Below are 67,217 nucleotides of genomic sequence, written 5' to 3' on the forward strand. Positions count from 1 at the left end.
CTGTGCGTAAGTAAGATCGTGCATTTGTTTGTCGGAAAAAAATATTTTATTGATTTAACGGATAATATTTAATTACTAAAATATTATTCATTTATTAATCGTAATAATAATAATTATTATTATCATATTAATAATTGCCATTTTATATAACCAAAGGTTTGTGATGACAATCAATTTACTAAATAATCTATTTTCTAATGTTACATCATCAGGCTCAGTTTATTACGTCATTGCGCATGCCACTGGAGATTGTTAGGTTAGGCTTGGCTTGCTTGTGTTCTATGTGATACTGATAGTCTCATATTACGATAATACATTTTTGAAAACTTGTAAGTATTTATATTATTTTTTGACATTAGATCAATGGTACTGTAAACAAATATTTTAACAGATTTGTGGATGGAATAGAATCTGTACTGATTTCGCAATATTCCTTCACACTCGTGTCACAAGTGCATACATCGTTTCATTAGCGCTTTGACTGTATTCAACGGTCGTATAGAAAAATACTTTTTTTTGAAAATTTTTTTACCAGAATATTTTTTAACAATTCCTACCGTTAAAAGATATATTTAGCATTCGCGCACTGTTAATCAAATAAGCATTTTTTGTCATATTTCGGTGCTCTGCAGCCACTATCGACTTCTTGAAAGTGTCTTCTGTCTTTTTTGGCAGTAGCTAGCTTACCGGAAGTGATGTATGAATAGCCTCGACTCCATGCTGCTTCTACGCTCGGTGATGAAATAACCTGCGATGTCAATATCCTCACGTGTAGCCTATGTCATGTGCTCTCTTAGTGCGTGTTTGTCGGTTTGTGATTAGTGATACTTACTTGTACCAAAGGGGCGTGTTTTATTTAAAACGTTATATGTCTTGATCACTGTAGCGTGACGTGCTGCAAATAACGTTAATAAATTTACTCACACAAAAAATTAACACACGAAATATTCCGTGGCAACATTCAATAAAAATTGATTGTGTGGGTTGTTTTTTCTTTCTTCCGAAGTCCTGAAAAATATTTGTTTTCTTAAATTTTATATTTCTGTTTGAAATTGGGCATGAGTTTTATTTATTTATTTATTTCCCTTCGGGGTTAATATGGAATTTTTTAATTTCTTGTTGACACAAGACAAGGAACAATACGAATGGATCTGGAATTATTGTTCCATTTATTAAATTCATTTAAATTAGCGATATCTGACATTTAATCTTTGCAAGATTTACTATTTACTGATGTGGAAATTAACAAATAAAATGGCGCCATTATATTAAGATCCTGGAGCCAAAAGAAAGATTTAAAATATGATAGTTATTTCTGCATTATGGAATTGTCAACCAAAACATTTGTAGAATACATTCTGAGCAGATCATTCTAACTAGTTCATTATACAGTATTAATATTTATTAAGTACACGTGACAGGATTAGTTCGTTAATAATTTCAGTTAAATACTATGCTAGAAATAGGGGAGTAAGCTACATAACCTGCACATCTCTCAGGCTCAGAAATTTTAACTTATATCATTATTTAAGATTTTATAATATAAAGAAAGGATTTCAATATTCTGTCTTTTGTCAACCATTAATTTAATGGTTGACAAATGATATTAGTTCAATGGACTAATGATATTAGTCCATTAAACCTTTGCTTACATTTCTTCAGAGGCGGGGGGGGGATGGTGATGAACATCCATTTCATTTAGTTTTAAATGCCAAAATGAAACAAATAATAATAATAAAAAAACCCAGTATAAATATTTATTATTCACTCAATATGGAAGTGATTTTAGAGAATCATAAAAAGCTCATTTTGTAGATAACTCGGATTGTATTTTTCATCTCATTAATCTATTCATACCTGCAGAGCAGTGCTGAGGCAACAACTTTTTAAGTCCAGTATTAGGGTTGCCAGATGAACACAACAGCTTATTGCCAAAATTTAAAGAAAATATGGCCACTTTGGAAAAGTATTAGGCCAAAAATATGTCCAAAGATATAAAATAATTGAATTGTGTGAATTAACATACCAACAATTAAGTGTGCATAAAGTATGCCTATATATTCGATTACATATAATCAAAAATACTTTTAATTAAACTTGAAATACTTACAGTGAAACTCAGCTGTTAATTTGACAGCACTTCCTCAAGATATTGAATATCTTGTTCTTTTTTTGCAATCAAGTCGTAAAGGGTTGTGCTGTTGTGCATTTGTAGCATTTCGGGAGTGCATTTAAAGTTTTGGCAGCACTTATTATTATCACTTAAGAATGAACGGATTCTTACAATTGAATCCAGCAGTTAAATTTGCATCCTGTTTCTGGGTTTAGTTTTTATAGATATTACATCAGAAAAAATTCGTTCAACTGTTGCGTTACTTGCTGGCACGATAAGGCATGTTAGGGCATAATTCGACAGTTCTTTAAAATTATTGTGTTTGGATACTGCTTGCCAAAATTCTAAAGCTTCCTTAGGGATTCCATCTTGTTTGAAGTTTTCTTCTTCATTCCACGCAACAAGGCTAATTTTTCTGTATTGGTCTTCGACTACATCAACATCGTTTATTAGATGGAAAAATGGCAGAAAAATGGAAAAGTATGTTTCATTATTTCAATATTGTATTAATTTAATTCACATTAGTTTATATAAAATAATTACTGTATTATATTAATTTTATTCTATTTTCTTTCAGGTTTTTTGTATATCCTTAAGACTTTCTATGCCTCATTCTCTTTCTCAATCTTGCAAGTATGTCTCAGACTGAATGTAAATTTTCACACCAGATGGCAGTAGCAACTAACCAGTTTACTTTGAATCTACACAAACAGTTGTCATCTGATAAAGGAAATCTGATTTATTCCCCATTCAGTTTATCCACAGCCATAGCCATGTTACTATATGCAGCGAGAGGATTAACAGCAGATGAAATTAGGCAGACGTTGGGTTACAACAGCGGAAAACTTGCGAATGAAGATATTCCCAAAGAATTTCGACAGCTATTGGATATGATAATGTCATCATCAATCCAATATATTTTACACGTGGCCAATGCTGCATTTCTTCAAAAAGACTTCGATATTAACCCAAAGTATATGCAAGGACTTAAGGATTATTTCAAAGCACATGCAAGAAATGTTGATTTTCAGAAAGAGGAGCAAGCAGTAAGTGAAATCAATTTGTGGGTAACAGAAAACACAAATAAGAAAATCACAAATCTTCTAGATTCAGTGGATTCAAATACTGTTGCTGTGATTCTCAGTGCAGTGTACTTTAAAGGGGTTTGGAAGCAACCGTTCGACCCGAAAATGAACGTAGAATGTCCATTTTACAATAATGGATTGAAATCTTCGTCGAAGAAAGTGTCCATGATGCGCATGGCTCACGAAACTTTCCCTTATGCATTCATCGAAGAGGACGAGTTAAGGGTATTGGAACTGCCTTACCAAGGAGACAACATTGTCATGATCATTTTATTACCAGAAAAGATGGATGGTTTATCCACGCTCGAGACAAAACTTTCAGAAACTATGTTAAAGAAAATCAACAACCGACTCAAAAAGGTTGAAGTTGAGTCCATTATGATTCCCAAATTTAAATTCGAATATGTCAAAGAAATGAAGGGTGTCCTTCAAGATATGCAAATGAGGAGAGTTTTTAGCAACAATGCTGAGTTAGATGGGGTTAGTGAAAGTGGTAATATCTACGTATCTAAAATTTCCCATAAGGCTTACATTGAAGTGAACGAAGAAGGAAGCGAGGTAGCTGCAGTCACTCAGGAAAGAGTTGTTTGTTGTTCTTTTGTTTGTGACGCTCCTAGGCTTATTGCAAATCATCCGTTCTTGTTTTTTATTGGTTGCAAAAGAAATGGGATGATTCTGTTCTGTGGAAGAGTCAGTGAGTTGTAGGACCTAAAACTAAGTAGTTAGTAATAAAGATATATAAATATTGACTTCATTTGGTTATTAATGTTTGCTTCTTCCTCTCAGCATAATAAAAACGATTACACTTGCGATCCGTAGTAAAGACTATTGTTTGGCGTTATAGGTAGGGTGTTGTTTCCTAGCAGCACCTCGTGCGCATGTTTAAAACACTCTAAATATTATATTGATGTATATCATGGGTGTGCGATGGCACACGGCCCCGCACCACCGCACAGTTTTTATGTATTTTCTTGGTAAAATAAACACCCCAATTTTTCATGAAAATACATTAAAATGATACTGATAACGGCGCGTCGTTCTTTCTTTGGCACTCCACCGCGTTTCTGCTCGCCCAGTATCTCATGGCCGGAGCCAGACGGTCTGACTCTATTGTTCGATGAAATAACATTATAGGATAAACAGTAATTGGTATATATATAGGGAATAAATTTTAAGATCGATTACTAGCGCTAGAGCGGTAGTATTTGAAACTACTCTAAGATATATAACAATATCGTACAACATAGCGTTAAATAGGGAAAAGTGCATTTTAAAACAGGTGCTTTTAATAATTTTAAGGAGTTTTTGGATTTTAGTTTATGATTTTATGAACAAGTATATACATGTACTGTCATGGCAATTTTTGTATGCGACATTACTTGCAAAACATCTTAAAAATATATTTTGTAAACTGGTTTTAGGTTATCCGACATCAGAATTTTTCTTCAATAGCAGTTTTCAATCTATATTAGATTTATTTATTTTTTAATATTATCTATTGTAGATATATTTTATTTATCAGGTAAGTAATTTTGTTTTAATCTATTAACTAATTTTATTTTAATTTATTAACTTATTTAATAATCTATCGTAATTAAATACGAAAGATTATTAATTAAATCTATCGTAATTAGATACGAAAGATTATTAATTAAATCTATCGAATTTAATTCTAAAGTATGATTAGTCGTGAGAGAGATTATTATGGAAGAAAATACCCAAGTGGGCATAAAAAACGAAAGCGAAAACAAGAAAAAGAAGCGGCTGAGGAATGTCAAAGAAATTCACTGTTTAAATTTATGAAGTTGAACTCATATATTTGTTCAGATATATCAGTTGATATTCATGGACACAGATGAAATGTAATTTAAAAAATCACAATATAATTGATCAGGCAAATCGAAACGTCATCGAATTTGAAGCAGAACGGTTAAAAAATGGTTTAAGATGAATAGTAGCAGCAATTCTTTATTTATCCGAACATAATTTAGCTTTCAGAGGTAATTTTGACACTTTGTACACAGCCCATAATAGTAACTTTTTAATAATCATAGAATTAATTGCAGAATTTGATCCACTTTTAAGAGATTATTTAATGCGATGTTCGGGAAAAAAAAATTATAGGTATGAAACAAAATTCGTATCTATCACCCATTGTGCAAAATGAATTAATTGTTGATATGGGAACCAAAATTCAACAAAATATTGTAAATATGATACGACAGGCGAAGTACTATTCAATCATTTCATTAATATTTAGATTTTTACATATATTTGAAGCAGATATTGAAATTCCTGAACACTTGTTGACGTTTTTAACAACTTATGACGCTACTGGTAAAGATATATCTGAAAATATAAAATCACTTTTAAATAAATTAAATCTTAAGTTGTCAGATTGTAGAGGGCAAGGGTATGATAACGGAGTGAATATGAAAGGAGTATATAAGGGAGTCCGTGCTTACATTTTAAATGAAAACGAAAAGGCATTTTTAGCTCTTTGCGTCTGCCATTATTTAAATTTAATTTTGGGGGATGTCTCTAAATCATCAATTGTAGCTATAATTTTTTTAATGTTATACAAAAATATATACATTATTTGCTGCCTCAACTTCACGTTGGGACATCTTAAAGAAATCTGTTAAACAATCAACTCCAAAACCGTTATGTGATGCAAGATGGGAATGTAGAATAGAATCAGTTAGGGCTGTACGTTTTCGAATTCCAGAATTTTTCAATGCACTAAAAGAATTATTTAAAACTGCATCAGATAATATTATCAAAGTGGAAGTGGTTTCAATATATGAACAAATAGATTTATTTGAGTTTATACTAAGCCTTGTAATTTGGTATGAGCTTTTGTAAAAAGTTAATTTAGTAAGTAAAGTATTACAAAATGCAAAAATTCCCATAGACGTAGCAACTAAGCATATTAAAGAGTTAGTGCAGTACTTTGAAGAGCAGAGAATATCAGGATTTGATAGCTGTTTTGAGATTGCTAAAGAACTGTCAAATCTAATAGAAATTAAATATAAAGTCCAGTACGTCGAAGAAAATCATTTTATGATTATGAGATGATTCACACATAGGTGATAAGAAAGATAATTTTAGGATAAATTTCTTTTTTTGTAATTTTAGATACTGCTGTACAATCTGTCAAAAAAGATTTGAATTGTATGAAATTCACTAAAATTCATTTGGATTTCTTTATGATATGAAATTAATAAGAAATAGGACAGAAAATGAATTAAAATTTTGCTGAAAAAACAGCTGTATTAGAAATTAAATACAGATATTGATGAATCTGAATTTTGCAATGAATTAATTATTTTTAGAAATGTTGTTCCAGAAGATGCACCCATTAATATTTTAAAATTCGTAATTGCAAATAATTTGTCCGATATTTATCGAAATATTACTACGACATTTAAAATATTATTGACCAGTCCAGTTACGGTCGCATCAGCAGAAAGGTTATTTTCCAAATTAAAATTAATAAAAATCTATTTTCGATCTTCTATGTCTCGAGAACGATTGTGGTCCCTGGCAATAATATCTATAGAGCATGAAATTGCAAATAATTTGAATTTTGATAGCGTTATAAATGATTTTATTAATAATTAATATATTAAGATTTCTTTTAAATCTTATACGTTGTTATGCATATATTTCATTCGTTATAGTAAAAATGGATTTTTTTTAAATATTTTTATATTATGTATATTATTAAATACATCATTGTTCTGGCGTATTTATAAGATAATGTGTACTTACATAATAAAATAATATATCATGTACATACAAACACATTTATGTTTTCACTCATTTTTTCCCTTTATTTAAATTGATGCTAAAGAGCATACTTGTTTATTTATGTGCATAAATATTTTTCATATTTGATTTAATTAATTAATTAACAAGATATCCTTCCATTTAAAATTTCCATAAATGTTACTAACTTTCAGGGGGTCCCGCTTTTCCATTTCTCACAGCCCCCCCAAAATGTAGAAATGGGCCGGCCAACCACTAAGCCTTGGATTCGAATCCCACTTTAGTAATGAAGTAACTGAATTAATAAAAGATTAAATGAAAGAGTATTAGTGAAATTAATATGATTGAAATATTGAGGTTATGAATGTTTCATATATACTTTAAATTTGCAAGTATATGATATTTTAAGGCCTGCAGAGCACTGTGAAAATGGCATGGGCATCTATAGCGCTAAGCCCCTGAAGAAAGACTGTTCTAAGTTCGATTATAGTCTTTGACTACATTTTTCTAAACATTTCTTCGGCCATTTCCTAAGATAGTCAATCCTTACCATGGTTACTTAGGTAATTTCTCATTGAAACAGAGGCTATTGTCACTAAACTCAAGAAAATTACAGTTGTACTAACATTATATAGGACAATAATATTTTGCGTTAGAGATATGGACTGCAAGATGGCAGTACTTGGCTGCCGTCTCTTCACCCGATACCACTTAAAATTACTAACTGTCTTGAAGTACCTTTCTCTGATTGACTAGCAGTGGATATTGAATATGTCCCTCAGTCTTGAAAAGTTAGATAACATTCAAATGGCCTTGGCTACTCCATATGGAAAATAAAAGGCATTTGTGGATTTATTTTATTTTATTATTATTATTTTTTTAAATTTCGTTATACTTTTTACAATGTCGGGTTTAGTTTATGCAATGGAAAACTCGTACACAACTTTGATTAAATGTTTACCGTATTGACTATCATTAAAACAAACATTTTCATTGTCGACACATCACAATCAAGATACAACTAATCGATATAACATATCACGCGTATTTAAACTTCTGCAATAATATAATCGTCTAAGACAACACTATATTTATTTATTTATTTTACTTATTCTTTTTGGCAGTCGTTTCGAATTGTTAAACTACTTTGTAAATATTCATCATCATCATCATCATACGTATCAAGGATTTAGGCCTAGTATGGCCTGTTCCGGCCTTAGAAGTCATCGTTGAATCGTTTAAGAGGACGTCCTGGTTTTCTTTTTCCTAATGGCTTGTACTTTAAGGCTTGTTTTGGTAATCTTTCTGTTTTCATTCTTTGAACGTGTTCCATCCATTTATGTTTATATTTTTTAATTTTTTCTATTACTGGTTCTTGGTTTAATTCTTTCATAATATCTTCGTTTCTTTTGTGATCAAATAGAGTATACTTTGCAGTTTTTCTCATAAACTTCATTTCTGCTGTTGTTAATCTTTGTTTGTCTTTTTGTTTTATTGTCCAGATTTCGCTTCCATACATTAAGACCGGTAAGGCTAATGTATTGTATACTTTTAGCCTGGTTTATTTTTGAACTAGGTTTGGTTTAAATATAGAGTTAATTACACCTGTTATTTTTAAATATTTTGCAATTTTTACGTTTATATCTTTTTCATTTTCATATGTGATCATACATCCTAGGTAGTTAAATGAATTCACCTGTTCTAAGATCTTGTTATCTATTACTGTTTTAGTTCTTGCTGGATCTTGTCCTTTAAAGGCCATAGTTTTTGATTTTTCTGTTGATATTATCATACCATAATCTTTGGATATCTCATTTAGATTTAAAATAGCTTTCTGCAAGTTATCTTCAGAATTTGTAATTATTATTTGGTCGTCTGCAAAGAGGAGAGTGTTTAAGTTGACTGTAGGTGAAAGTTTAATTCCTTGGTGTAAATGTTTACTCCATTTTATTATTATTTCATTTAAGTAGATATTAAAAAGAGTTGCTGAGAGGGGACATCCCTGTCGGACCCCTTGGTTTATCTCTCTTGTATATGATAGCTCGTGATTTAATCTTATTTGTATTTGATTAGTTTCATATATACTTGTGATAGCTTTTAGAATATTATTTGGTATTTGTCTTTCTTTTAATATGTTAAATAATATGTTTCTTTTAACTTTGTCAAATGCTTTTTCAAAGTCATATGCGTTTCCAAATTATATTCTCTTCTTTTCTCTACTATTAATTTTAGGCAAAAGGCTGGGTCTATACATGATCGTCCTTTTCTAAATCCATTTTGTACCTCTAGAATAAAGTTTTCGGAATATTTCATTAGTTTGTTATTTAAAATTCTGCTATATATTTTGTAACAGGAATTTAGTATACTGATACCTCTATAGTTTTTAGGGTCATCTCTATTACCTTTCTTAAAGATAGGAATCACAATTGCTTTTTTCCATTCTATTGGGGGGATACTAGTTGAGTAAATTTTATTTTAAAATAATAAGAGTCTTTTTTTAATCTTGTTCCTGTGTATTTATATAGTTCTGAACCTAGCTTATCTTCTCCAGGTTATTTTCCGTTTCTTGTTTCTTTTAGGCTGATTTCTAATTCCTCTTCAGTTATTTCCTTTTCATTTTCGTTAATTGTTTGCCAGTTGTCTTTTTTAAAATATTTGTCTGTCCACAGTTCTGTGTACTAATTTAGAAATTCTTCTAATTTCAATTCAGTGTTTAATTTTATGTTTTCTTCGGTATCTGCATTTAGGTGTTTCAAAATCTTATATACATTGGGTCTTATTTTATATAAATCATGTTCTAAATTAGAAACAAATTTATTCCATGATTCTCTATGTCTTTTTCTGACTTTTCTTTTAGCTGTGGCTCTTATTCTTTTATATTCTATTTCATCTTCTAATCTTTTACTGCTTAACCATTTGTGATAGGCTTCTTTTTTCTTTTTGATTATTTCTTTGATTGTTTCATCCCAGATCTTCATTTCTGTTCTTGTTACTTGTAGCCATTTAGGTGGTAATCTTAATTTTATTTTAACAAGGAAGTGTTCACTGCTTATTTCATATCCTCTGTGAACTCTAATATCTAGTGAAAATTTTGATGTCTTTTCATTTAATATGAAGTAATCTAATATTGATTTCCATCCTCTTGCTTCCCAAGTGTGTCTTTATGTTTATAGAAGGAATTCATTATTTTTAGGTTATTATAAACTACAAAGTCAATCAATTTTTTACCATTTCTGTTTAGAGTGTGTTCTCCATGTATTCCTATATTATTATTATTTTTCGTGTTTCCAATTCTTGCATTTAAGTCTCCTGCTAAAATTATGTAGTCATTTTTATTTATTTTATTATATATGTTTTGTTGCTGATTATAAAAATCAATATTATCCTGTTCTCTTCCTTCTTCTGGGGCAAATAAACCAAATAAACCAATTATTGTTAAATAGCCTCTATCTATTTTTATTCTAGCTTCTATTATTCTTTCATTCCATAATTTATAATGTTTTAACTGTTTTGAAAGGGAGTTATGAATCCAAATCATGACTCCTGCTTATGCTCTTTGGTCTCTGTCGACTCCACTGTATATCACATTAAAATTTTCAGTTCTCATAGTTCCTTTTAATTTCTTTTTTGTTTCAGTGATTACTGCTATTTTAAAATTTCTTTCATTTAGTAACTGGTCTAATTCTATTTCTTTATATGCTATTCCTCTTACATTCCAGTTTGCTATGTGTATTATATTTTGTCGTTTCCATTTTCGTTTTCCCTTTTCCATTCTAGGGCCGTTTCCCATAGATTCAATCCGATTATCTTTTTGTGTCAGCTTACAAGTAGGATTATGTTCTCCATGTCAGGGGACTAGCCTGACGATGGAATAGTTCAGTGGTAGGGCTGCTACCTTAAGGCTTCTGAACTAGCCTTCTTCAGAATTTAAACCCATAGGAGGAATAGGGTATAATGAAGGGGAAAGAGTAGATTATAGAAGAAACATAGTAAGGTTTATAGAGAGGGCATAGTTGTAAGGCCAGGAATGAAAAGACCCCATGGCCCTCGAGTACTCTAATAGCATAAGGGTCATAGAGTAAGAAGAGTTGGCTGATAAGGCCTTATAGGAAAGATTAAAGTAAGTGGATCTTCCTCAAAGTAGAAGAAGGAGATGATAGATCCAGCTAGGGGTCCATGGGAGTGCCACTTCCCTTACAATCAAGATGATTGCCCCATAAGGGGCAATCATCTTGATTGTAAGGGAAGCGGCACTCCCATTACCCCTAATACTCAGTGTAATAATCCGAAGTTATTACCATTTACCAAACTATCGCTAATATGATCTCTCGGTACCCTTGACACTTTATCACAGTCACTTGGCAGTCTTCTGTAAAGAATTATCTTTGATTGAAATATGATGATTTCAATCAGAGAACGTTATTCGGTAATTCTAATATTACAGACATAGCCATTCTGAGTACATTTTGTAGCATATTACAATTCTTGAATGAGACGATTATAGTGGATCGATACACTGACTTACCTTAATCAAAAGTAGGTTTATAAGACGTCAAAGTTTTGATCAAAATTTTTTGATCATTGGGATGAATAATTATGGAACTCTTAGTACATAAACGTTATGAAATCGAAGCTTAAAAATCGACAGCTATAAAGGATTGTTTATCTGCTTCGCAAGAGATAAGCACTCGGTTGGGAGACAATTGGCTTCATCGACATTCAACCCATCAGGTGGTGGACAGGACAACGTTTCGATCAGGATATTAGACATCCAAATTCTAATTCTGAGAGAAACTTGTGACATGAAATTAAGAATTATTTACATGTTAGCAAAAGAAAAGTATATTTCATATACTGCCAGATATTTCAGTTTGAAAATAACAAAATATTCATCAGTGGCTAGACAGAAAACAGTTTTTTATAGGGTAGAATACAAACAATTGATCATTCAAAATTAGAAAGAGCCACGTGGTTACATCGCTAATCACGATATGAATTCACAGAAGAAAGGTAAACATAAGAGTGCCGAATAATTAGATGTATAAATTTACAATCCAAAGTTTAACTCAATTCAGGTTGTGCATAATTTTTTAGCTGTCACTTGTGACGAATTTTACGAACTACCTTTCATTCCAAGTAGAGATAAATATCATGATATAATACATGATGCACTAAGACGTGTTCAAATTTACAAACCTCGAGGAGCTCTACTAACTACATGCGTTCATGTTTTCATTTCATAGTTATATGTAGCTTTCATATTATGAAGTTCTACAGAACACGTGCTTGACTAGTTTTGTAATTTAAGTATGTGACCCACTAAGGTTGTCTCTTAAGAGCCCTTATACACTGGAAGCTTTTTTTCACTTGGTTAGACTATAATAAATTCAGTTTAATCCTTTATCCAAGTGTAAGCAAACAAAGTTTGCGCCTGAAGTATCTTCAGGACTGAGGCAACTCGTGGTAAAGGTGGAGCAAACTCTCATCACTCCTTGCCTTAGTATCTCCTTTAATGCAAAGCACATCTCCTTGCGGATATGTATAATGTTATGCATTAAGGGAAGGATCATTACCCAGACCGGTTTCGACCTTTATTGAGGTCTCCTCAATGGGAGCCAGACCTAGAGGTGGTGATAACAAGGTGAAAGCAATGGATAAGTCATCTTTACCTATACAAGTTGCCAAAAGGTGTCTCACCTTATTAAATTACTCTGGATTTAGAGAATGATGTTGGAAATTATACATGTCCCCAAGGACATGTATAATTTCCATGTCTTAGTATCTCCCATAATGCTTGGCATTATGGGAGATACTAAGACAAGGAGTGATGAGAACTTGGTCCAGCTTTACCACGAGTTGCCTCAGTCCTGAAGATACTTCAGGCAAAAACTTTGTTTGCTTACACTTGGATAAAGGATTAAACTAAATTTATTACAGCCTTTTTACGCATTCCGTTAATCTTAGATGGGATAGAATAAAACTTGAACAAGTCCGTTGAAGTTTCCAAAATAATGGTGATGTTATGAGATTTGATTGTAGTATAAATTAGATTTTACATCTTGCGCGAAGATGTAGTTTTGCGAAGTTTTGCACAAAGTTATTAGTGCAAAATTTCTGATTTTGCACTAATAACTCTGTGCAAAATTTCTGAATTTCCTAAATAATTCATAATATTGAGCGCCTCAGTAGTGCAGTGGCCATTTTGCCTTTCAGTTGGAAAGGACTTGGTTTCGATCCTGTCTAGTTCTGAAATTAAGCACGATATTGTTTTTGATGTTTTAAATTACGTCCACGGAAAACTAAGGCTATGAGGTTAAATAAGTGTCTTTTTTTGGTAGTTTTGCTATTCTGAACGGATGAGAAGACACGTTTATGAGAGTAAAATAATTCTGCTACTTTGGTTGAAGAAGGTTAACTCACCTTTAATGGAAATGCCCTCATTAAGGTTCTTCGAGTGATACACATAAGTAGAAGAAAAAATGTTTAGATTATTTTTAGAAAAAGAAACAAAAAATAATACTAGTGAACTTTCTTTTTTGTGGTATGCATGTAAACTGTTTATGAAGCAACAAAACTAGTTGTTTGGTTCAGACTGTAATTGCAAGTCAACCCAAGTGCTGGATGCATTTTCATGATTATAATACTTTTATTTTATTTTATTTTTTTTTTTCAGTTATGGTGGTGAAAACAGACTTAATTTTCTGTCCGGGTTAACTATACATAATTTCAAAAATATATGAAACACTATCCAATCTCTCCCACCAGTTGATTGTTGAGGTCACCATTTGTTTCGATCGACGTGTTTTATTTTAAAATTATCAGTTAAATAAAGTTTATAATTTATGTAAGAAATAATTTACCAGTCAAATCCAGTTGATTACTGGAAAAAGACTCTAGCTTAAACGAATGACTAAATTCTTCATATATACGACGCAAAAAAAAATTTCAGTTTTAAAATCAGTGATGTCAATTCCCACTTTGTATCTTCAAAATGATGGCTCTTATTCCAATTGTAATTGAGCGTTCATTGAACCATTCCGTTTAAAACGGCTCCAAAGATTCCCTTGCCAAAAAGAAGAAAAATTATACCCTTTAGAATTATAATGCATCTTCTAGACAAATGAGAATTGGGTCGTATTCTAACACATGGACCATTCGTCATTTTCAATCTTTTATTGACTATCCTTAAATCCTCTTAAAAACTTCTAACACCTATTATTCTCTTCAGGAAGTCGGCAAAAATATTTAAATCCTAACTTTTAGAAATCGGTAGGCACCCGTTCCTCATCTTTACTTGTCGCCAGTTCATGACTGCCAATGATTTGGAGACTTTGGGTACGAGATTGCAGAAGGCAACTGCTGTCATCCCGTATCCCTAAATCATAACTCGTGTGATTGTCTGAAATCACGTGAAATGTATGGTCTCTTTTCATGAATTGGATTATAATAAATAAATAAATAAATAAATAAATAAGCTAACTCCTTTTATTCCCCTATAGGAGTACGCGAAGCCGTTTTAACACTAACGTCTGGGAGAATGGGGTAAGAGTTCGAACTTCCCCGGTAGCAAACCAGAAATAGCCAGAAATTATAAACGGCATCCAATGAAGAGACGGCGAGATGACGGCCGCCATCTCATGGTTTCGTAATCCTAACCCCATATTTTTATTGCGTGAAAAATAGTGTGTGTGTTCTGTGATCTTACATCAGGAAAAACCCGAGTTTCCAGGAGAAAAACTCCTCTTGTCCATGCTACAAATCTAAAGGATCGTAGACCTGACTCCTAGCTCGGTAATTATTGTTTTCAATTTTTTTTTTATCCAAGCATTTCTTCTAATTACACTCTGAAGCAATTTTATTATGTTTATTGCTATTTTTCAACTATAAGTTCACTTATCGTTACTAAAAAATGTACCAAACGGTCAACATCCCACTCAAACAATGAAAACCGCGAGATATCAAATATAAACTGGCTCTAATGTATCGAACTGATTTTCTTTGAGCTTCAGTAGCCAAATCACTTTGTTTACAGAGGGAAAATAGGTTATTTTCCTGAGTGACTAAATTAGATTTAAAACGTTTTATCTTGTTTTTTCGCAGTTCTGATTCAGGAGGAAATTCAGATGCAAATGTTTTATGATTACAAAAGTGGTGACGCTTTTACATTACTGGCTTGAAAGTAGCTGATGGTTGGATGACAGATAAGACACAGAGCCCTTTCACCCTTAACAGTAAAAGAAAAATGGTCCTCCTATTGTTGGTTAAACACTCTCATTTCTTGCTCGTATTTCCATTTTATACTCTTCTGTTGCTCAGTTATTATAAACAAGGTTGATAACTTTCAATAAAATCAATCTTAATTATTTATTAATCAGAAAAGTACTTATCTACACAAAAATTCACTAGTTATGTTCAGCTACCACCACAAGTGCGTAAATTGTGTGTACTGCATGAAGCGTGATGACGCAGAGTCCAGGCAACAGAGGCGGTGGGTAATGCAGCGATCATAGTGGTCACTTTTGGAACTAATTTTGGCGGGAGCGACACAGGCCATGAAATGGCGACACACTTTTTACCAACCAAATACGATAATAAAATCTACGTTCTGTCTTATTTCCCCAAAACTTTTGTATTGAAACTAAATTGTTTGGTAATATTAAATAATTAGACATTATTAAACATTAGCTTTAATTATTAAAATATCATTTTTGGTAAATCATTATTATTTCATTAAATTTCACTTTATTATTTTACTTGAACCCACAGAACATCAACCACCACTTCCCTTAATGCACACCTCCAAAACATCCTCCGATGGGACTCAGATAACCTCGTCAACTTCAACACTAGTAAAACCCAGTTCTATCTTATTTTCCACAAAAAAAGAACCATTTTCCCCCAGTATTATTTTTGATAAGACTCAAATCCCCAGACGAGATGAAATTTCTCTTCTCGGAATTACCATGACACCAGGCCTCTCCTGGCATAAACACATCACAACCATTGCATCCTCAGTTTCCAAAAAACTAGGCTTTCTTTTTCGCTCAAGACGTTACTACACTTCAAAACAGCTGTTAATCTTATACAGATTGCAAATCCTCCCAGCTATCGAATACTGTTCTCACATTTGAAGTGAGGCTCCTAAAAGCTCCCTCAAAATGCTTGACTCAATAATACAGAGGAGAGCAATTAGACTGATAAATGACCCATCTCTTACCGACTCACTCCCCCCACTTTCACATAGACGTTTGGTCTCTGCAATTTGTATATTCTACAAATATTTTCATGGAAAATGCTCATCTGAAACAACATTAATAATTCCCCTCACTCTGTATTAAACCCATTAGAACACGTACAGCCACCTCCCAACATCCCTTCACAGTACACCTTGAAACCCACAGAACAAGTTTCTTTTCCTCCTCCTTCGTCCCTGCTACTGCTGTTCTGTGGAACAGTCTTCCCCCCTGAGGTATTTCCCAAGGAATACAATATACAGGCTTTCAAATCGAATGTTAACAAGTTCCTCCTTTCTCATCCCACTACCCATATACGGTACTAAAGTACCATAGGTTGACCAGCTAACCTCTCGTATAAGGGCCCAACATAAAAAAAAAAAAAATTAAAAATATATGGAGAACTTGTTATTATTTCGCCATTACTATTATTTAATATGCAATATATATATATATATATATATTTTTTTTTTTAAAAAAAAAAGAAGTTTGTTTACGTAACTTCGTGCGTACAAAGTTATTAAGTTACTAAATTTTTAATATTTATTATTATGATTAATATTAATTGTTTTCCATAATAAAATCCTAAATCATTCATTTCAGCTTTTACACATTATCTATAATGGCTTGCGCCATTTATTTGAATTTGTTTATTTCTTCGTTGCGCTGAAAAGTTTTGCCACAGAGTGTCGCTCGTGTTTCCCGTTATTCTGGGATACGCCTTATTTTTAATACGGTTGTGAAAATTGGATAACCGCTGTAAACAGACAAGTTTTTTTGCTACTCTCATGCCGATTTTAATTACTTAGTAGATCTGTTGAGGACAAACTTTACTGATTGCAAATATTTCTTCTGAAATGTAAGTAGCTTATGTACTTTCAATATATTTAGTTTTATTTGATTCTTACTTGCAGGATAAACACGTATACATGAAGAAATCGTTGCAGTTTCACACAGTAAATTTCGCATTTTCATGGTTGTGACAAATTCATCACAGTAAAGCTGGACAGCATATCATTATTGTTGTCTTATATCATTAGTCGGAAGTGACGTCAAACGTACTTCTATAGGCCTTTGACCTTCTCTGGCGACGCTTTTCTGACTTTTCACAGAAAAACTATTGGATGAGTTCATCACTTTTCACCAGCGCTTTAACAGCTGATTTCCAAGCAAGTTAAAGGAATTTCATGTTAGGACGTCTCATTGATCGTTTCCTGGTTTTGAAGAGCGCGTTGGGCAAATACTGCGCTAACACGTGACCATCTTATGTTTGATCCGATGACGTAACCATGCAACAGTGCACTAGCTAGGTAACAAAATACTACATAATAATATAATATAAAATTAAAAAAATCTAAAATAAATAAATGCCGAAAAACACATCACATAATACACATAAAACGGTAATAAAAATAATAGAGCAAGATTTTGCATAGCGATACTTTTTAAATCCTTGAAATCTTCCATACTTTTACAATTCTAATAAACAGAACTACCAATCCAGATTTTCTTCTTCTTCTTCTTCTTTTTTTTTTTTTTTAAACTTAAAATTACAATCATTATTCTAATACTTACACGATATTACTAACTTCTAATACTTATACGACTTTGTCCATTTTTCTTATGGCAAATAAATGTAAAGCTTCGTAAGTATTTTCAAGCTATATGACTTCTAGTTTTGTTGTTGTTGTTGTTGTTGTTGTTGTCGTTGTTATTGAGCCTTCGTAGCTTAGTCGGTATAGACGAAGCCCTTTGGTTGGAAAGACCTGGGTTCGATTTCCATCTATGACATGAGGAACCTTTATGTGGTCTCTTTCGACTAAAGTTAACCTGTCTCATATGAAGGTAGCCGGATTTTTCTTCCGGTAGCTCTGGTTTTTCATAATCAGAAACGGCAACCCGGTCCCGTGAACACATACGGCTACAGTCATAAATACTTACGACATGGAAGTCAATGGGAAACCACCTTGCTTCATAATCATCTCCTTGGTATTGTAGCATATTTGCTATCACACCAGCCATAAAGCTGAAGGGAATATCACATGACATTCTTCTTCTTCTTCTTCTTCTTTTTCTTCTTATTATTATCATGGAGTCCTAGAGTCCTAGTACTCATTACAGGATGTATACATCAGTGTCTATGCTAAACTAGCTCCCCTGAATCTCATTTGTAGAGAGTCCACTCAGTGTTCTATAGTAATCAAATTAGTTTTCCTCTATCGTATACTGAAAATTTTTCTCAGCATCGGCCCTATGCTGAGAGTAATGTATATTTCTTTATATCCAATCTTTTCTTCCTATTAAGCAAGTTTTGCAACGTACAGACCTTGGATATTTTATATCCAAGGTTTGAATCAGTTTCCGAGTTAGTCGATCTCTGGCACAGGCAAGCGGGTTTTTTTCTCCCGGAAACTCGGGTTTTTCTTCCCGTAAACTCAAGAAAATCGACCGTAGAACCCATATTATTTCAGACATTAAATATATTGTGTTAAGATTAGGGACCATGAGATGGCGGCACTTGTGCCGTCTCTCTTCACTGCGTACCACTTAATTAGTGATAGCCTTGGGCCAGCTATCTCTGATTGGCTGCCAGTGGAGATCGAATCTCTCCCATTCTGTTTAAGTGACCATACCACCTGAGATCAGCTCTGATAACAAATTACTGGATGCTAAAATTGTCAAGGTGTTTCCTAATATCCTCAATTTTAATATGATATTGCTACTGATGACATCTGTTCACGCTTCTAATCTTTCTCAGGACGCTCATTTCTGCAGTCTTTAGTCTTTGGTCAAGTGTTGTATTTCTAACCTAGCTCTCAGATCTATAATTTAAAATTGGTTTGAACTTCTGTATATAAATAATTTAGTGTTTTCACTAATTCCTATCTTATTCCGTATACATTTATTCATTTGACTTCCTACCATTCCAGCTTTGTTGATTCTGTTGTCTATTTCCATATTAAATTTACCATCGTCACTAAATATCGTGCCTAAGCAGCTAAAATGTTTTACTTGTTCCATAGGTTCTCCATTCATGACGCAGTTGATATTTTCAATGTTTCTGACTATTTTCATTGTCTTTGTATTGTTATTGCTGACCTTCATACCATATGTATTACAAAAAAAATCTCCTAACGCCTTTTTATTCCCTAATAGGGAGTAGGCGAGGCCTTTATACCCTATCTAGCTTTTGGAGACTGAGTGGGCAGTTCAATCTCCACCGGTAGCCAATCAGAGATAGCTGGCCCATGTCTATCACTAATTATAGCAGCCACCGATGAAGAGGCTGGCAAACAAGTGCTGCCATCTCTTGGTACCTAACCCTAACAAGATATGTCACTGGCTGAAATAATGTGGGTACTACGGTCGATTTTCTTGAGTTTATAGGACGAAAAACCCGAGTTTCCGGGAGGAAAAACCCGCTTGCCCATGCCAGAGATCGACTAACTCGGGAACCGGTTGAAGATAGGCTTAGAAAAAGTTCCTCCAGTCAGCGACTAGACTAGAACCTAGGTCTAACTTCAAGCGGCCAAGCGCAGAGGACGCAAGCGCCACTTCCACTGAGCTACACAGGCATTTATTTATTACAATAGTTATTCAATTTGGTATCCGGAGAGTTCATCGAAAAGGCAATTCATCGAACGACAATTCGTCACAAATGCAATTCATCGAAAAAACAGTTCACCGAAAATTTAAAATTTTAGAAAATGTTATGAGAAAATTGATCCATTTAGAACAAAACTTGAACCCTGAATAAGGAGATTACAATGCTACTTTCATAGGGAAAAATTATAGAACAATATGGTTTCTTATAGTCTTTCTTGTCCGATAACTGTTTCATGTCTGTTCATGGGACTGATTTGCCTGTTTCCAGGAGGAAAAGCCCAGCCATATCTATATTATGCTTGCTAACTTACCTTTAGCAGAACAGGACTGATAAAGATTATGCGCGTCGTAAATAGGATTCCAACTACCCAGGTCTTTATAACTAAACTGCTTCGTTTTTTCCGACTGAACTATGCTGGCCTCATTATTATTATTGTTGCTAGTAGTAACATGCGACTTCAATACAGCAATTATTATGGGATGAATTTTACTCAGATTCGCTATTTGAAACTTTTAAAAGAAAATGTCGAACCGTTCTAGTTTTCAGTTCAACTATATTCGGGGCGACAAAGAAATAATGTGTCCAAATTATGTACTGTGTTACAAAAACTCTCTGACTTAAATGACTTAGTAGAAGTTGTTGGTACAAGAAGCTGTCTGCATGGTTCAGTTTTTGTTCTAAATGGATTACGTTTATCATAACATTATCGAAAATTTAAAATATTCGGTGAATTCTTTTTCGATGAATTGCATTTTCAACGAATTGTCTTTCGACGAATTGTTCATTCGTTGAATTGCCTTCTCGACGAATTGTCTTTCGATGAATTCGCTTTTCGATGAATTTTCCTGTAACCATTCAATTTAGTAAGAGAATCTTGCAGACTGGTGGCGGATTTATTTAGACGTATAACATCATCTGCATAAAGCAAAGAGCCGATATTATCATTTCCCCATCCGATACCAGGTTTAATACCCCTTTCCTTCATAATGTGATCCATATAGAAAATGAATAACAGAGGGAATAATGTACATCCTTATTTAACACCAGATTTAACATTAAACCATCTTCCCGTATTTCCTTCAATTCTAACTGCTGACTCACAACTCAAATAAAGACTAAGTATTGCTTGATATAATACCCCATTGACACCATACAATTGTAGCGTATTGAATAGCTTCTCTCTTGGCACCTTTTCATATGCCTTTTCCAGATCTACAAAACTTAAACACAGATCTTTCTTATATTCCCACAATTTCTCATTTATTTATCGAAAGTGGAAATCTGATCCTGACACCTTCTATTTGGCCAGAATCCAGCTTAGTCTTCAACAAGCTTCCCTTCCACAATCATTCTGAACCGTTTCTCAAGTATGCTTGCATAGATCTTGCCAGGAACACACTAAGGGAAATACCTCTGTAAAAATTCTCACATTCAGTTTTATTTTCCTTTATGACAGCTCTACTCCAGTCATCTGGAATTCATCCCTCTGTCCAGGCCTTCTGAACTATGCAGAGCAGCCACTGCAGAACTTTTAAACCTCAATACTTAAGCATTTCTGGTCGAATATCATCTACTCCTGCTGCCTTTCCACATTTCAGGCTTTTGACTTTTGATGGCATTTTTTCTATTTCAAGTATGTATATATATATATACACACACACACACACACACACACACACACACACACATATATATATATATATATATTTTATCCACACATATATATATATACATATATATATATATATGTGTGTGTGTGTGTGTGTGTGCGCGCGTGCGTGCGTGCGTGTATGTATTCCTGATTGCAATACCTTTTTGAGTGTTTTTTGTACCACTGTAATATCACTGCTTGTCTCATTTAGCAATGTTTTGAAGTTATTACTTCATATTTCAAGGATATCTTTTTCTCCAGTTTTCATCTCTCCTTTATCATCTCTAATTCTTTTTACAGTACTCTTTACTCCATTTCTGAGCATTTTTACAAAGGCTTCAGAATATTTTGTCATCTTCCTGATATTAATTTCTATGTTCTTATCAAAGTTTTCAGATGACATTTGTTCAGCTAGTTGTACACAGTGTTTAGCCTTCTTACGTTTCTCTCTGTATTCTCTAGAAGCACAAGCTGACTTATTTGCCAGGAACATTTTATATGCTTTATTCTTTTCCATCACTGTCTCTTTAGCTTCATGTGTCTACCAGGGAGTTCTGATTTTTCTATCCTTGCAGACAACCTCACCACATGCCTCTCTGGCTGAATCAATCAGGGTTTTCTTCAAGGTTTGCCACTGAATCTCCAACTTTGGTTTCTATTCTCAAACTCTTTCATTTTTTCTTGAATAATGTTTGTGTATTTTAGTCTACAGTTCACATCTGAGAGCTATTCAACTTTTAATTGCTTTACAACTTTCTTACATGTTATTCTTTTTAATATGAAATTCAATTTTATCCTGCTCAAGACTAAATAGTGATCGCTTCCAATTTCAAATCCTCTGTACACTCTGGTGTCCTGCACCAGGGAGAAAACATCACTGTCAGCAATAAAATAGTCAATGAGACTTTTCCTATTCCTTGACTCTTCTCTTCCTGAGGATTTATGCATATTTCTGTTGGTACATTTTGCTAGTAAAGCCAGTCCATGTTCTAAGTAAAAATCCAACAGATATTTGCCATTATTATTAGCTTTGTTTTTTCTCCAAATTTTCCAAAAACATTTTTGTATGTCTGACAGTCATTCCCTACTCTGGTATTTAGATCCTCAATGAGAACCAACTTTTCATTTTTAATTATGTCAGTTGCTTTCTCTAAATTCTCAAAAAATTTCTCCACTTCTACCTTAGTAGTGCCTTTCCACATGTGCCTAAGGTCTTTGCCTCGCCTAGGAAAAATAAGTCTCATTGTTCAGTTCCATACTGATATTTGCCTATATCACTCTACTTGATATTGTCTGCCATTCAAGAAGATTAGCCTCGTATTTAGTATTGGACACAATAGCTACTCCTTTTCCTTGATTGTCATTGCCTGAACATAACATTTTGTATTTATTGCTGAGAAAATTTCACTAAGTTTTGTCTTTTTTTTTTTCAGTCACCTCTATTATGTCGATTTGATACTTATCCAATTCCTTAGATAGCGCCATTTCTTTGCCATTCAGGCTTCTTATGTTGATAGTACCTATCTTGAGCTCTGGTGATGTTGAGTTGCTGTGTATTTTAGGATTTGTTCCAGTAGCTAAATTTTCGTTGTTGGCGCTGGTTACTTCCGAAAACAAGGGGCCTAGTTTAACTGGCAACGCTCAAGCCGGCATAAAATTCTGTCATGTTGTACCATCATTTTATATTGTAGTTTAAGCCAATACAATTTGGTCGGCAAATCCCAAATTGCCAGACCATCCTCGTTCGTTCATTTTCCAGGTAGACACCTAACAGGGTGCACCAGGAGAAGGAGAGGATTGGATATTAGGTCAGAAGGCCTCTTGTCGGTTGTCCGCATTCCTATAAAGTCTATGTGGAGGGTGGAGGTATGCTCTCAGTTGTATAGCTTTTACTCTTAAACATCTCTATATTTCATATTTATATTTTATTTTTATATTTATATTTTCCGTATTGTTTTCTCAGAAGTGTTTGAACAGAATTCTTGAAACATCTATGGTACCACTAATGTTTTAGGACATACTACAACCACTATATACAGATCATAAAATAAATGAAATTATTTTATGATCTGTATATAGCGGTTGTAGTATTTAATCAATTAGTAATTGATCGCATTCCAAAGACCTTCGTGGGTGAGATCCACATAAAATAAAACGACTGTAGTCGAGAAAAAATTAGTGAAATTACTCTGGAATGCTACTTAGAAATTAAATTTTATTTATTAAATAAAGAAAAGACTTGTTAAAAAAAGGCAATTTTTAACAACTGCCCATCATCGAATCATATTCCAGCAGTTGGTAACTTCTCGAATCAATCTAACATATCACGTTTATTTAAACTTCAGTTTCGATTTAGAAAGTAGTTTAGTAGTTCCATGGGACTATCAGAAAAGGCTGAATAAAATACAAAAATAAATAAATATCACCGTATCTTAGAGTCGCTTGGAAATGTTAAACTGCTTTCTAAGTAATCAGTATACTCGTAATAATCCGAAGTTATAATGATTTACCAGACCGTCGCTAATACGATCTTTCAATACGATTAACACTTAATCTCATTCACTTCGGATACTTCTGTAAAGAATTATTTTTTCTGCCAAAAATGACAACTTCAATCACAGTGCCTTCTCCTATACCTATTCAAGCCCACATTTGCTAATTCCCACTTACAGATAAAGATAACCAGTACAAAGTGCAGTAATATGTCAATCTTTTGTGAGTTTCTTTCCTTCCTCATATTCACTTTGCTTCTCTTATGTCAGCTCTCAAAACGCGAGCTGATATTGATTATATATTATTATATAATCAACCAAACCACACAATGTCCCTTGGTTATAGTAAATCGCTCTATTGCTAAAAATAAACACATCATGAAAAATGCACCCATATCTTTTTTGTTTTGCGGGGGGGGAGGGAGGAAATCTGAGTTCGAATCCTGTCAATGACAAAAAAATTTTAGAGATCTGTCAATAACACAAAAAATCTTAATACTTACTCTCTGAATGTTAATATAGTGTTTTTTTTTCTCATATGGGGGTGTGTAAGGGATTTTCTTCGCGGAAATTCGCGAAGAAAATTCTGCATTTATTCTGCCGCAGATTACAATCCGTGAAAGAGATGATTTAGTGGGTGGATTTACTGACATATACTTACCGAAAACTATCATTATAAGACGCCAAATTGTGGACCATAATTAGCCATTTCAATGGAATGATTATGGAACGTTTAGTATGTAAACGCTATGAAATCGAAGCTTCAAAGTCGACAGCTATAAAGGATTGTTTATCTGCTTCTCAGGAGATAAACACTTGGTTGGGAGACAAATAGGCTTCTTTGACATTTAACCCATCATGTGATGGGTGGGACAACTTTTCGATCAGGATATCAGAAACCAAAGTTTAACTCCACTCAGGTACTGCATATTTTTCTTAGCTATCACATGCGACGCATTTTCACAGCTTTACCTTTCATTTTAAGTAGAGATAAATAATTTGTCCTAGGAGAATATAATTTATGCACCAAACTTGTTTAATTTACATACCTCGAAGAGCTCTACTAACTCCATACGTTCATGTTTTCATTTCATAGTTACATGTAGCCATCATATAATGGAGTTCTGTAGAACACGTGCTTGATTAGTAGTTTAGTAATTTAAGTATGTGACCCAACTGAGGTTGTCTCATAACAGTCCTAACACACATTCTGTCAATCTTTGGATGGGATAGAATGAAACCTGTATTCAAGTTTCCAAAATGGTGGTGGTTATAATTTATATAAGAAATAATATACAAGTTAAATTCAGTTCATTACAGGAAATATTGAAAAATATTTCCTGACTGCATGACAAATACTGATTGCATACTGAAAAAAAAAAAAAAAAAAAAAAGCAACCAACTCCATCACATATATTGTGCAAATAAATATCCCTATACAGGAATGAAAAAGGCCTCAGATAAGGCCTTTTTCATTCCCGTATAGGGAGTAAGCGTGGCCGTTTTAGCCCTGTCTAACTTTTATAGACTGAGGGGGGGGGGAGTTCAATATTTACTAGTAGCCAATCAAAGAGAGCTGGAACAAGGCTAATTAAGCGGCACGAAGTGAAAGGACGGCTCAACAAGTGTCGCCATCTCGTGATCCCTAACCTTAACACAATATATTTAATGTCTGAAATAGTGTCAGTTCTACTGTCGATTTTCTTGAGTTTTCTGGGACGAAAAACCGCTTGCCCGTGCCGGAGATCGACGAAATCGGGAACCGGTCGAAAAAAGGCTTAGAAAAATTTCCTCCAGTCGCCTACTAGATTTGAAACCAAGTCTTCCTTTGTGCAGTCGTGCGCCGTGGTATAGAAACGCCACATCCACTGACCTGCACAGGCTCCAAATAAAATATTTGAGCTTTAACTTCAGTGATTTCAATTCCCACTTTCTACCTTTAAAAGAATGGCTCTTATTCCAGTTGAAAGTTCATTGACCATTCTGCTGGAATCGATGCAAAGGCATCCTTTGCCAAAATAAGGAAAATCAAAGCCTTTAGACAATTGTGAAGATGATTATACTCTTCATGAGACCGATACAGTTGATCAGAGATTATAATGCATGTTAATTATACTGCAGGTTTTGTGTCTTCTAGGCAATTAGAATTATGTCGTATTCTAATACATGAACCATTCGTCATTTTCGATCTTTTATTGACTTCCATTAAATCCTTTTAAAAATTTCCAACGCCAATTATATTATTTTCTTTAGGAAGTATTCGGAAAGCTTTAAATCCTAACTTTTGAAAATCAATAGGCATCCCATCCTCACCTTTAGTTGTCGCTGGTGCATGGATGCTGATGATTTGTAGAATTTGAGTACGAGATTGCAAAAGGCATCTGCTGTCATCTTGTATCCCATACTAGTGTGATTGTCTGAAATCATGTCAAATATTTGGTTTGTTTTCCTGAATTGGATTATGAAATAATAAATAAATCCGCTAACTCCTTTTATTCTCCTATAGGAAATAGGCGAGGCCGTTGTAGCACTATCTAATTTCTGGGAGACTGGGGGAAAAGTTCGAACTCCACCGTTAAACAACCAGAAAAAGGGGGTTGAAGACTATCCCACTAATTATAAATGGCATACAATGAAGAGATGGCTGTCAAATGCTGTCATCTCGTGCGATCTAATCCCCAAACCATATTTTTATTATGAGAAATACTGTGGGTTCTAAGGTCTACATTCGTGAGTTTACATGACGAAAAACCCAAATTTCCAGGAGAAGAACTCCTGTTTTCCATGCTACAGACGGACTCACTCGGCACCTGATAGAGAAAAGACTTTGAAAAAGTTCCTCTTTCTGCCACTAGAATTGAACCTAAATTTTACATCTAGCTCTGTTATTATTGTTATCGATTTTTTTCTTTTTATCGGAGCATTTCTCCTAATTAGACTCTGAAGCAATTTTATCATGAAAATATTTATTATTGCGATTCAACTATATAAGTTCATTTCCCATATTTACTAAAAAAAATGCCAAGGCTGTCAACATCTCGATCAAACATTGAAAATTTCGAAATACCAATGACAACCGATTCGAAATTATCTAACTGGTTTTGAGCGCCTCCGTGGTACGTGGTACGTGGTACGAAGAGCGCAATGTACGATGGTACATTGCGCTCTTCCATTGGAATAGGCCTAAGTTCGATTCTCGTCGCGACGGTAGGAATCTTTATCTGGTCTATTTCAATCGAAGGTGAGTTAACCGATCTCATACGGAGGTAGCAGGGTTTTTTCTCTCGGAAATTCGTGTTTTTCATCCCGCATACAAAAAAATCGGCCCTTCAGAACACACGCAATTTACAGACAAAAAATACTAGTTGTGGTGGTGTTGGATGTGGGCGGTAGATGGCGTTGATGGAGATGATTCGTAGTAGAGGTTAGGTGTTGAGACAGTTGTAGGTGTCCTCCCGCGATGAGTCTTCTGACTCCTTGGAGGTATCAGGAATAATAATAATAATAATTACTATCTCCAGTTTTGCTTTAACTACATACTTAGAATGAGGATTACAGGTGAAGAAGTAACAATACACTAAGTTTGGACGAAATGAAAATAAACTCATGACATCAAAACATTATGACTAACCAGCTTATTTCCTGTTAACCACACTGCATTATTGACCGATTTTAATATCATAATTGTTGTAGACGATAATGGTTTAGTATTTTGAAGCCATTTATTTAAATACTAGGATACAATAAAAAGTTTCATTAACAACCAAATTTTGTAATGAACTTAAGTTGCGTGCTAATATATAATCATTATACATTAGTAAACATTGGCTTTAATTTTAAAAGCATTATTATTAATGAATCATTATAATTTCACTAAATATGGAGAACTTACTACTGTATTATTTTACCGTTACTGTTATTTAATATATTAAGAGAAAAAAAAAAGTTTTTCTATGTAACTTTGTCCGTACAAAGCTATTAAGTTATTAAATTTTTAATATTTATTATTATGATTATGATTATTAATATTTAAACAATAATATTTTTTCCATAATAAATTTCTAATTAAATCGTTTAAGCATTTACACATAATCCATAATAACTTGCGCAATTCATTCGAATTTCTTTAGCGCAAATGTTGAGCAACTTTAGCCGCAGAGTGTCGCTCGTGTTTCCCGATATTCTCAGAAACGCCTCGTTTTTAATAATGGGTACTTGGGAGCGCGGCTGTATACTGAAAAGTTTTCGCTACTCGCATGTTGGTTTTAATTATTAAGTAGACCTGTTCATGAGAAATTGCTGATTGCCAATAATTCTTCTGAAATGTAAGTACCTTATGTACCTTTAATATAGTTAGTTATATTTGTTCCTTACTCGGTTGCAGGATAAAAAATAAATTCGTAAATAAATAATTGTAGTTTCACAGAATAAATTTCGCATTTTCATTAGTGGTGACAAATTCACGACAGTAAAGCTAGACAACATCAACATTTTGTTAGTCTTTAATTGAAACATTGTTCGGAAGTGACGTCAAACGTACTTCTACATGCATTTGACCTTCTCTAGCGGCGTTTTCTGCCTTTTCACAGAAAAACTATTGGACGAGTTCTTAACTTTTCACAACGCTTTAACTACTGATTTTCAAGCATGTTAAAAGCCATTTCTTCTTAGCATGCCTCATTAATCGGTGTGGGCTTTTGAAAAGGTCGTGTTGGACAAACGTGTTTTCGCCTTGCGCTGCGCTAACACGTGACCAACTTATGTTTCATCGGTGGCGTAACCATGCGACAGTGCACGAGATAAATAACAAAATAGTAGATAAGACAAAAATATGAAAATAAAAATATCTAGAATAAATAAATGACAAAAAACACATCATATAATACAATCTTAAAAGAGAAATAATAATAATACTGCAAGATTTTCTATATCGCTACGTTTTTAATCCTTGAAAGCTTCTATCCTTGCCGGCTTGGCAAAATGTTACATAACCTCAAACTATTAAATCGCATCACGTTTCTGGTAAAGTGTGAGCAGTGAGCGCCTTTGCAATGTTTATGGTTTTGTGCGAAAAAAATATTGGCAGTTTTCATAGTTGATCTGGGATTCTGTTAGTAACATTAAAAGTAAGAAATCAGAAAACAGAATTACTATTATCTGATTAAAGGGGTATTTTATTTATTTGCAGTTACAGGCATGGTTATCGATTTTTTTTTTTATACTACACCACTGTAGTTTCAATTATATATACTGTATATATTATTTTATTATTTGAATGTAGTTGTATGGGCGAGTCGTCTCTTTATTATGCGAGGGTGGTCTAAAAAGTTTGAAAAAACGAATTTACAATTACATTTTTTTAACATAATCTCTCCCGTCCATTTGGTGGTTCTCAATAAGATCTGTAAAATACTCCTCTATAGCTGCAATCAGCTCTTGATTTAAAGAAAAACGCTGACCACAGGAAGAGTTTTAGTTTTGGAAAGAGATAGAAGTCAAAGGGAGCCAAATATGGGGAATAGGGTGGATGTTCCAACAATTCATAGTGCAGATCCCTTAATTTTCTCATTACCAAAACACATTTGAGAGCAGGTGCATAGTTTTCTGATGAAAAATGATTTTTTTTCTTTTTTCTCACGAATTTTTTCGTCTAGTCTGGTTAAAAGATCGGAATAATATTCCCCAGTTATTGTTTTACCCTTTTCAAGATAATTAATAAACAAAATGCCTTTAGCATCCCAAAACACTGATGCCACGACCTTTCTTGCTGATGGAACTGACTTCTTTGTCTTCTGTCGCTGAACAACCAACTTCTGTCGACTGTTTTGACTACTGTTTGGATTCTGGTGTGTAATGGTGAATCCACGTTTCATCCGTTGTAATAAATTGACTCACAAAATCAGTTTTATTCTTGTTAAAACGTTCCAAGCACTGTTCAGAGATTTTCATGCGAGTGCGTTTTTGATCTGCTGTGAGCAAACGCGGCACCCATCCTGCGCAAAGATTTTTTTGTTTGCAATTCTTCATGCAAAAGGGATACTTTTATTCTGTCAATAACAACGCTTTTGCATCAGACAGCTGGATAAAACAAACTACTTGATAGAATGAGGTGCAATTTCACGCGGATACTTGGGACAGATGTACCAACTTAGAAGAAAAAAAAAACCTTGCCGACAGTGCTGCCATTTATGGTCGAGACCACCCTCGTAAACTTCTCAGACCACCCTCGTAAACTCAAGAGCAAAAACATTATGATGTGATGAGATAAAGCCAAGGGAATAGCTTTGCACACATCTTATCATCGACTCCAATAGACCACAGAAACCGTACTGAAGTATTTTGTGCCAACAGAACAGAATAAAGGCTGGAGATCAGCTACGGAACACCGAAAGCAACCTGTGGTCGCTGGGTTCAAATGATCTCATAATCTTTGATGGAATTGACATCATGATAAGCCGGCGCACAGCGAAGCACCCAGAATATTTGGTTTTCCAATTCAGTCCACTCTTGCACAATGCCAACACTGAGACAGGGAGCATTATGTTACTGGAAGAGTCTGGATCCATCAGGCAACGTTGTCCCCATGAAGGGCAATATTTGGTCGAAATAATTCCCTCGTAAGAATTAGATTTTAAGCTGTGTTCAATAGAGGATGAGAGTACCTCATGTTTAAGATATTAAATATGAGTAGTTTACTATATCTGTTTTAACTGATCTTATTCTTTGACATCATTTCTGCATTGCTACTAATTATAAAGACATTTCGTTAATCATTATATTATATTTGTATTATGAATAATTATGAAGCTGGTTTTGAAGGACTAACAATAACTGTTGATTTTCGGGATCATTGTTATTTATAAATTTGAATGCTAAAATTTTTCCATCACTATTTATTATAATTTAAGAAGCGTTGATTCATTTAAATAACAGGATACGTCAAATATTGTAAATCGATTAAAAATCCTAAGTCACATAAGTTATTTTTCTTTTGTTTGTTTCAGCTGGCACTTTCATACCATCTGTCTCTCTCTCTCCTTACTTATCACCAGACCTTTTGGATTCCTGTATCATTATGTCTAATCTCCAGAGTACATCCAGATCTAAATCCCCTCTTTCCAGCCAGATAGCGGTGATTAACAACAACTTTGCTCTGAATCTGTACAAAAAGTTATCCTCAGAAAAAGGAAATATATTTTACTCACCGTTTAGTTTGTCCACAGCCATATCCATGTTGCTGTACGGAGCAAGAGGAAAGACTGCAGAAGAAATTAGAGAGGCAGTGGGTTACAATAGCGGCAATCTTAGAAATGAAGACATTCCCAAAGCGATTCAAGAGATATTGGATTTAATGCTATCAGCATCCACTGAAGAGTATGCTCTCCAAGTAGCCAATGCTGCATTTGTTCAAAAGGACTTCGATATTAATCCCGATTATTTGGAGGGACTGAAGAATTATTTCAAAGCTCTTGCAAGAAATGTCGACTTTCAGAAAGAAGGAGAGCGAACGAAAACTGAGATTAATTCATGGGTTGCAGAAAACACAAATCACAAAATTACTAATCTCGTGGACTCTCTGGATCCGGATACGGTTGCTATAATTATGAATGCGGTGTACTTCAAAGGTACGTGGAAGAAACAGTTCGATCCGGAAAAGAGCCGTGAGTGTCAATTTTATAATAATGGATTGGAGTCGTCACCCAAGAATGTAACCATGATGTGCATGGATTACCAGGTGTTTCCTTATGCCTTCATTGACGAACATAACTTGAGAGTATTAGAGCTTCCGTACAAAGGCGAAGATATTGTGATGAGGATTTTACTACCAGAAGAGATGGACGGTCTGCCTGAGCTAGAGGAACAACTCTCGGAAGAGCTTATGAATAAAATCAGCAGCAGTTTGAAGGAAGTAGAAGTGGAAACGATCGCGATTCCTAAATTTAAATTGGAATATTCAAAAGAAATGAAAGGAGTCTTTGAAGATATGCAAATGAGAAGTGTTTTTAATAGAAATGCCGATCTTAGGACAATCAGCGAAACTGGTAAAATTTGTGTTTCCTCAGTTATCCACAAGGCTTTCATTGAAGTAAACGAAGAAGGAAGCGAGGCAGCTGCAATCACAGAAATGCGAATTGTGCTCTGTTGCTATAATCCTCGCATTCCGAGGATCTATGCAAACCATCCATTCTTGTTTTTAATTGTGGACAAGAGAAATGAGATGATTCTTTTCTGTGGGAAAATTACCGAGATGTAGGAAACTAAGGCCTAAAATTTTTAACAGATTACTGGAAGAATAATAAGTTGTGCTTTCTTTGTTTCTTTCCTACATAGCGATGTATCAACTCGATGGTTCTTGAAATGTCTTGCAGCAGTGCTGTTAGTGAAACTCTGCTGATATCATTTTGTAATACATCATCAATGATTGATGAGAAATAAAGGAATTCTGTGAGCACATCACAGAATTCCTTTTTCGACGAATTGTTTTTTCTTTGAAATTTATTTTCTACTATTTGCTTAACTTTAGAGTGCTGTGTAATTTGATAAAAATGTTTTCGAAGATATATTATGTAATTCTTCATAAACGGTCTGCTCAGAAATGTTGGAAACAGTTTATATTTTGAAGTACGAAAAAAAATTATCATCCTATTAAGAAAAGCGACTGTGATTTGGTGTTTTTATTTTATTTTAATTTTTTTTTTTAGGAACTAAAAAATTATCCAAAGTAGACAGTGTTATAATGAACCTTTTGTTGACTGGAAACACTGCCTGTATTCTGTCCAGATTCTATTGGCAGTGGTGAATCAAAGTTTCTTCACTGGTGACCATGCACATAAATTAGAAGCTTGCTATTTTGCTTTCCTCTGAGATCAACATTGCCTTATAAAACATGGGCCCCCCCCCCCCCCCACCCCCCCCCCCCCCCACCCCCCCCCCCCCCCACCCCCCCCCCCCCCCACCCCCCCCCCCCCCCACCCCCCCCCCCCCCCACCCCCCCCCCCCCCCACCCCCCCCCCCCCCCACCCCCCCCCCCCCCCACCCCCCCCCCCCCCCACCCCCCCCCCCCCCCACCCCCCCCCCCCCCCACCCCCCCCCCCCCCCACCCCCCCCCCCCCCCACCCCCCCCCCCCCCCACCCCCCCCCCCCCCCACCCCCCCCCCCCCCCACCCCCCCCCCCCCCCACCCCCCCCCCCCCCCACCCCCCCCCCCCCCCACCCCCCCCCCCCCCCACCCCCCCCCCCCCCCACCCCCCCCCCCCCCCACCCCCCCCCCCCCCCACCCCCCCCCCCCCCCACCCCCCCCCCCCCCCACCCCCCCCCCCCCCCACCCCCCCCCCCCCCCACCCCCCCCCCCCCCCACCCCCCCCCCCCCCCACCCCCCCCCCCCCCCACCCATATGTTCCTAGGTTTCTGTTGTCGAACGGCAGTTTGTTTATCATGTCAGGTACGTAGAAGTTTCGGATGGCTTTGCCGTAGTGATTGTTGTACTTATATGTTATGTAGTTTGTTGACTGTGGTCTTGTTATTTGATATGTTGTTCTGGTTACTCTATATGTTGGGCAGTAGTAGTGTTTTAACATGACTGTGTAGTGGCGTAATTGTTTCACCTTAAATATTTTGTGGTTTGTCCATGCTTCCTGCATAAGGGTGGGTTGTTCCCAGAATATCAGTTTTATCATTTTATCTTGCAACCATTGTAGCCTGTTAAGTCTGTAGTCTGCGCAGAATGCGTATGATGTGATTGCATATCTTAAAATGTTTTCACATAATGCTTTATAGATTAGTATTTTTATGTGGGTTGGGGCAATGTCTTTTAATCTGTATAGTTTGCTTGCTATTATCCTAAGCTTGGTATGTAGGTAGTTTGTATGGCTATTCCAACTTTGATCTGCATCGAAGTGAAGTCCAAGGTAGCGTGTTGTTTTCACCTGTGTGATGGTTGTGATTTTAGGTTCTGCACTTTTTGTATAGGAGGATGAATTTTTGATAGTGAGATATTTAGTTTCTATGGGCAGGGTTTGGGGGTTTGTGAATATCATTAGCTTTCTTTTTCCAGGGTTTATATATATGCCGTTTTCGGTTAACCAGTTAGTGATTTGATTGATGTCGTGTTGCATATTTTTGTAAGCGATTTTTGTAGTGTTGTGAATGGATACTATGGCGGTGTCGTCTGCATACTGGAAGATTTTACTTTTTAGGGGGAGTTGGCTTATGTCGTGTGTGTATATGTTAAATAGAATGGGAGATAGGACAGCTCCTTGCGGTACTCCACAGGTTACATCTACCTCTTTGCTGTGTGCTGATCCTATACGTGTGATGTGCTTTCTGTTTTTCGTGTATGCTTTAAACCACTGCAGTAGACGACCTCCAATTCCGATATGGGTAAGTTTCGTTAACAAGGTTTTATGTGTTAGTTTGTCAAATGCTTTTGTTAGGTCAATGAATACCACTAATGTTATTCTGTTTTTATCCAATGCAGAGTTTATTAGATCTGTGAAATCTTCCAGGAGTGTTGCTGTTCCTTTATTTTTTTGAAAGCCATATTGTGTTTTGGGTATGATTTGAAATTTTTCAACGTATGTGGAGAGTTTCTGATGTACAATGCGCTCCATGATTTGGTTGATTACAGGCAGCGTGGCGATAGGTCTGTAATTGCTTATTATGTTTCTTTTTCCCTGTTTGTGTATGGGTGTGATTAATGCAGTCTTCAGTGTTTCAGGTATGTGTCCCGTTTCGAAGATTTTATTTAACAGTTTTTGTATAACTGGAAGTAGGTCGGTTAAGTGTTTCTTGATGTCTTTTGGTCTGATTCCGTCTATCCCCGGTCCTTTGTTAGGATTAATTTGTTGAATTGCCAGTGATAGTTCTTCTTTTGTTACTGTGGGGAACCACATCGCCTGGGTTGCTCGTGGACCTAGTGGAGAATGTTCGTGTGTGTGAGGAAAGGTTGTTTCTTGTAACTTTTGGACAGAGTTCACGAAGGGCTGATTAAAGTTGTTTGCCAACTGTTTGAGGGATTTGGGGTCGCAGGCAAAGCTGTGTTTTATTGTTTCTGTGGCAGTGGTTCTGTGTATATTGTCCAGCATTTCATTAATCAGGTGCCAGGTTTCCTTTATGTCGTTCTGTGCTGTTGTTTATTTGTTGCTGTAATAGTTTCTTTTTGCTGTTCTAATCTAGGTTGTTAGGAGATTCTGTTTTCTTTTGTATTCAGCTTTTAAAGCGATATTGTTCGGTGACTTCTTAAGTTGTTTCCATAGGGCATCTTTTCTTTGTATGTCTGTTAGTATGTTGTCTGTTATCCATGGATTTTGTTTCGTTTGGGGGCGTATTTTTATTTTTGTTAATGCTTTGTTGTATATTTTGTTAAATGCAAGTTTAAGATTATTATATACAGCTTCAGCAGAGTCTAAAGATGCTATCTGCATCCAGTCTGTTTTTCTGATTTCATCGTTCACTATTGCTTCGTTTACAATGCGATGATACTGTTTTGTAGTCTCAGTGATTTTTATGGGTTCTGGTTCAGTGTGTAACTGCAATGCTGTGAAATAATGGTCTGCTAGTTTGCATGTTATGACGGCTGCTGTGTGGCTGTTTGGAGGGGCCCTTATATTTATATGATCAATGCAGGTTGAGGTTGTTGTGTTTCCGACTATCTCTTCTCGTGTATACGACTGTATGGATGGGGTTATGTTATATGCCGATAATAGGTCTAGGTATTGTTCTGTGTTGTTATTTATGTTCCTAATGTTTATATTAATGTCTCCTATTATTACCAAGTATTTTGAGGTGCCTACTTTCGTGGCTGAAAGCCATCTGTTTAGTTCTTCTAGGAATTTTGGGGTGCTTAAGTTGGGTGATCTGTATATTGCGTTTAATATCAGGGAGTGTTCTTGTTTGATGTTTTTAATTTCGATGCATATGTTTTCTGCGTATTCTAATTTATAGTTTATTTCTGTTACTTCTAGTTTATGTTTGGTAAATATTATTATACCACCGCCTCGTTTTGTTTGTCTGCAGTGTTTGTGTTGTTGGAAGTGTGGCATTTGATAGGAGGATGCCTCTTCGTTTGTCGTAGATACTTCAGTCAGTATTAAAATGTCTATTTCGTCTATATCTTCCTTCAGATAAGCTTGCAGGGTCAGCCAGTATTTTTGAATGCTTCTGATGTTTGTGGAGAATAGATAGTCCTTTTTTGGGGATTGTCAGTTGTTTCCATTCTGATAGTGATTTAACAATAATAATAATAATAATAATAATAATAATAATAATTATTATTATTATTATTATTATTATTATTTGACTCCCAAAGATCTGCCTGCTTCCAACACAGCAACCAAATCAATAACAAATATACGTATATATAACCAGTATCACCCTCAGATAAGCTAATTACAAAGCTTCGAGGGTGCTGTTGAGTTACATCCCAGTAGCAGTATTTATCTAACATTATTCACTTAACATTCTGTAATGAACTTAACTGTAATGAATTCTAGTAGTAAACAGAAAATGTGATAGTAATACTTCTGTTATATATTTAAGTTTAAAATTATATATTTAATTTACAATTTAAATTTAAAAAAATTATTATTATGTGAACTGCAACATAAGTAATATTGTTTAACTTATTATAATAAACACGATTACTATGATTATTATTAATGGTAATAATAGACGCTTTTTACTCTTGTGTCAATGAGAAATTCTGCAAATGATAATGATATTAAGAGTAATTATAATTTTTACTGAACCATTTTGCAAGAAAAAGTTACATTGTTGCCTAAATACTAGTATATTCATGTAATTATTTGAGAGATCATAAACTATTATTATTAAAAAATATATATATATATTATGTATATTATATATTCAAAAATTCTGTATAATCTTTATAGTAAATAACGTCACTCAATATGTAAAAAAAAATTATTATTATTATTGTTATTATTTAAAAAATCATTTGGTACGTGCAAGTATTTGTTATGCACAATTGTATTCATAATAATCTTATTATAAATATTATATATGTAAAAAATAATTGTATGTAATTTATCTGAGAAATAATAAAAAAAAAATATAAAAAAATTATTATTGCAGGACAAGAGATCGTATTACAAGACAACACACCAACCTTCAAAAAAAAAGTAAAAAAAGCAAAAACAGAAAACAAATACCAATTTTTGTGGATTAGAGATGCCAAGATATTCTTGAGGAAGTCACAAACTTCAAAGCCGATACACATCAAAAGCTTAGAAGACAGAAACTCTGCCACGGTGAAAAAAAAAAAGTCTCCTAATTAGTTTTCACAAAGAAGACCACAATAAAAATGTATGTGAACCACCAAGACAGATACAATAACACCAGAACATACCGGCAATTTCACTTTGATCAGAGATCTTTAAGATCATTCAATTGACCTCCCAAACATCAGCCTAATTCCAACACAGCAAAGAAATCAATAAAAAATAAATAAAATAAATACATATACCTAACCGGTGTCATCCTCAAATATGCTCATTAAAAGCTTCGAGGATGCAAGCAGAAACATCTGATTTCACCGAGATCGACAAAAAAAAATAAATAAATATTTATCACATTGAAGTGTTGTAGTTACAGAGTTTAAAAACATTAATGTTGGTGTTGTACATGGAGAAAAATATACTAATAGAAAAAGGATAGAGGAAATCGTGCAGAATTTTTATAATGATCTCTATGCAACTAGGTGCCAAGTTTCAGAACCTATTATTCTAAAACAAAGCAATATACCAGATGTACTTCCATAAGAAATAGAACATGCCCTTAAGAAAATGAGTAAAGGTAAAGGCTCAGGACTCGATCATGTTAAGGCTGAAGAAATCCAACAAGGTGGACCAATTATTTTCAAAGAGTTGGCTGCCAGATTCACGTGGTACTTCAAAGAAAGAAAGATTCCAGAAGAATGGAAGACCTCAAAAAAAACATACTTCTACTCAAAAAAGGGAATAAGGAAGACATAAAGTACTATCTTCCAATCTGTCTACTCTCTCACTTATATAAAATAATGAACAGAATAATACTGAACAGAATCTAAAACACTCTCGAAGACAACTCCAGTAGAGAGCATGCAGGATTCAGAAGAGGCTTTCCCACAATAGATCATATCCAAGTCATTTCACAGCTAACAGAAAAATGCAGAGAATAACGAATCCCTGTATGTTTTCTCTTTATTGATTTTAAAAAAGCATTTGATACCATAGAACACAGTGCAGTCATTAGTGCCTTATTGGAAATAAATGTGGATCCTACTTACATCCACATGATAAAAGAAATTAACAAAAATCGGACCACATAAATAATACTATTTGATCAACCTATAAATATAGATATAAAGAGCCGGGTCCATCAAGGCGATATGATCTCTCCGAATATATTTACCAGCACTTTAGAATATATTGAGAAAAAAATAGACCTAAATGGAGGAATAAGCATAGATGGTTAAAAACTACAAATCCTTATGTTTGCCGATGATCTGGTACTGATATCCCACAACCCAAAAGATCTAGAAGAAATGGGTGATAAAATATACACAAACAGCAGTAAGATAGACTTAGAAATGAATCTAGAAAATACAAAATGGATCACAATGGAACACAATGACAGTCACCAATGTATTGATATCATCCCTATAGAACAAGTTGACACCTACAATTACTTAGGACAGACAGTAAAAATGAATAATTGTTTATCTGATGAACTAGCAAAAAGAAAGAAAGCTGCATAGCAAACATTCAACAGACTAAAAGAAACATTTACTGATCCAAATCTTGATATCTCTGCAAAGGCAAAACTATTCAGTAGTGACATTCTTCCATCACTCACATATGGATCAGAAACATGGAACACGACAAGAAAAGAAAAAAAAAACTATCAGAATAACTCAGCGTGCAATAGAACGCAGGATTTGTAACATCAGCAAAAATGCACATGTTAGGAACAACGGAACTAAGAAAGAGATCAGGCATAAAAGGTGTGGTAACTGCAGTATATGAAAGCAAGATGAGATGGGCAGGTCACATAGCCAGACTCAGGGATAACAGATGGACATATAGAATACTCAACTGGAAACCAAGAATAAAGACAAGACCACCTACAAGATTGGAAGAACCAATAGTGAAATCTATGGGTATAACATGGAAGAGAGATGATCAAGATAGAGATCGTTGGAGGCATCTTTGTGGCGTGCACTCATGGAGAAATCCTAAGAGAAACACAGCTCCATCAAGGTAATTGAAATGTATAAGCACAATTAAAACTTCTCTACAAACCGCGTTGTTGCTATAGTAACGGTTTGCTTTTATTTATTGAAATGTATAAATATAATTAAGTTCTGGGCAAGTCACTTGTTGCTGTAGTAACAGTTTTTAGAATCATGAAACGATTCAACATATTTGTATTATTTGAACTGTATGAATACAAATATGTAGAATAATTTTATGAAAGTCTTATAATATAATATTTTCCCTGCGCAGAATGATAAACATATAAAATGTGTTATATTATTGTAAATGACCTAAATTGAATTCTTTTGTATTATTTCTTTATTAAGTATTACTAAAGCATAGTTCCTCACAATTCACTGACTCTTCCGCTGAACAGGATCATTCCATTTCTCTTGTCAACAATAAGAAATAGAAATGGATGATTTGCAACGAATATATTATGACTAATAGATATTGGTATTCCGATTAATGTCGCCCCAGCTGCTTCACTTCCTTCTTCGTTCACTTCGATAAAAGCCTTATGAATTACTGTCGAAACGGAAAGTGAATTAGCATCACTAATCCCACCGAGATCAGCCTCATTGCCGAAAACCTTTCTCATTTGCATATCTTGGAGAACATTGTTCATTTCTTTGGTGTATTCGAATTTAAATTTGGGAATCATGATTCTTCCCAATATAACTTCGTTCAGAGTGTTGTCAATTTCATTGAGAAGTTCTTTGGAGAGTTTTTCTTCCAGTGAAGACAGACCATCGATTTCACTTGGCAATAAAATCCTCATCACGATGTCCTCACCTTCGTAAGGAAGCTCCAATACTTTTAAGTTGTATTCGTTAATGAATGCATAAGGAAATATTTCATCGTACATGAACATCATGGACACATCTTTACTGGCGGATTGCAAACCATTATTATAAAATGGAGCAGGAGTAGTATATTGGGGATCAAACGGCTTCTTCCACGTACCTTTAAAGTAAACAGCATTCAAAAGCATGGCGACAGTGTCAGGATCCAGAGATTCTACGAGTTTCTTTATTTTCTGGTTCGTATTTTCTGTAACCCAAGAATTAATTTCGGCTACTGCTTGTTCTCCTTGCTTAAAATCGATATTTCTGGCAAGAGCTTTAAAATAATCCATCAGCCCTTGGACATAATTTGGATTGATATCGAAGTCGTTTTGAAAAAATGCTGCATTGGCCACTTGAAGGGTGTATTTGTTAGATGACGATAGTATCAGCTCTAGCAACTGTTTAAATGATTTCGGTATTTCTTCCTCTTTAAGATGGGTGTCGCTGTATCCCATCGTCTGCATAATTTCAACAGCTGTCGATCCTCTAGCCCCATATAACAACATAGCAATGGCTGTTGACAAGCTAAATGGAGAATAGAAGAGGTTTCCTTTTTCCGATGACAACTCTTTGTGTAGATTGACTGCAAAGTAGTTGTTTGCCAACGCCACCTGGTTATGGAGTTGTTCAGATTTTGGTGCAGGTGTGCATTCCACATAAAATATAAAAAGACAGATTCCGAAAAATATTCTTACGAAATCCATTCTGAAAAAAAAATAAAATAAAATAATAATAAAATTAAATTAAATAGCAGAATTTATTGTTTCAGAATAGTTAAATAATAATTATGTTGTTATTTCCAATTATAATATTTAAAGAAGTGGAGTTATATTTATATATAATGATATTAAGTTCTTTCATTACTTTACACAAATAATCTATCAATAGTTTGTAATTCACAATTAAAACCTCTAATCATTAAATTTACATCATAAATTAACAATAGATGACATTAAGGAGAAAGAGGTTGGACATCGGGTGTGAGAAAATTCGACTCTTTTGCTCAACACCCGATCTTTATTTAATAGCAGCAATTCTACCAATAAGTCCTTATAAGGACTGGCTTAAAGGGGTTAAGCAAGAATACTTTTCATCTTCCCCGTTATCTGTAGAGGACAGTGTAGGGATAAGGTGTTATTGAGCTATTAAAGCTCTGATCATGGGAGGAGGCTAACAGCAATAGCCGAGCCTCAGTTAGGACTTCTTGACTACAGCATTGCCATTCATTACCCTCAAAGGGTATTAATCACCGCATCTCACGGTCGATTCAACTCTCCCCCTCAACCAATAAGTTCTTAAAAGAACTGGGAGATGGACTGTAATTGACTCTTTATCCCGTCATCTGAATGAAGAAAATCTGTGTGCATGGGGTGTTATTGAGCTAAAAGCACTAGTCATGGCAGGGTAACTGCAATAGCCGAGCCTCAGTTAAAACTTCATTGGCTACAGCAGTACCGTTCGTTACCCTGGATAGTCCTAAAAAGGACTTGATACTAATCACCATCAGACCTCCTCTACCAATCTACCAATAAGCGAAGTTGTAATTTTACTAATAAGATATGGAACAGAATAACTTAAATGTCGAAAGTAATTTTAGAAAAAATTTAAAATATTTAATGAATTTAAAAATATTCAAATAATTTTAGTTATAAATATATATATAATATTATTTTTTATACAAATATAAACGAAATATCTAAAGAAAGTCTATGAATATGCAACTACATTCATTAACACTTCTCTCCAATTCTTTTAAAAATTTTGCAAGAGGTCTTGTTTTGAACTTGTTTTGGGGATTTGGAGAAATGCAAAACTGTTACATTGTGCGAGAGGAGGAGGCGGGGGGAAGAAATTGCAGTTGACTACAGAGGTCAATAAAGACCTTTCCAAAAATTAGATCTTCGGCAAGGTGAAAAATATATAATATATAAAGAAATATAAGGTCAAAATGCATTTTTTTAAAATCGAAACGTATAGAATACACTTAATTTCAAGAGCAATGAAGATTTGGTCAATAAATTAACAGGGAAATTCTCTATGAAATTAAACCTTGCTTTCAAAAATCATTAATCAAAGGATGTGGAATATTTATCAAGAAAAAAAAAAAAAAACATTTTCAATTCATTCCTTTGCAAAGTTTACACATTTCATTCAGTTGAATACAATTCCAATTCTACTTTCTATGTCATGAGTAGGTCCTTCATGAAGCGCCCCCTAGCGTCCAAGGCTTCTTTTGTATTCGTAACCGCTATCCCAGAGAGAGTGGTTTAACCTATGCTCATAATATATTTTGTAAGTAAATTGCGTGTGTTCTCCTAACAGGTTTGTTAGGAGACCAAGTTTCCGGAGGGAAAACCATACTACCTTCGTATGGGACAGACTGATTCACTCCCGTTCGAAAAGATCTGATAATAGTTCTTCACGAGCTAGATGGGACTCTTTGCCCACTTTGAAAATCAACCACAACTTCACTCTTTTTGGGTAGTAGAATGCGTGACCTTATATACGTGACATGAAATACTTATATACACATATGACCAGCGGCGGCTCGTGCATAGGCACTGCGGAACTGCAGCATCCCCAATTTTTCTCGTCATATAAATATATTTATTAATTTATTTATATTTGCTTGTAATATTTAATTTTATCATCAACAATCTTATACAATTATCTTATTGTGTATAAAAAATAAGAAAAATCCATCTTGTAGCACTTAGGAGTGGGAAGGACGCTAGCAGCACTGTGTTTAAAGAGATAGATGTATGAAAAGAGATAGATGAGTGCTCCTGATGATGGTTGAATCGTTAAAACTCCTCATTTGCGAAAGATAACGTATGAGGAAATAACGTAGATACTTCCAAATACGCGAACCAATTTTGTTATTATTATAGATTTCTTTCAGCATTTCGATGGATAAACATGCGAATTAGTATGTTAAACGTGGGAATATAATTAGGATCTCTAAGTTGTGTAGATCACGAAAAACGTAGCCAGGAAAAGCTTTTCAAACTGTTACAATAAAATGGCATACATGGGACATTATATCGAGCACTGTGTTGTCTATATTTCAGTTGTAAGTCAGTAGTTAGAATTGATCAGAAGATGGTGTGAAGTAAAATCAGGTACATCTCCCATTCATCATCTATAATCTATCTATCTATCTCTCCCTTCGGTACAGACGGGTTTGGTTTCCTCCTAATGAGGAGTCACGGCGAAATAATGCAGCCGGAATGTCAATCCTTTGTTACATCCCTAATGGATGTGTTCACGGGGCCGGTTTGCCTATGAGGGATGAAAAAAACTATCTGAACTGAGGGGAAAAACCCTATTGCCCGCGCCCGAGACTGGCTAACTTGGCTATGGCTGAGGAAAATCCTTGAGCTCCTCACGTCTTCGACGGGAATCGCACATACGTCACTCCGGGCATATGGTTGCAAAGCGCAAAGCCGCTAGGCCAGTGAGGGCGAACCTATGATAACCGTGTCAGCACTGACACACTTGAAGGATTCAGGTGACAGACCTTGGATGTTGAAAAATATTGGTATTCTGATGAAAAAACTGCGATAAATCGTGTAAGATCGCTCTCAGTTAAGGCGAAGGTAGGTTTGTTCATTGAAAGAATTTTCTACCAGTAGTCAGCAACAGAAAAGTCCTTAAATGTAATGTAAGTTTGTAATTTCAGTTTATTAAATTAATTGTATAATATGAATTCGTAGATTTCATATCAATGTCCTATTAAATAAATAGCCTAATATGATATGTATAAGTCACTATCTGTGATTATGTAGTTACATTTATAATGCATGTATGCAAGTGGCACATCAACAACGTCAATATATATAAAAAAAAAAAGTTTGACACACCTGGGTAAAAAAATTCGCCATCACTGCTCTAGGCTAACCGCGAGGGACCTATAATCTATAGAGATAGCGTTATTACAGAAAGTGGCATTAATATGTGATATTAATGCCACTTAATTGAATAACTGTTTGATAAATTTTTCACAAAAATCAGCATTAAAACACCAAAAGTATTAAACATGGGCAGGAACGCTGAAAACTTCAACTGCATTCTCAAAGAAGAATCTACACCACAAGTAAACTACCGAACAAGTAAAATTTTCAACTATTAGGCACAAATTTTAGTGATGGCAAATTAAATATAGAAATCTTCAACAGAATATGCAAAACTGGTATGGTAGGGAGTCAGGATAAATGTATATGGAATAAGAGAAAAATTGGCAAAAACACTATCTATCAATTATAATTAAACCTGCGAGTTATAAGACCGTGTTCAAACCAGTTTTAAGTTATGTACCTGCGAGTTGGGTTAGAAATCAAGCACTCCGTGATCACAGATATGAGAGAACAAATTAGGGAAGTGAACAGATGTCATTAGTAGCAGAATTCTATTCATGATATTAGGAAGCAACATGACATTATTATGTCATGTTCACACTGAAACAAAATAGGAGAAGACAGGTTAGCGAAACAGGTGTTTGATGCCAAGGTGACAGGAAAAACTCAGAGGAACACCAAGATCTAGGTGGACTGATTCAGTTAGAATGAAATGTTAGAAAATAAATTAAATAATAGGAATAAAGTGTCATTAAAAGTACATCTCGATTTAAATCGAATTTTTAGTATCAATAATGATATCTGCAAACGCATACTAAAGTATTAGTACTTACCTAGCAGAAGAAATGTTGTTAACACAGTTCGGCTTTTCTTTTTCAATGATCTTTTTCAATACATCCCAACATGACGATCACTAGTGGTCATTTTTATGTAAAATGCTTATTTCTTAGTACGCATGCGCCAATAGTCAACCTATTACTACAGACTTGGGCGATGCCAAATTTCAGTTGATCGTCACATCAAGTAGATGTCATTGCCTGATGTCATCGGCCTCTTCAGTGAGACTGCCCTTGCACTCTCACTAAAGATGCCCAAGTACGTCTCAGCAAGATATTTCTTAGAACAAACAAGTTTCTCAACTTCATTCCACAACACCCATTCTTTCACGTCAACTTTGGTGTAGTTTATTTACTTTTCCCAAAAGACAGTTTACTAGCGGCGATGAAATATGTAGATTACTAAACAAGGTGTTAAAACAGTGAATTTATCTTCCTTTCTTCATAGATGATCAACATTATTTCTAATGTCAACACAGATTAAGTCTGGAAAACAATAAAGGTTAATGTCTTGAATGGATTTCACAAGAGATATTTAATTTGTATAAATAACTGAAATGACTAGTAATTTACACCTTCGTCTCTTCATTTATTACAACTTGAAACAATTCATTTCGTGTGAAACAAAATTGCTACGTTCATATATAACCCACACCACAAGAAGTAACAGATAAATTCCACTTTCGTGCTTTACAGGATAATTTATCTTACATTTTATTTGAAATAAAAATAATAATGCTAAATAAATAACTAAATTCCATGAACTCCGTAGGTCAATCGTTATCAGCGATGCGTGTTTGCTTGCAAAGACACGGATTGAATCTCTTCTGGGATCTGAAGATTCTGCACAAGGATTTTCCACTTGAAGTTGATTTAGCAAACTCATCCAGAGCTCGTAATATTTTTCCTTTCGGAAATCCGTGTTTTTCATCAATCAAAAACTGGCAGACTTGTCGGAAGATCACGTTCGTCCATAATTCCAACATTGAATGCGTCAGTATATTATAGCCATATTATAATATAGACAGTACTCCGAGATAATTATTTCTATAAATAACAGTCTGCTTTAAAAATAAACTTTTATTTTAAAATTTTACTGAAACTTATAAGCACATTAAAATATTTTTAGCATAATTTAAATTTTGAAGCTATTTTTTATTAAAATAGGAAATAATTATTACACCTTAAATATTTTATAATAAATTTGCATATTATTTTCGACATGCTAGCAATAGAATTGGCGAATTGATAATGTTCGTTTCATTACATTATAAAGAGTCCTTTTTAGGACTTCCAGGTTAACGAATGGCAAAGCTATAGCCAATGAAATTTTAACTGAGGCTCAGCTATTGCCCGTTACCCAGCCATGAATAGAGCTTTTAGCTCGATAACAATTCATCCATACAGATTCTCTTCATTCAGATGACAGGATAAAGAGTCAAGGACTCAGTCCATTGCCCAGTTCTTTTAAGAACAGAATTAGCACTAGTAATAATAATATCAAGGAAGGTGAGTTAGAGAGTAACAGATGGCAATGCTGTAGCCGACGGTTCTCCAAATTGGGTTCCGGGGAACGCTGGTGATCCGCGGAAAGTGAAGAAGTGTTCCTTGAAAAAATTATCAAAATTAATATGAACCTGGAATGGTTTATAATGCTGCGAAAACTTTAAACATGTTTGAAAATCAGACTCTCCTCACGTTGCGTGTGGACTGTGCTATTAAGGCCAAGGCGCCCTATTTTGACAGCCGCCCATGGTTGTCGATACCTCCGAGCGCGAGTGAAGTACGGAAGTATCTATTCTAGGAAACGTAAGTGGTCACAAGCAAGGTCAATGCGATGCGATACAGCCTGCTTCGGCGATAGTGTGCTCTTAGCTTTACATTGAATACGAGACCGATGATACTCGACTCTTACTAAGGTGTTCCGTTAAAATTTCAGAATTTGTGAAGTGTTCCGTCGTAGGTAAAATTTGGGAAACGCCGCTGTAGCCAATGAAGCTTTAACTGAGGCTCGGTTATTGCTGTTACCCCGCCATGACCAGAGCTTATAGTTCAATAACCCCCTATCCATAACCATACATTTTCTTCCACAGATAACGGGGAATATGAGAAACATTCTTGCTTCACCTACAGAAGATGAAAACAGAATGATTTTCATGAGGTATTCAAATACCATTGGAGATTTTTTTTGTATTATTATGTGATATTATGTTCTATAAACTTGGAAGAGATGCATGCCTGTGCAGTTAGTGTCTACCACATTTCGGTAATTTTTGTGTAATAACCAGTTTTGTCTTACGATGTAAATATCTTGTGAAAATAGACTTCAGTGTAGCTAAAAGCTTCTAAACCCAATATTCCAGCGACGCAAAATATTATTTTTCCTGAAAATCCTAAGTGTGATGATATTAAGTTAAAATAATTTTTTAAAAAAATTAATTTTAATAAATCAGTATGTTGAATTAATTGATTTTTTAAAGTTATAAAATAAAGGAATTGTAAAAACTAATATTGACATACTTATTCATATATATAAGAATTCATATGCATTTCTAAAATCAAAAACAAATATGAAATTTCATGTAAAGAGTGAGTTATTGGGCCGAGATACTTCTTCGCTCTATCGTGTATATACACATATAAACAGAATATATGTATATACAGGATATGTTTCTCAAACTTCAGATATCCGCGTACCCCTTCTTAAATTTTCACTATTACCAAGTACCCCAATTAATTAATTAAAAATTAACTCGTTAATTAAATAAAAATAAACAAATTAATTAATTTAAATAAACAAATTAATTAATTTAAAATAAACAAATTAATTAATGTAAAATACTGTAAAATTAATAAAAAATAATTAATTAAAATTAATTAATTAAAATTTAATATCTATTTTATTTATTTATCTATTTAAAATTATTTATTTATTATATGTTCATGTAAACAAAAATATTATTTATTTTTAAATTTTGGTTCTCTAGAGATGTCAGACAACACTCTTATCAAATTCCATTTGATCCAGATGCAAAATCAACGTTTTCTTGTTGCTTACAGCTACTTGTATTTGCTATATTGCTCTCTTTTACGCGTTTTATAAATTCAGTCTTTAACCAATGATCCATTCGTAAGAATTTGAAAGCTAAAAAAAAATACTGTATTTACTCGCATATAACTCTAACTTTTTTTCCCAAAATTAAAAAAATCGAAAACCATATGTTCCACTGGCAACATATGATTTTGCTTGGCAGTTTCTGTTGGGCAGAGGATGTGATTCATTAGTTAGTGCCGTTTATATCCCGGTTGTCTCTAATTGCACTGTTTGTTGAAAAATATAATAACTCCATTAATTATGCATAGCCAAAAATTGCCACGTACCCCCTAACGACCTTCCGTACCCACTGGGGTACGCATACCGCACTTTGAGAAACACTGCTGTATTACTTTGTATACCATGTGTACAAAGCAGCTTACTGGTGGCTAGTATTCACTTTTCTGATACGAGATTATCATAAACAAACAAAGCAGCTATATGCTTATCTCCCACTGACCAATGAAGCTTCTTCCAGTGTGTGAATACTTGACTTTGGTTTTCGCACGTCTGCATTATATAAAATACTGCATATAAGGTATTAATCTTCGCAACAAACTTTTAAAAACCATTTTAAGATTGGAGACACTTAAAAGATCTGCAAAGGCTATGGGCTTGCATTTGAAAGATGTTCTGATATTCTTAAACTTACTGACAAACGTGAAATGAAGTAGTAAATAATTGCCACAGAATCTTTTTTTCAGATATTCATACGCTATTCTGATCTTTCATTTTTAACTGCCATATTCTTCAGATCATAATTATAGACGGAATATGGAACTACCACAGAACAGCTAAGTCGGTATACAGACGATGCCTGTACAGTGACTGTATGGGCATCGTCTGTACATCGACTTATCCTCACACAGTTGTGAGGATCTTAATCTCCTAAAAATTGGAATTTTTCATCTAAGCAGGCAAACTGGTCAGACGAATATTTTGAATTCACCGACATAACACACTACAGGTCTCAAGTTCTTAGGCTGTTGTTCCAATAACAAAGCCTTGTGGAAGATCAATTAAATTTGATTTGTCTTTATTTCATTTAATTTTAAAATCATTTCAAATTCTTCCCCGTATTGGGAGTAGACGAGGCTATTTTAGGTCTAATCTAATTGATGGGTGGGCAGTTCAATCTCCACTGTTACCCAGTCAGAGATAGCTGGCCCAAGGCTATCACTAATTAAGCGCACGCAGTCAGGAGAGACGGCTCAACAAGTGACGCCATCTCGTGGTCCCTAACCGTAACACAATCAATATATTTAATGTCTGAAATAATGTGGGTTCTACGATCAATTTTCTTGAGTTTACGGTCCGACAAACCTGAGTTTCCAGGAGAAAAAACCCACTTGACCGTGCCAGAGATCGACTAACCCGGGAACCGGTCGAAAAAAGGCTTAGAAAAAATTCCTTTAGTCCCCGACTAGATTCCAAAGGAATCCTTCCTTCGTGCAGTCACGTGATGGGGTCTGCAAACGATACATCCACTGAGATACACAGACTCCATTGCTTTCTTGCTCTTTCAACTTTATTTATTGTAATTCTTATTTAAAATAAGTTGTTATGATATAATTTTATTGCTAGTTTATAAATTATATATTTTAGAATTAATATTTCACAAATAAACTCAAATAAAATTCTTACACCTTAAATAATTTTAAATATACCTGTATATTAATTTCAAGGTTTGTTTTTATAATTGGACACACTTACCGCAGAATTATCGTCCAATCAGTCTCATCTCCAGTCTGGGTAAGGTTGCAGAGAAGGTCATCCTCTCACGACTCCAAACCTCAGTAAATGACCTGAACATCCTCCCTAAAGAACAGTTTGGATTTCGACAACACCACAGTACTACCCAGCAAATCCACAGAATTGTGGAATATATCACCACCAGCTACAACTGGCGCCAGTGCACAGGAGCGGTATTCCTAGACCTATCTAAAGTATTTGACAAAATCTGGCATTTTGGACTCCTGCACAAACTTATCTCAGCCGGTATCTCACTAAAAATGGTTCATCTAATCCGTTCATATCTTCAGAATAGATCAATGCAAGTTAAAATAAACGGTACTACATCGTCCCAGCGCCATATCTTTGCTGGAGTGCCGCAGGGATCCCTACTGGCTCCATTGCTGTTTTCTGTATACATGTCAGACATCCCACACAATCCGATGACTTCCATTTTAGCACTGTATGCGGACGATACGGCAATACTAACCAGATCTCTCAAACCCCACTTCGTTACCAGAAAGCTTCAAGAAAATCTTCTAAAGCTGGAGGGTTGGTTCTCCAAGTGGAGATTGGAAGTCAACCCCCTGAAAAGCTCAGCGGTTCTCTTCTCAAAAAGGCCAATGTCTCCTGCAGGAGATGTATTACTATTCAATACTAAAATTCCCTGGCAGAAAGAAACAAATTACCTGAGTGTGATTCTCGACAAAAAGCTATCTTTCAACCAACATATCAAGTCTGCATGTGCAAAAGCATCTAAAGCCATAGCTCAGATCTACCCGCTAATTAATAGAAATAGCAAACTCAGCAACAGAATCAAATTGCAGCTATACCAGATGACGATTCGTCCTATAATCACCTATGCCTCTCCAGCCTGGAGCCACACCTCTAATACTAACATTATTAAGATACAGCGAGTGCAGAACAAGTGCTTGAGAATGATTTTGAACGCCCCGTGGTATGTTAGAAACAGCCAACTCCACAGAGACACAAATATTCCGTATATTCTCTCTTATCTACAATTCTTAGCTTCCAAATTTTTTCTAAAGACGTCCACACATCCCAACGATTTGGTTCAACAAGCTGCAGCATACGAGCCAACGGACATATTTAAATATAGAAGACCAAAAACTATATTAGCCTCCTATAGCGATACACAATCTCCATGCCCATTCAGGGCGAGCAAACTGCTCGTAAATTTTACCCTCACTGTAACCACGACAGATTGCGGGGAATATGAAAAGCATTTTGCTTCACCCTTAAAGAATAAATGTCAATTGTCAATTGTCAATTTATAATTGGATACAATGAAGTTACCCTAAAAAGAGAATTAATGTTTGAAATAGTTCCTCCTTTTTCAGCTGTTTAAATTAAAATGATGGTATACTATTATAATATATTTTCACTTCAAAGAACGTAAGCTGTTTGTAAGTGTGATAAACTTTATTAGGGTTAAAAGTGAAGGAAGAGACCCTGTACTTTCATTAATGAAACCTTATTACTGAAAGGCGTACGATTTCGAGTATATTTGTAGGGAGAAATTCTATTTCACATAAAGATACAACAATATCTTTTATAATTTACCGCCACACTGTTCAGTACTCTTATGTCTTTCTCTTGTAAGGTCTCTTGACCGATCATGATAACTTAGTTACAAAGAAGAAACAAAGCTCACCAAATATTTTCTTTCTTTCGGATTTGCCTTCCAAGATACTTTTTGTCCTTTACGTCTGTCTACTCGCGTATACCAGTTCTCGGAATGCATTTTAACGTTACAGATATCCAAGAAGGTAGTTACACCAAGTAACAGTTTTGCTACTAATCTCCATAGATAGCTGTCAACTGAACTCAGCAACCTCTTTTATTCTCCCCTCAGTTTATCCATTGCATTGGCCATGGTATTCTACGGAGCAAGAGAACATACAGCAGCAGAAATGCGTCACGCGTTGGGTTATGATCTGGCCAACCTTGCAGATGAAGATGTTCATACAGGTCTTAAAGAACTGGTCAATCTTCTGCCTACAGAAACGGGGAGCTACCTTTTGGAAATAGCCAACGCCATGATTATTCACAATGAGTTCCTAATACGTCCAGAATACGTAGAGTGCCTGAACTCGTTTTATCACGCTGAAGTCCAAAACGCAGATTTTCGGGAAAATCTGCGAAGTTTAAATTGGAATACTCCAAGGAACTTAGCGACGTCCTTCAACAAATGGGAATTACCAGTGCTTTTCGATTATCTGCGAATCTCAGTGGAATCAGCGATGAGGCGAGCATAAATGTTTCTAAAGTACTACTTCACAAGGCTTTTATTGAAGTGAACGAAGAACGAAGAAGGAAGTGAGGTAGCGGCAATCACAGGATTCAAATTTGTTTATTACTCTCTAAGTATGGATGCCAAAAGATTTATAGCTAATCATCCATTCCTCTTCTTTATTGTAGACAAATGAAGTGGAATGTTGCTATTTTTTCGGCCGTGTTAACGAACTGTGATTGTTAAAATTGAAGTGAAAAAAATCAGATTATCTGCAAGGTTTTTTGTAATGGTGATAGACGATTGCAATGTAATGGCATTTTCGTCATATAATGTTTCCTTCTTATAATGTATTCAAGTTTGCTCTTTCAGAATATTAAATCCTTTAATAAGCATTCCTTTAGTTATGTTAATGACTAAATAATTGCCAAGTCTTTCGTAAACGCTTTAAGCTTAAAGTCGAAAGAAGTATTCGGATAACTTTTGGGTCAGAGGGCACCTGGAAATTCTTTTTCTGTTCCCAGGTGTGAGAGAATTCTGTTAATTTTCGTAAGTTAACGGATTTTCCCCAAGAAGTTAAATTCTCTAACACTTTGCAAAGGAAACAACTAAATAATTAACAAAAACTGCACTTGAATTCTAAAAGAGTGTTCATTTTAAAACTTGTATGTACACCGTATGTATGTGTCGACTATTCCAGATGTACGTAGAAAGATTTATTTCAGTACAGAATTAAAACGAATGAAACATTATATTAAAATAAAATATATCAACAGAAGATGTTTGGCAGATTCAATAATTAATGTTTTGTTTATTTCTGTAAGAGAATTGAAGAGTCATTTTGTGTAAACAATATTAATGTTTTTAATGGTCAAATTTCCGTAGCTGTTGCACTGATTCAAGTGAAAATTTTTGGAAGAAAGACGACGTGACACGGGGAATGAAAATAAACAATTTATTAACTAAATAAATTATTTTTAAACCAACGTTTCTCCGGCTCCAGCTAGCATTATCAAAGGTGCTTTAACGATATACACTCAGCGAAGACTAAGACTGAAATAACCACGAGAACAAGCATAGTCACGTGCATGGGGAAAGAGAAAGTGGCGCCCCTTGTAAGAATCGTCTGTAATTAATGCTTACAGGAAGATAGAATGGAACGACAATTAAGCAGATACACATCCAATGTTCTATTGCAGTGATTTTTATTACAACATAAAAATACACAAGTCTGTGGTAACTAAAATATCTTTATTCATTTATCTTACAGCATACTGTTTTCGATGACGGGTAAGCAATAACACAATCACATTTCTTTCAAAACCATATTTTCCCAAGATTAACTTAGATTCATTGGGTAACAGCATAGTTTTTCCAAACACATTTATTTTATATTAGATTTGAAATCCTAATGAATCTGAAACGTACATTGTTATTTAGAAAATCTTCAATTAAATTTATAATTTCTCTATAAATTTTACGTACTATAAATTATTGTTTTAATTAAATGATTTTACGATGTAATGTTTTAAGTTTTTTATATCAAAAATGAAAGTGTCAATACACCATTAATAATATTACATATTCAAATATTTATGAATGTCTTCAAATAGAAAAAAATTCAGAGGACTTCCAGGGTAACAAATGGCAATGCTGTAGCCAATGAAGTTTTAACTGAGGCTCGGCTATTGCCGCTACCCAGCCATGACTAGAGCTTTTTAGCTCAACAACACCCCATCCACACAGATTTTCTTCATTCAGATGAAGGGATAAAGAGTCAAGGACTCAGTGCATCGCCCAGTTCTTTTAAGAACTTAAGAAAAAAATTCATTGTTTGCTGGTAGGCTACATAAGTTAGTTGAGTAGTACGCTTCACATGGGGTCTGCTGTACCAATGAAGTTTAACTGAGGCTCGGCTGTTGCTAATAATAATAATATGAGTACGTTCTCTTAAGGGTTTTTGCCTTAAGGGAGCAATTTGCGTCTCCGGGGAGCGTGTTCTCCGGCACGGCCCTGTGAGGGGCTTTTTCGGTGAATGCTTTTCTTCGGAATTTGAGCGGTTCTGCTCGGTGGTGGTAGGTGGAAGGCCATCACTGAGTGGAGCCACTGCTGAGATGGACGGTCTTTCGCCCACGATTGAGTGGCCTAGGGATCGTCCGAATTTTTAGAGACGGCTTTACCTTTAGATACGGCTTCACATGAGGTCTTTTCAATTACAGTTTATTTGATTTTTCTTAATTATAATTAAATTTATCATTTATTACGGATTTCGATGAACCATTCATTTTCAGTATTGTTGCTTCTTTCTTTCTTTCTTTTTTTGCTATCTTCTAAGTATAGTTCAATTCCTTAGTGATAATTTCGTTTTCATCACCATCACCCATAACAGCCATAAGTAAGTTTGTTCTTTTACTTCGGGAATATTACCTGTTTCATCATTTCAAAAATGTATGTGCTTAATTTCAACAGTTTTCACTTTATCACAACAACAATAATAATTGTAAATCGTTCATGTACGATTTCCACAAGCGTACGATTGCGATCATTGTGAATTTTGGAATTCTTCTTCCTGTAGGCATCTAATGAAGTGTCCTGGAGTGTTATGAAGTTAACGGCCATTGACCTCATCCGACGCTCCAGTTCATCCCTAGATGTTCAACAGAATTAAAATCACAGCTCTGTGTAAGCCAATCAAGTATGGTGTCATTCGTGTTCACAAACCATGCAGTTCCAGCAGTAGCTTGATGAAACAGTGCGTTGTCCTGCTGTAAGACACAATGGTCAGTTCCACAAATGTCGTACTGAAACACAGTGTAGGACGCATTGCATTTTCCAGAATGTTCAGATACCTCTTGGAGTCCAACGTACTTTGCATCATAAACAGAGGTCAGAGGTCAATTCAGGACCATGGAATCATACCGCTATCTCCGAATTTCATAGTTGGAGTTTCGCACTCCAGTAAGAGACTCTCACCGGACATCGGCAACAATCACACACTCACATCTGCTCGGTAGCCGGTGTAGCGCGATTTGTCATTCCAAAGCACAGTTTTCGAAACTTCCACGTCTCACTGTACACGCTCTTTGCACCACTGAATACGATGCTGCATGTTGACCATTTAGTCCCTATGTGTGTGTGTGTGTGTGTGTGTGTGTTGGAATAGAGAAAGTTTGTAATAAATAACGGAAACACTTGTGATACACACGTATTTCTTTATTAATATGGTTTTGGAGCATCTTTTGCCTTACGTATTCTATGGAATTTACTCAAGTTTTGAATCGTTTCTGGTATTCGTCTTGAAGAACATCGTCAGGCTGTTTTAAATACGTGTAAGATGGGAATCTGTTTCTTATCCTCCTCTCACAAATTGACCAGACTGTTTCACTTATGTCGAAAACTGGTGATTGTGCTGGGAAAATCAGGATGATCACCTCCAAACTCTTCAAGCACGACGGAACAACCCAAGCTGTGTCATTAGGGGGTATTAGTGTGTTGGAATGCTGCACGGTCTACTAGCATTATTTTTATTGTAACAGATTTATTATAACAGATGGTATTTGTATCTAAATAGAAAAAGCGAGACATCCTCCAGATCTAGCGTCAGGAAATTTTTCGGAGGTTGAAATCCGAGCTTGGCAGCGATAGGAAACTCTTGGCACTACGTTGAAAGACAAAAAAAAAAAAAAAAAAAAAAAAAAAAACATTATATTATTTTTTGTCTTTCATCACGCAGTCCATCAATGTAATCCATAGAGAGCATGGTTTCAAGAAAGATAAATCCATTGTTGTGTATGGATTACATTGATGGATTACACGCAAATATCATGTCTGCTTAAATATTCAAATAGGAATTCAAATAGGAGACAATAATCTAGTGTCCAGAATGTAGAACTGCTTTATGTATTCATCCTTGTCATTCCATACTGTTCAAGATTTATAAATTTCGAACAGTATGAAAACAGAAATATTTCAGGGCCATCAAGACGGTCCTTTTCCGGATTACAAGTATTGATTGAGAGATGGCTGAGTGTAATGATTCCAGTTTCTCTTGAAGAGGAATTTGTTTAAGTTGTTTTTATAACACACATAATAATATATTGTTCCTCTCAAATAATAGTGCCTTTTATTTGAGGGAATAAAATAAAAACACGGAAGATCATCAGAACACATGTCCTCTATGGCCACAACCATAAAAGTTTGGAAATCTGTAGCAGGTTAATTCTATATGTAATTATGAATAAAATGTGATTTTTTTTTATTTTCAAGCCTCCAATAAACTAGGTAATGATGGTCTTTCACTATGCCATTTACAGAGCCGTATTCATCTACCCACCTCACTGGCGTAGCTAAGGGGGGTTGCGGAGAGAGAAGTCCGTCCCGGGCGGCAGTTTGAACATTTTTGATCTTTTGCAGTTAATTCTAAAATGCAGTCTCGAGACAGTTCCAACTATTGTAATACTACAGCAAATTTACCTCTCAATTGCTGTAAGTGTTGCTACTTGTGTGAGGAGTTTTTCAAAATAACATTGATTAAGAATTACCTGCATTACTATAAAATAGACTTCGCCAATGTCATCGACGATTTTGCTAACAGAAAAGCAAGAAAAATGACATTTTAGAATGTTGAAATTAAAATTGAAATTGAAAAATAAAAATAGCGTTTTAACTGATTTCCCACTACGTCGTTTTGACTTTTTTGGTATTTTTGGTGTGTATTGAGAGGGGCGACAAACTCAGGGACCTCCCCGGGATGGCAACAGCTCTAGCTACGCCACTGACGTACCTACATCTTTTTCAAAGCATTCGTGCCAGTATTGAAGATTCCAATGCGCAGTCACTTGGTAAAGAAAGCAGAGACCCTCTCCAGTTAGCTACCCAAGCTTAGTTGTCTTAATCAGGAAAATGATTGAGTAGACTAAGGCCGTAACTTTGTTTTGATTGGTGTTATGGCAGAAACAACTATGATGTAAGTGCATTGTGTGTTTATTTTCCAATGCTTTGCCTGTTCGCTGAAAAACGCGATTTCCTGGCAGGGAAAAACCATCACCTCCTTACGACACTTTCTAACTCATTTTCAGTTGAAAATCCCTAATGAAGGTGGTCATAGTACTACATAGGTTTCAGACCCAGGTTTTCTAAACGAAGAAAACTGGTGCACTCTCCTCACATCAGGTTTAGAGGCATATACTATGGACCACATATCAGGGAAACGGATGTTCATCGGCAAATTTGTTTCGCATGGCCATGGACCTTAATTTCTAAAAAAGGGATGACACTGGGATAATTTTTCTATTGTTTCATAAATCTTATTGTTCACATTTCTTAGAGAACAATTTCTTGATGAGTTATGAAATCCTTAGTTTTCCACAACCAGCAAATACAAAAGTAACACTTGGAAGAGTTTTGACGATTCGTCTTAGAACACACCAGAGTTCATGTTTTACGTTTCAAAGGAAAAACAAGAAATATGGTTACTTTTAGAATAGAGAACATAGTGTTATTATTATTATTCTTGTTGTTGTCAGTAGTAATAGTAATATTTTACTAAATGTGGGAGAAAGGGACTTTCTTTGATGTGCATATGAATTTATATCAGAAAACCTATTGTTTTATCATAATGTAACCCGCCTAATAGAACTGGTGAAAAGTGCCTATTTTAATATTGTTTTTAGTAAATAAGAATACAGCTTGTCGAAAGTAAAATTATTAAATTTTCTTATCAAGTTCCATAAAAATTTATCCAAAAAGCAGTTAATCGAAAGACAATTCATCGAAAAGGAAATTCTCCGAACGAATAATTCTGCGAAAAGGAAATTCACCAAATGAACAATTCATCGAATGACAATGCGTAGAAAATCAATCCATCGAAAAAATAATTCGCAGAAAATTTTAACTAAAATTTCATTAAATTGATCCAGCCAAAGCGGAATTGCTAATATCATTTCGAAACTTTTTTTTTCAAAATGTTATGATAAAAGTGATCCATTTAGAACAAATACTGAACCGTCAGGACAACTTCTTGTACCTACAACTCTACTCAAAGTCAGAGAGTTATTGCAATACATAATTTGGACCCGTTATTTGTATGTTTCCCCGAATATACAGTAGCTGAACTGAAAACTGGAACAGTTCGACATTTTCTTGTAAAAGTTTCAAATAGCTATTAGAAACCTTTATTCATCCCATAATAAATGCTGTATTGATGTCATATATTACCACTACTAACAATAATAATAATAGAGCCAACTTAGGCTGGTCTTTCTATCCCGAAACAGGCAAATCAGTCCAATGAACAACAAAGACAATAAGAAACTATATTGTTCTATAATTAATTCCTATTAAAGTAGCATTGCTTTCTCACTCTGCACGGTTCAGCATTTGTTCCAAATAGATCACTTTTACGAGAAGCATAACATTTTGGAAAAGTTTAAATTTTCGGTGAATTGCTTTTTCAATGAATGCCATTTTAGATAAATTGTTCATTCGATTAATTGTCTTTTCGATGAATTGTCTTTCGATTATTTTCCTTTTCAGTGAATCCTCCGGATACCCCCATCATGTGGTCTTTCTAGAGCCATGTTTCAGGATTATGTTGAAAATACGTGGGCTGTTCAATAAGTAATAAGACTAATTTTACCGTGGCGAAACCACTCATCACAATATTAATTTCTGTGGAATAAAGAAATGTTGCTGTATGTATTAACAAAAGAGGTTGATAGATGGCGTACACGGGCTGATGTGCCAGAGTGTCACGTGACTAAACGCAAGCTCGTTTCGGCGCGCCTTCAAGAGCGACCAGTCTTGGAAATAGAAGCGTCCTTGGAACAGCGTTATGCGATTAAATTTTGTCTGCGTTTGCAAAAATCGGCATCGGACACTTTTAACATGATACACGAAGCTTTCCACGATGAAGCAATGTCGAGGGCAAGTGTTTTTCGCTGGCATAAAACTTTTAAGGAAGGAAGGCAAAATGTGGAAGATCTTGAACGTGAGGGAAGACCTGCAACGTCCATCACAGAGACAATGATCAACACAATAGCGATTATCATCAAGCACGTCAAAAGGAAGCGTCCATTGCTGAAGAATGGCTTCTTATTGCACCACGATAATGCAAGGCCACATATTGCTGGTTGTGTAGTGGACGTTTTGCAGAAGAACAACACAGATATCCTACCATACCTTCCATACAGTCCTGATCTCGCACCGTGCGATTTCTGGCTGTTTCCTCAGCTCAAGAAACCACAAAGAGGTCGCCATTTCGAAAGCAACAAAGCATGTGTAAAAGCTGCGGAGACGGTTTTGAAAGAACTCTCAAAAAAATGGACTTTCACATGTGTTTAAGAAGTAGATGCAACGTTGGGACAAATGCATTGCGTCTCACGGTAGTTACTTCGAAAAAGACCATGTAAATGATGACGATTAAAGGTAATCTGTTTTCTGTATAAATATAGTCTTATTACTTATTGAATAGCCTACGTAAATTTAAAAAAAAAAATATATATATATATATATGTAATAAGTGTTTGGATATAATAAATGTTAAAAATACCAAGCTATTTTAAACCTGATTTTACTCCATTTCCCAAGTTAGCAAACAGACAAACAAGTCAAGTTTTGCGCCTGCAGGTATTGGAAGTCTAGCAGACCCTCAAAGTAGTGCAAGACCAAGGCAACTCTTGGTAAAAGTAGAATAAGCTCTGATCACTAATCTTAATATTTACCCTTAATGCAAAGCACATCTCCTGGAGGAGATGTATGATGCTTTGTATTAAAGGCAAGGGGCCACTACAGAGACCGGTTTCGACCTTTATTGAGGTCTCATCAGTGAAGCCAGGATAGAAATACCATGATTTAACAACTACAACAACAACGTTACTGGCTTGCTGGGTGAAGCATAAAATGCTTTTTATTTTCCCCTTTATCTGTGTGGAGAAGCTTGATGGGGGGGGGGGGGGGGGTTGTGAGTCTTATGCTCGCACTTTGTGAACTATGGAGTTACCTCTGTTCTACTGAAAGCAGGATTGTCTTGGGTCTCTTATGTTTGCAGTAGTCATGTTCACTATAACTGGAAGCTGGTCTGATTAGTAGGTTGAGAAGAGAGTGTGCCTTGCTGAACAACTTTTCCGCATAGTCATGGAGGAGAGAATGGATGTCAGGGGTTCCGATTTCTCTGTGGATCTGCGTGTTTCTGACGAACCATGGGGCGTCCAAGATCATCCGCATGCATTTGTTTTGTATCCTCTGTAGTTTCAGGATGTTAGATTTGGATGTGTGACTCCATGCCGGGGATGCATATGTAATTACTGGTCGTATTACCATCTCATATAGTAACAACTTGTTGCGTTTATCCAATTTGCTGTTGCGATTGATCAGGGGATAGATTTGGGCTATGGTTCTGGATGTCTTTGTGCCTATGAGATTGATGTGGCTGTTGACAAGGTTTTTGGTTTCTGTCTGCCATGGTATCTTTTTTCCGAGGAGTTTAGTTTCATCTTGGATGAAGGCTTTGCGTCTGGTGAACAGTATAGCTGAGCTTTTGACGGGGTTTACTTGTATCCTCTAGTCGGAGAACCATTTCTCTAGCTTTGTGATCGTATCCTGGAGACGACTGGTCGCCAGGTGTGGACGGAGAGATCTTGTCATTATGGATGTGTCATCAGCATATAGGGCTGTGATGGTAGACCTCAGGTTCTGTGGAATGTCAGCCACGTAGATTGTGAAAAGTAAAGGAGTCAATAGAGATCCCTGTGGTACTCCTGCCAGGATTTGGCGCCTAGTTGAGATGGTGCCATTTATTTTTATCTGCATGGATCTGTCAGTGAGCTATGATTTTATTAGACGGGTAAGGTTTGTTGGAATGTTGGCCGGAATGAGTTTGTAGAGTAATCCTTGATGCCATACCTTATCAAAGGCCTTGGCAATATCCAGAAAAACTGCAGCCGTGTGAAGGTTCTAGTTGTATCCTTGAGTGATATGCTCCACTGGTCGGTGTATTTGTTGCTCTGTGCTGTGCATACGGCGGAAGCCAAATTGTTCGTTTGGAATTATTCCTAGTTGGTCTGATTTTTCTTGTAGTCTTGAAAGGATAATTTTCCAGCAATCTTTCCTAGGTTGGAAAGCAGGCTTATTGGACGGTAGCTTTGCGGGAGTTGTGGATTGATTCCTGACTCTTTTATTGGTATGATGTCGGCTGTTTTCCATGCAGTGGGGAAGTGTTGTATCCTCAGTATTGCATTGTTTTGTTAACCAGGTGTATAATAGCCTTTCGAGGAAGTAATTTGATGATTCTGTTAGTAATTCCATCTGTACTTGTAGCTTTTTTGTTGTTTAGATGTTTTATGATGTTGGTCATTTCAACTGGAGTAGTGGGGGTAATGCTGTCTGGTTTGTCTTCGGACTGTCTTAAGGTACGCTTGACCTGCTGGTGGACTTTATATATGTGGGTGATGTTTATATTGTCATATGATGGAATGCATTGTTTTTCTAGGTTTTCTGCTATTGCTTCTGCTTTTTCTTTAACAGTGTGCGCCATTCCATGAGCAGTTTGCATGGGTGGTAGGGGGTTGTGTTTGATGCCCAGGATCTTCAGAAATTTCCATATTGTGTGATCTTCTGGGTTGAGTGATGATAGTTTATTGTCCCAATCCTTATTCCTGTGGATTAGAAGTACTTTTCTGGCTTGGGTGTTCAAGTTGTTCATTGTTTTCTTATCCTGTGGGGCTCTTGTCTTGTGGTATCTTTTCTGGCTTTGTTTTTTGTTCTGATGAGGTCCATGATGTTTTCTGGGAGCCGACTGGTTGGGTGGTTGGTTGTGGTTTTGGTGACTGCTTCTAGTGCTTTTTTAATTTGGTTTGTTAGATTGCTTACTGCTTCATCTATTTCTTCTTTTTTGTGGATGATGGGTACAGGACCAATGTATTCTGGTAGGATTTTAGCTAGCCAATCCCATGATATGAAGGTGTGCCGGTGGGCCAGTTGGTCTTGCGTGGCAAGTTTGATCAGGATTGGGTTGTGGTCAGATGATAGTTCATTGATCGTCTCTAGTTTGTATTGATAACTGATGTTTCTAAGGATAGCTATGTCAAGTATATCTGATTTGCCATGCGGGCTGTAATGAGTGTGCTCAGTGGGTCCTGCTACCACAACTGAGTTAAGTGTTGCGAAGTTGTGTAATATGCGTCCATTTCTGTTGTTGGTGGTGCTGAACCATGCTGTGTGTTTGGCGTTCAAGTCTCCTGCTATGATGGTGGGGTCTGTGGTGCCATGGAAGGCATCCAAAGTCTGCTGTCAGTAGAGGGTTGCTTGGTGAGTTGTAGACAGCAAATATCTTGAGGCTTCCAGCATTGTTTGTGTGGACTTGTAATCCTGTGGTCTCCAGGTTTGTAGTCTGTGGGTTGGATATGACATTGTGGTGGAGGTACGGTTTGATGTAGATGGCAGTGCCTCCCCTGAGTCTATCCGTTCGGTACGTTGTGTATCCTCTCACTTTTGGGTTGTTGGCAGGTCTTAGGTGGATCTCGTTGATCAGCATTATGTCCGGGTTGTGTCTTTGTGCGAATTACTGTAGTACTAGTGTCTTGTTGGTGAGGCCATTGGCATTCCAGGCTGCAATTAGAAGCGAGTTGGGTTTTATTTTTGTTTTATTCATAGTTGAGTGCTGTCAGTACGGGATGGTTCCTTGCAGGAATCTCTTTGTGGAGGATGGAGTTGGGTTTCTTCTGCTGAATTCCTGCAGCATAGTGGCTAGTGAGGCGGTCAGTATTGCTGTGATGATGGAGCCTATTTGATTGCTTTGCATTATGTCTTTTGGGCCGGCTGCTTCTGCATAGGTCCTGGTGGAAGGTTGAGCCCTTTCCTGACTTTTGTGGATAATGTTTTGTTGGTTTGAAGACTGTGCAGCAGAGATGCTTTGAGTGGTCCAAATTGGGATAGGTTGGACGGGTCTTGTAGTTCCGTGATTTCTGGGGTGGTGGTTGCATCCTTTGTAGTTTGCTGGGTGTGGACCTCCACAGTTGGCACATTTGGCTGGTGTGGTTCTTGGTTTTATGCATGTAATGTTTCTCATTTGATGTTTCTCACCACACTTCAGGCATCTGAACTCGGCTTCACACAGTCTTTGGGCATGGCCAAACTTTTGGCAACGATGGCATTGCCCTGCTGATTCCCTTTTCCTGAGTGGGTCTCTTGTTATCTTAAGTCCACAGACCGCAGTTATGTCATAAATTCGTCTTTGTGTGTTCTGGATCTCAATCAATACTAATGGCATCGGTTGTTTATCGGATCTCAGCATCCGGCTGACTTTGTTGGTGTTAGGCCCTGCTGGGTAAGGTCTGCCGCGATCTCCTCAGAGGTAATGCCTTCGGTGACACCTCGCAGTACAACCTTGAGATTTCTTTCGCTGCTTAGTGCGAAGATGTGGTACTGTAGTTTGTTGTTATCCATCATTTTTGTTATCCCTCTGTAGTCAGTAACTGTTGTGTTGGTTGAATTTTTATTCTTTCGTCGGTGTTTCTGGCCCAGGAGTATCCAATTTTATGTTCTTTCAGGTTCCTTGCAACTGTGGTCCATTTTTCCTTTTCACGGAGAATTACCGGGAGGGACCTTTTCCCTTTTTTCCGGCACTGTTTGTGAATGTGTTTCGTTTTCCATATGATCATCCTCGGTTCTGCGTCTTTTAGTCGTTTGTTCTTCTGTGAAGTCTGTCTAACTGTGATTCTCAGGTAGGGAGATGGACGTGTTGTTGATCTCTTCGATAGTTTTGAATGATATATATATAGAAGTCAGCGTTCTTAATTTTCTGAAATTTATTATGCTATTGCTTTGCGCATTTAGCTAATCGCTCGATATTGGTGGCAATCCTTTTCATCTACAATATCCTCTACAAAATTTCTGCTGCCAGGTCTCAACACCTGCGGAATTTCTAATTGCGCTCATACGCAATTCCCCAATCACATAGATAACACTGATGAACTTCTTGAGCATCTAAACAAAGATAAAGCACTAAAACTGTTTAAATTATTGCTTAAAAAATTCGATACGGAATGGCCAGGTTTTCTAAACCTGTACACACTACCAGAAGAATCCAAAGATATAGAGGGCGAAGTAGAAGAGATCAACTACCAAGATTTTTCTTATAGTTCTTATAAGAACTGGGCGATGGACTGAGTCCTTGACTCTTTATCCCGTCATCTGAATGAAGTAAATCTGTGTGGATGGAGTGTTATTGAGCTAAGTAGCTCTAGTCATGGCAATAGCTAAGCCTCAGTTAAAACTTCATTAGCTACAACATTGCCATTTGTTACCCTGATTAGTAAGTAAAGGGTAAAATCTCAAAAAATCGGACGATCTCTAGGCCACTCCATAGTGGGCGAAAGACCGTCCATATCTCAGCGTTGGTTCCACTCAGTGACGGGCTCCCCGACTACTGAGCAGAACTGCTCAAATTCCGAGGAAAATAATTCACCGACAAGAACCCCTCAGCGGGCCGTGCCGGAGAACACCTTCCCCGGAGACTCAAAGTGCTCCCTTAAGGCAAAAACCCCAAGGAAGCGAACTCAAAAACTCATCACCCAGGATAACAGCAACAGCCGAACCTCAGTTAACTTCCTTGGTTCAGCATTGCTAATTGTTACCCTGATTAGTAAGTAAAGGGTAAAATCTCAAAAAATCGGACGATCTCTAGGCCACTCCATAGTGGGCGAAAGACCGTCCATGTCTCAGTGTTGGTTCCACTCATTGACTGCCGCCCCGTCCTAGCACCCCGACGGGCTTCCCGTTTAAGCAGAACAGTTCAGCGTTGGTTCCACGCAGTGTCTGCCGCCCCGTCCTAGCACCCCAACTACTGAGCAGAACCGCTCAAATTCCGAGGGAAATAATTCACCGACAAGAACCCCTCAGCGGGCCGTGCCGAAGAACACCTTCCCCGGAGACTCAAGGTGCTCCCTTAAGGCAAAAACCCTTAGGGAGCGAACTCAAAAACTCACACCCAGGATAACAGCAACAGCCGAACCTCAGTTTACTTCCTCGGTTCAGCATTGCTAATTGTTACCCTGGAAGTCCTAAAAAGGACTCAATAATAATCGCCCCAAACAAGATAATACAGAGCTTATAAGTATTTTACCAGAACAAGTTACGATAAGGTGTTTTAACCTTATTAAATAAAAATCTCAGGAGGAGTTTAAAAATGTAGAAAGTATTTTACCTTGGGTATAATAAATGTTAAAGATACCAAGCTTTTTAAACCTGGTTGTACCCTATTTCCCAAGTAAGCAAACAGACAAACAAGTCAAGTTTGCGCCTTGAACTGTTGCAAGTCTTGGGAATTTATATATATATATATATATATATGAATTTTGAAAAAAAAAAAATATATATATGTATATATATATATATATATATATATATATATATATATATATATATGTATATATATATATATATATATATATATATATATATATATATATATATATATATATATATATATATATATATATATATATATATATATGACAGAATGATCATTGACTCGGTTAACATACATAGTTTTAGGAAAAAAATTGAATGACTAGAACCGAGATTTAATTAAAAAGGTTTTAATATAAACACACTACTAGTTTCGGCCTGTAACAGCCTTCTTCAGGTGACATTATAAAAGAAAAAACACTAAACATTGAGGGTTAAAAGACTATGAACAACATAGACAGTCTTTATACATAATTAACATTAAAACGTCGTAGTTGTATTTGAAGCTGTTCTTTCATTTGTTGCATTGTTGGGAGAGTGCGTGCTTGCTGCATCACGTGAACGCCAGTACATGATTACAGCTGAATGACTATCCGGGAGGTTGTAGCTTAAGTTGTTATATTTAGATGAACAGGATTGAAGATGATTTCTCTCGATTCCACAATTTTTCTCTCTATTTCGTTACTGCAACGGAAGATGTTTGTAGATTTTTCCCAGCAGACTTTGTGACTTTTGGTTATCATCATTAGGATTAGCCGAGAAGAGGATATGACTTGATAATGCACTTGCTCGCTGTCTCTTGTAAGTAATGTCTCTCATGTGTTCTTCCATACGCATTTCGACAGATTTGTCTGTCTGCCCGAAATAAGGAATATCGCAGTCACATAATATTTTATATACGCCAGGGTATTTGAGTTGATGATGACAAGGTTTTGGGTGGCAAATTAAGGAACGGATCTTTGGAAGTGGAGTGAACAAGGTTCTGATATTGTATTTTTTTAGAACTTTTGCTAATTTATGTGAAGCAAGTACTTATGTAAGGAATAGATATATTGCTTTTGAATCTATTTGTTTCTTCTGAGTGATGTCTGGGAGGATTAAGAAGGAATTTGTTAATGATTTTCTTGGAATATCCATTAACTTCGAAAGAAGTTTTCAGATGATTTATTTCTGGAAGCCGTTCATTTGGATCATCAAGAAGAGAACGAGCTCTGTGTCCCAAGGTGGAAATTATTCCAAGCTTATGAGGAGGGAAATGATGGGATTGACTGTGCATATATCTGTTGGTATGTGTGGGTTTTCTATATATCGATATTTTTAGTTTACCAGCAGAAGAGCGAGTCAGTTTGACATCAAGAAAAGGCAAGGAATTATCCGTTTCAAGCTCAGCAGTAAACTTAATACTTTGATGTCGGCTATTGAGATGTTCGAGGAAAACCATAAGGGATTCATGTCCATGGCTCCAGACAATGAAGACATCATCCACATAACGTTTCCAAACTTTACGTGTTAAAATAAAGGAAGAGATAGCCTTGGTTTCAAAATCTTCTAAGTACATATTTGCAAGAACAGGAGATAAAGGATTACCCATAGCCAGTCCATGATTTTGTTTATATATATTATCTTGAAATTTGAAGTAACCGGACCTGATGCAATGTGTAAGCAAGGCTAACATTTTTTTGGATAACTTGTCCTTGAGTAATGTTAGGACTTCATCTGTTGGGACATTAGTGAACAAAGAAGTTATGTCCAAGCTAGCCATGATGTCATTTTCATCAACTGTAATATCCTTGATGTATGTAACAAATTCTGTAGTGTTCTTGATAAAGGAAGGTGATTTCCCTGAAAAACTTTTGAGGTATTTGGCAAGGTATTTTGAAAGATTGTATGTAGGAGAATTGATACCTTCTACAATTGGGCGTAATGGGATGTTCTCTTTATGGATTTTAGGAACACCATATATGCGAGGAATTAACGGATGGAGAGAGCGTAGAGATAAACGGACGTTTCGGGATAATTCAGTTGTTGTTTTTAATAAGTTGTTTGTACGATTTTGAAGTTCACGAGTTGGATCTCTCTCATGTATTGAGTAGGTATCATTATATAGTAATTCAATCATTTTATTCTTGTAATCTTCGGAGTTCATG

The 67,217-nt window shown here is 35.6% G+C and overlaps 1 protein-coding gene and 3 pseudogenes across 4 annotated transcripts; 3 read left to right on the forward strand and 1 right to left on the reverse strand.

Moving 5' to 3' along the window:
• The first annotated feature begins 267 nt into the window (after positions 1-267).
• LOC150098445 (intracellular coagulation inhibitor 3 pseudogene) lies at positions 268-3,947 on the forward strand (annotated as a pseudogene). Its single transcript, XR_016549472.1, has 2 exons — positions 268-329; positions 2,691-3,947. The product of XR_016549472.1 is annotated as an intracellular coagulation inhibitor 3 pseudogene (transcript).
• Positions 3,948-16,923: 12,976 nt separating this feature from the next.
• Positions 16,924-32,838, forward strand: LOC150098446 (intracellular coagulation inhibitor 2 pseudogene; annotated as a pseudogene). Of its 2 annotated transcripts, none has more exons than XR_016549474.1 (2): positions 16,924-17,061; positions 30,957-32,838. The product of XR_016549474.1 is annotated as an intracellular coagulation inhibitor 2 pseudogene, transcript variant X1 (transcript). The 2 variants fall into 2 exon arrangements; XR_016549475.1 differs by lacking the exon at positions 16,924-17,061 and adding an exon at positions 28,138-28,277.
• A 6,713-nt stretch (positions 32,839-39,551) lies between these two features.
• On the reverse strand, positions 39,552-44,751 carry LOC150098447 (intracellular coagulation inhibitor 2 pseudogene; annotated as a pseudogene).
• A 6,715-nt stretch (positions 44,752-51,466) lies between these two features.
• Positions 51,467-51,850, forward strand: LOC150098448 (neuroserpin-like). The gene has a single exon (XM_090405215.1). The coding sequence runs from the start codon at positions 51,467-51,469 to the stop codon at positions 51,848-51,850; it is 384 nt and encodes a 127-aa protein (XP_090261341.1).
• Positions 51,851-67,217: the final 15,367 nt, after the last annotated feature.

The sequence above is a fragment of the Typopeltis vanoorti genome, chromosome 15 (assembly GCF_054136105.1).
Source record: "Typopeltis vanoorti isolate ZY-2024b chromosome 15, IOZ_Tvanoo_1.0, whole genome shotgun sequence".
In the NCBI taxonomy this organism is placed as follows: domain Eukaryota; kingdom Metazoa; phylum Arthropoda; class Arachnida; order Uropygi; family Thelyphonidae; genus Typopeltis; species Typopeltis vanoorti.

Coding starts and splice junctions, on each gene's coding strand:
- LOC150098448 (XM_090405215.1), top strand. CDS start 51,467: ATGGTATTCTACGGAGCAAGAGAACATACAGCAGCAGAAATGCGTCAC.